General features: G+C 38.9%; 1 protein-coding gene, 1 non-coding gene and 1 pseudogene across 2 annotated transcripts; 2 read left to right on the top strand and 1 right to left on the bottom strand.

Annotated features, from left to right (window-relative positions):
- Positions 1 to 20,032: 20,032 nt before the first annotated feature.
- LOC138821699 (GATA zinc finger domain-containing protein 14-like) lies at positions 20,033 to 22,180 on the top strand. The gene is made up of 4 exons (XM_070014127.1): positions 20,033 to 20,630; positions 20,760 to 21,412; positions 21,564 to 21,827; positions 21,869 to 22,180. The coding sequence occupies exons 1-4, from the start codon at positions 20,033 to 20,035 to the stop codon at positions 22,178 to 22,180; spliced, it is 1,827 nt and encodes a 608-aa protein (XP_069870228.1).
- Positions 22,181 to 25,811: 3,631 nt separating this feature from the next.
- On the bottom strand, positions 25,812 to 25,918 carry LOC138821711 (U6 spliceosomal RNA). Its single transcript, XR_011370194.1, has one exon. It is a non-coding gene; the product is annotated as a U6 spliceosomal RNA (small nuclear RNA).
- A 26,770-nt stretch (positions 25,919 to 52,688) lies between these two features.
- LOC138821679 (protein cornichon homolog 1 pseudogene) lies at positions 52,689 to 53,148 on the top strand (annotated as a pseudogene).
- Positions 53,149 to 72,089: the final 18,941 nt, after the last annotated feature.

Genomic DNA, 72,089 nt, shown 5'->3' with positions numbered 1-72,089 from the left:
GTGAGCAGATATTCTTTGTAGATACTGAAGTCATATGCGTCATAAAAATATCCACGGGAAAAAATATCCACGGATTCATAACTAGAAACTCCAAAGTGTCAAGTATATTAATTAGATAGGTTTCATTAGGGAGCTGATGAAGATAATACCACGCTGTATTCAGTCAGGTAATGTATTTTATTTACCAAACTGCTGCCACTCCCATGCATGGTGGAGAGACGTGGCCAGAAAAAGGGGTGACCCAACCACTAGCCAGGAGTTATCTAGGCCAGGGACTGAATGAGGTGTGGCCAGGCGGGTGGAAAGTGTGGCCACACTGGGTCTGGATATGACCACAGGGCCGGGGACTCTCCTCTGGTCAGATACCTAGGTAACACGGATAAACTCTGAAAATTTAGCCAATATGTAGGGAGGCTGTAGGCAGACCTATTACCAAATACAGATCCTACCTCTACCACATGACTCCTCAATCCAAACTATTCATTCTCAATAAATTTCCTTCTTTCTTTCTTTCTTTCTTTCTTTCTTTCTTTCTTTCTTTCTTTCTTTCTTTCTTTCTTTCTTTCTTTCTTTCTTTCTTTCTTTCTTTCTTTCTTTCTTTCTTTCTCTCTCTCTCTCTTTCTTTCTCTCTCTCTTTCTTTTTATTTCTCTTTCTGTCTTTCTTTCTTTGTCTTTCAGTCTTTCTTTCTGGGCAGAGACTTAGCCTCTTGTGTTGCTGAGATTAATAGCATGTTTCACCATGATCTACTTGTTTGTTGAGATTGAGACTACATAAATTTTTGTTAGGATATGTTGAAATTGTGATCTATTTATTTCTGATTGCTGACAGTGACTATAGATGTGAGCCAGAACATCAAACCATTCAACGTCCTTTATCCTACATGCAAGACATGGTTTGTTTTCCCAAATGACATACAAGTTGACAGACAGCAAAAGTAAGTCCTTAATTCTGGTCAAGAGGTGTTTTTAATGTGAAACAAAATTACTAATCAAAATATCTGACTAGGACAATTATACTTTCAAACTTACCCTACATTTTAATGTCAAATCACCTATATTAGCATTTATGCCAGAGCTTAACTCAAATTGCCCTATATCATTTATTTCTGTCATATATTCTAGAAGTAGGCAGAACTGGAGCTCACAACAATAACTAACGGTAGAATTTGAGAGCATCTCAGTTCAGAATCAGTCTAGGAAGAAAAGTATCACCCATATCACCCTACTAGCTAGGGATATTGTAATGCAATCATGATTCAGGCTACATGGCAGACATAAGTAATTAGGAGTATAAAATCTATTGGACAGGGTGCAAAAATTGCTAATCTATGAGTAAAGTAACTCAAACAAAAAAGGATTGGTGGACTGACTCAAGTGGTGGAGTACCTGTCTAGCAAACACAACATCAAAATGCAAATCAACATCCTAAAGTTAAAATAAGAAAATGAAAGGAAAGAAAGAAAAACTCATAATGAGTATGTGTTCAAGGTAAAGATTTACACTACATTATTGTAGTAATAAATGCCATCATTGATCTCTAGGGACAGGCACATTTTGTGTCAGGCCTAAATGAAACTATAACACACTATATACAAAGCTTTAGTAAAACATAGTTCTTGCTTACAATGGTGAGCATTTAAGTTTGCATGTGCAGTAGTATTGAAGCTGTGTGGAGGTGTGTAGAAGTCCATCCTTCTGATGAACTTGCTATGATGATATTGCCTAACCATACAGTTCACTGGACAGATCCTGCTTATATATATATATATATATATATATATATATATATATATATATATATATATATATGTGTGTGTGTGTGTGTGTGTGTGTGTGTGTGTGTGTGTGTGTGTGTGTGTGTGTACATACACGTTGATATACATATGTATATTTAGTGACATGTAAGCAAAAATAAAATTTGCAATGAATAAATTTAAAAAGCAGATAGTTTTCCCAAACACTTATTTTACCTAAATCAATTCATTTCTTAAAGTCTCCAATGCTATATCACACTTAACATATTTGCTGATCCCTTTCAACTTTTTTATGATATTGTTTTAATTTGTTTTTCAGATGAAAAAGCCCTGCCATTAAATATACTTTTATGAAATTCCTTTCCTTAGAAAATGAAAGTCAGGTTGTGCCTTCCTGTGTCATCAATTTTTTTTTATTCTTTCAAGTATATATTCTCAGACTTATACCTGTAGATCTCACTCATTCTCTTCCAATAGTACCTTATTGGTAGGAGAAAATGAAGGATCATTCTGTTACTTTGGGAGCTTCTGTTATTAGTCACTGTAATAAGGATTATGAAAATGGAACTCTGAACTTATTTAGAGAGATGACTTGAAAGTTACCTTTCTACACATTCATGCTCCTCATTCAACTAAATCACAAAATTTAAAATAAGTAACATTTTAGCTGGTCGCCAGTGGCTTATAACTATAATCCTAGGTATTCAGGAGGCTGAGATCTGAGGATGGTGGATCAAAACTAATCCTGGTAAGAAATCAGTGAGACTCTTACCTTCAAGTAACCACCAGAAAACCAGAAGTGGCACTGTAGCTCAAGTGGTAAAGCACTAGCCTTGATCTGAATAGCTCAGGGACAGCACCCACACCCAGAGTTCAAGATCCATGACTGACAAAAAGAAAAAAAAGTAAAAAGGGGGGGAAGGGGGGAAGTATCATTTGAAGGCTAATATTCACATATACACAAAAATTGTCTAGAAATATAACTATACCTTATAATATCTTACCAAGCTGATAATGCGAATAATTATTTGCAGTGTAAGGCAGCAACTTCACACATTTTCACACAACATATAACTGCTAGTTTCATAACCCAAAACCAGGATAAGAAATCTAATATCTGCTACCATATTTTAAATTCCTTTGCCTAATACTGTTTACTTGTCTTGGTAATTAGTATGATATCTATGACAAATATAAAATTTGGGAAGAACATTTACCAGAAACATACATATGTTGAGGGGCATTTGGTTTGGTTCCATATCTTAGCTGTGGTAAAAAATGCTGCAATAAACATAGTTGTGCTGGTAGCTTTAGGATGATCTTGTTTGTGATCATTTGGGTAAATGCCCAAAAGTGGGATTGCTGGGTCATAGGGGAGCTCTATGTGGAGTCTTTTGAGGAACCTCCATACTACTTTCCAAAGTGGCTGAACAAGTTTACACTCCCACCAAATATGCAGTAAGCTTCCCTTCTGTCCACATCTCGCCCAACATCTGTTGTTATTAGAATTCTTGATTATAGCTATTCTAACTGGGGTGAGGTGGTATCAAAATGTTGTTTTGGTTTGCATTTCTTTTATGGCTAAGGAGGTTGAGCATTTCTTCATATGTCTATTGGCCATCCTTATTTCCTCTTCAGAGAAGTTTCTCTTTAAGTCTTTAGCCCACTTATTTATTGGGCAGTTGTTTCGTAGAGGATTTGTTGTTGGGGGGATTTAAAGTTTTGATTTCCAGGTATATTTTAGATATGAGAGCTTTGTCTATTGTATGGCTACTGAAGATCTCCTCCCAATCCGTGGGCTTTCTATCGATCTTGCTAGCTATATCCTTTGCCATCCAGAAGCTCTGAAATTTCATGCAGTCCCATTTGTCCAACCTTTCTTTGATTTGTTGAGGTTCTGGGTCTCTTTTAAGAAAATCTGGGCCTGTGCGAAGGAGACCTAGGGTTTCTCCTATTCCATCCTGTAATATTTTCAGAGTGTCTGCTTTGTCTCTGAGGTCTTTGATCCATTTGGACTTGATTCTGGTGCAGGGTGATATATATGGATCTAGATTTCGTTTTCTACAAGTGATTAACCAATTTTTGCAGCACCATTTATGGAAGAGGCTGTCTTTTTCCATTCTATTTTTTTTTAGCTCCCTTATCGAAGATTAGATGGCTATAGTTCTGTGGTTCATTTCTGGGGTTTTCAATTCTATTTCATTGGTCTTGAGGTCTTGTGCCAGTATCAAGCTGTTTTGATGACAATGGCTTTGTAGTAGAGTTTGAAATTTGGTATTGATATTCCTCCAGCACTGTTCTTTCTGTTAAGGATCAGTTTTGCTTTGGGGGGTCTTTAATTATTCCATATGAATTTTTGGATTGCTTGTTCTATTTCCTTGAAGAATGAGATTAGAATATTGATAGGTATTGCATTGAATTTGTAGATAGCCTTGGGAAGTATAATAAAACAGTAGCATTTTCTTTCGACATACATATGAAATAATTTCGGGATTGGATTAAGCTAATTCCTTTAGAATGAACTTTTCCTTTCATTCCTGTTGAGTATGAATAGCACCACTGGCTCATGTCATGCTCAGAATCACAGACTTATGAATCATTCTATTTGATCGAGGAGCTCTCTATAAGCAAAACTAGGGATGGGAAGGTGGCTCAGTGTAGAGTATTTGCCTTGCACGCATGAAGCCCTGTGTTTAATTCCTAAGCACCGTATAAGCAGAAAAAGAATGAAAGTGGCACTGTGGCTCAAGCAGTAGAGGTCTAGTCTTGAACTGAAGAGCTGAGAGACAGCCTCCAGACTCAGAGTTCAGGCCCCACCACCGACAAAAAAAAGCAAAATTAGAAATTTTTAAACTATCTCATGTTGTTAAAAAAACAATTCCATAGGAAGTGGCGCTGTAGCTCAAGTGGTAGAGCGCTCACCTTGAGCTGAAGAGCTGAGGGACAGCGTCCAGGCCCAGAGTTCAAGCCCCACGACCGACAAAAAAAACAAAAAAACAAAAAAAACAATTCCATATTATGAGGAAGTGTATATAAATATTAACTTATTTTTCAATGCTTTAGAAATAGTATTTACATACTACTACTTTAACTTTATCTTCCTATATTGGAACATTTATTGAAGGTAAACAATTAGTAAAATATAAAATTATTTATATATAGTGTTCATCTTGTATCATCAGGTTCTAATTTAAAATAAATACACCAGCGAACTGTTCCATATAGTTATATTTCAGGGTGTTATACTTCTATTCAATCATTAAAATATTGATTTAATATGCTTTTCCAATTGGATGTATGGATTAATTACTTATCCAAAAATTACAGGTAAAAAAAAAAACAGACCCTGAAGAAACATAGAAGAAATTCTGAAATGATAAAAGTCTCCCTGTGAATGTATGAATTCCTATGTATGAATTTAAACAGAAAGTGTTCAAATATTTCCATATTTCTGGGCATTAATACCTTAAAAGAAAGCAGTTATGCCCTCAAGTTCAAATCCCAAGGCTACTAAATAATAATTAAATAAATATAGATAGATATAATTAAATAAATATAGACGATAGAATTAATATTTTAGGAACTGTCATCTAAATATGGTATATATAATTAGATATACGGAAATTCAATAAACATTTATGTATTATACATTTGTCTTTATTTATATTATATATTACATTATGTATATTATATGTTTATTACATTATGTATTTTATATATTGTATTATGGTGTATTAATTCATATATATTTTAAATACATTATAAATTTCATACTAATAATAATATGCACAAGTATATAATAAATAATATACCTGATATAGAGTATAAATCAATATATTTAATATAGAGCAAAATAATATTCATATACATTAAAAAGTGTCATCTAAATACAAGCAAACGTTCTTTCCTTCCCTCTAAATAAGGTTCGTATGAATTTTCAACCTATGTCATTCATATATTGGCATAATGTAAAAATGTAAACCACCAGGCTAGGGAGTGAGTAAAAGTTGTTTTATTTTTTTTTAATTGGGAAAATACCGTACAGAGGGGTTACAATTACATAGGCAAGGTAATGAGTATATTTCTTATCAAGCATTGTTGCCTCCTCCTTTTTTTCCCCTTCCCATTCCTTCCCATTCCCCACCCCCACCCCACCCCCCTGCTATCCCTTCTCCCTTCCCCCTGGCCGTCTGAGACAAAAGTTCTTTTTATTAGAGAAAAGTTTGCATGCACAATATTAGGTAAATAAGGCTAAGTTGTTTCCCAGCATACTGACAACAAAAGCATAAAACATAGAGAATCTCTCAGGTGTTGCTTACACATGCATATAATCCTAGTTTTCAGAATTGAATTGTGAAGCCAGCCTGGACGAATGATCACAAGCCTCTCACCTGCAATTAATCAGCAAAAAGCCTCAATAGAGTTGAGGTTCAAGTGGCAGAATGTAGGCTTTGACTGAAAAATGTTAAGGGAGAGTGCAAGGCCCTGAATGCAAACGCCAGAAATGGCATAAAGAATAAAAACAAAACCACAACATCAAACAAATGGAAACACAGAAAGACAAAAGCTATGCAAACGAAATTGCTACATCATTGAGGGATCGATCACACTAAATACAATAAATGAGATTTAGGCATTTTCACTTAGTTGAATTATAAATCAGAAAATGTTGGTATATATACACAATGGAATTATACCCTTCCATTAGAAATTATGACATTGCATCATTTTAAAGAAATGGTAAGGCCTCTTAAAAACCAGGTTAAGTGAATGAAGTTAAGCCAAGGGAAACAAAGGATACATGTTTACCCTCAAATGAGAAAGATATAGTTAATCTATAAATATGAAATATACAATTGTGTACACTGGGTATACACAAGTGTAAAAACTAAAATATGATAGAGTCCTAGTAGAACTTAAAAGGTGTAATTTTTTTAGAAAAGCTAACTCATAGCCCAACAAAATAAGCACCCAGAATTGAGTATTAATTTGTGGGGGTGGAATCAAGAGCAGAAAAGCATATTAATGAGCACATAAAGGGTGGAGAAATACAGATATAATCAAATTCATAATTAAAATGATTTAAAATGCATTGAATTTTACATGCATTTATTTTTATAACTAATCTTTGTATGCCTCTTGCCTTTTGTACTTTTACATTATCTTTCAATCTCTGTTATGTAGGCAATGCATGGACCATGTTACTCTTACCTATGCCTCTATTGGTGCTAAGATTAATGTTATGAGTCCTCATGCTTCACTTACTTGTTGAGATTGCTATGCATACAGTTTTGGTGAGGCTATGTTCACATTGTTATGCTCTAGATCTCTGACTTCTGACAAAAAGTGATCATAGATGTGCAATAGCATATCAGGCCATTCAAAATGTTTTATCCAATTTGCAATAAATAAAGTTTATTTTCCAAAATTACATACAATATGATAAACAGCAAAAGTAACTCCTTAAGTATGGTAGAGATGTTTCTAATGTGAAACAAATTACCCTCCAAAATATCTGATTAATGAAACTATATTTTCAAACTTACCCTATATTTTAATAGCAATAAACAAACCTATTTTGATATTCATGCCAGTGAATAAACTTAAATGGTAGTCATGCAACAGTGCCTTACATCTGAATCCTAGGTATTTGGGAGGCTGAGACCTGAGGAACATGGTTCAAACCCATCCTGAGCAGGAAAGTCTGTGAGTCTCTTGTCCCCAAATAATCATAGAAAAAACAGAAATGTCACTCTTGCTCAAGTGCCTGAGCCAAAGCATCTTAGGGACAAAAAGTTCCAAATTTAAAGCCAAGGACTGGCAAAAAAAAGAGATTAAAATCAAATTTCCTTCCACATATTTTGACAATCTATACTGAGGGCAAGCTATTGGAGTTCACATTGAGATGATCAGAGTTCAGAATCAGTCAGTAAGGAAAGTAATAAGACCATCACATCTAAAGCCAGGAATGTTGGGATGCACTTGTGATCTCTCCAATCGGCAGACAGAGGTGAGGAACTTAGACTCTGTTTGGTCCTCAGCAAAATTGATAACCTATGAGTAAAGTAAATTGAAAAAGGAATGTTGTTTTGCAAACAAAATATCTAAATTCATACTCATGTTCTAAAGAATAAAAGGAAAAAGAAGAATGAAGAAAGAGAAAGAAAAGAAAGGAGGGAGGGAGGAAGATAGAAGAGAGGGAAAAGAGAGGAAGGGAGAAAAAGAGGTATAAATAAAAATCTCAGCATGTGTTAGATGTTAATAATGACACTAAACCATTTGAGCCATCATTTATTTCTTTTGGCAGAAACATTTTGTGTGAAGCCTAAATAAACAATAGAATACCACATACAAAGCTTTGGTAAAACTCAGTTCTGTCATACAGTGTTGGCCCAAAATGGTTTCATGTCTAGTGCTGTTGTAAGTGTATGAAGCTGTGTGGGAGTACATCATGCTGATGACCTTGCAATGATGAAATTGCCTAAATACACAATTTCCTGGGCAGATCCCTGCTGAAACATATATTAAATCATGTGTTAACAAGAAACACCATTTACTGAATAACCAGACATCATGACCAAAAATATTTTTTACCGGATTCAGTGTATTTTTTACCCTCTCCAATTCTATATCACATGTACAACGTTCATAATTCCCTTCTGCTTCATTATGTTGTCTTTCCTTGTTTTGGGTTTGTTTTCAGAAATACACAGGGCATTTCTTATATGTCTTCAGAAAGCATGCACTTACATATGCTTAAGATACTTTTGTTTGAAAATGAAAAGGAGATTGGGGATTATGGGGGTGTGTCTTCACCAGTCATAATTTTGTCATGATCTCAAAGACTTTTTTATTTCTGGAATTTTACCTGTATAATCTCACTTCAATCTTTCCAAAGGACACTTTAGTGGAAGAAGGAAATTCAAAGTTGATTCTGGTAGAGAATTTCTGTTACTATAAACTCCAGTACATAGTTTGGTAAGCAACTCCAAAGTTATGCATTAGATATCACTTGAAAGTCATGTTTTTATATACTAATACTCTTACCTCAACTAAACCAGAGGATTTAAAATAACTAATATTTTTGAAGTTAATGCAAACAAGTGTGCATGAATTTTCTAGAAATAAAATGATCACTTATGAAACCTTACTGCTACTTCAAAGAACACATTCCAATATAAGAAATCACCTTCACCCATTTTCACACAATTCATATCTGCCTGGTACCAGAACCCCGAACTAGACTTAGACATCTAATAGCTTTCACATTTTTGTTTCCTATTTGTAACACTGCTATCTTATCCTATGGATTAGTGTGAATTCTATGACCAATATAAAATCACATTTGGAATAAAACAGTTACTAGTTGAGACCTTCATGGATCAGGTGGTGTGGGGATCCTGGTGAAGCCCTGGCAGATTCAAGGGAGAAGCTGGTATTTACAAAGAATCTGTGGTGGAGCTGGGCGGGGCTTTGAGGGTAAAGGTCAATATGGGTAGGGCTATGAGACAGCTAGGAGGGGACAGGAAGGACTAGACTTGTTAGGGGCGGGGTTTCCAGGGGAACAGGGCCAGGCTTTAGGAAGGAGGCTGACAGGTGGCGTGGTTTTCAGTGTAAGAAAGTGGGGCTAGAGGGGAGCTTTTATTTGGAGACAGGACTTTGAAATGGAAGAATAAAGCTACAAGGGAGGAGGGTTTCTGGTGCACTGTGAGCTTTCACTGGATAGGCAGGGTGGGGTTTCCCATAGAGCAGGGTAGGGAATTGAAGAAAGAGGCTGAGAGAAGGCAGGGTTTCTAGTGGAGGAAGGTAGGGGTATAAGTGAAAGGCTTTTAGGGGTGTGGATTTGGGAGGGAACGGCGGTTCTAGGAATGAGTGGGCTAGTAAGGGGCAGGGTTTCTGGTGGAGCATGGCAGGACTTTGAGGCATGTGATAAGGTAGAAGTGATGTTTCTAGTGGAGCAGGATGTGGTGGCAGTTGACAAGCCTTATTAGGACCAGGGCTTTGTGAGAACAGAGAGAGAATTCAATGGACTTGACTAGTTAGGACGGGGTTTTCCGTAAACCCAGCCACAAATTCCAGACAGGGAGTACGGTTGCATGGGGATTTCGGTATTGCAAGACAGTACCAAGCCTACTGTGGTTGGGTTTCCAGGAGGACAAGGCAACTTTCAAAGAAGGGACTAGGGAGGGACAGGGTTTTCCAGTTGAGCCTGGCGAGGATGCCAGAAGGAAGCCAACTGGTGCAGTGGTTTCAGGTGAGGCAATATGGGTGTTGACAGATGGGATAGGGTGATGCGTGTTTTCTGTCAGGGCAGGACTTGAAGCATTGGGGTGAGCTGGAGGCTGGTTTTGAGAAGTGGAAGGGATACAAGGGTATAGGATAATTATGGGCAGGACTTCTGATAGAGCAGAGTGTGGGTCTGAGGGAGGACCCCTCCCTCAGGTTTATATAGGGAGCAAGGCAGGGCACGGAGGGAGTGGATGTGGGAGTTGGAGAGGCATGTGGTGGAGCAGGAGGAGCTTTTCTGGGAGGTGGTGAGCTGTGTGAGAAGCTTATGGTTTAGCAAGGCGGTGCTTCAAGGGCAGGTATATGGAGGTGGAGTGTTTTTGGAGGAGCATGGTGGGCTTTGTGGGATGAAGTAGGTTCAGGGGTGGGCTTTAAGAAAGTGAGGCCAGGGTCCCGGGAAGATGGCGGAGGAGAAGCTGGAATCTGAACAAGCTCTCCCATAGAAAGCAGTTTTAGAGTTCCAGTGAACAGTCCTAAGCCAGAGAATCACATCAAGTGTGCCATCACAGCACAGAGAGTTACACAAGAGAGGGGAAGCAAAGGCAAAAAGACACATCTGAGCGCCTGCCAGCAGCTGCGGCTGCAGCGGTTGGGTCTCCGTGGTGACCACCGCCGCGGGGTCATACGTGAGACACAGGGAGTCCGGGACGAAGGAGCCAAATGCAGCGGATGAGCGGATTCTACTCAACACCAACAAAAACTGACAAGGAGCGGACATCTTCATCCTGCAGTTTGCAGACCAGAGACGACCCAGGATCCAAGACTCAGCGTGAGTACAAGCCCGAAGTCCTCACTCCTTCTCAGGGAGCAGAGGAGGGAAGGCCACCCCTCCCCCCCCAGGACTGGTGATCTCCATCTTGGAAATCGACAAAGCTCGGAGGAGCTGCTAGCTCCAGCTCAGGCCTTGGAATATAACGAGTCATTTAGCAGGTAACAAGAACTTAACGGCGAAGTGACCTGCCAGACTCAGCTCCATCCAGGGAAAAGTCACCCAGCTCAGGCGCCAGCCATTGGAGTGGCTTGCCTCACTGGGTAACCAGAACCAGAGGCTGCCCCTCCCTCTAGCAGCCACCACAATCAATTGAAAAACCGAAAACCTGAGAACGGCTCCAGGCTGGGCATTGTGAGCTTTATCACAAAATAGCCCCAGGGAAAAGCTGCTGTTTGTTGAAAGTCCTCAACACTACCCAGAACCTAGCCTCATCACCGCATAACCCTCTTTTGTGATTCTCAAAGCAGATCACCCTCCCAGAAAACTAACCTGGGAGGGGGATCTCAAAATCTTGGGTAAAGCAGACCATTTTTCTGCCTCTTCCAACAAACCGACTGAAGAAACCAATCAAGCCACAGGACCTCAAGCTGACCAGAGAGTCCAACAAGAGACTGGTTACAGACAAAAGGGAGATACAGGATTCTTCCCACCCCTCCCCCCCCCGCGAAAAAAAATAAAAAGCCTTTTTTTTCTTTTTTTTTCTTCTTCTTCTTTTCGTTTTTTTGTTGGTTTTTTGTTTTTTGTTACCATATATATATATATATATATATATATATATATATATATATATATATATATAAATTTTTATCTCTTGTAAAAATTTTATTAATCTTTAATTTTTGCCTCTTCTGAAAAAATAATTGTTTTCCAGTAACTTTTATTTTTTCCTCTCCTCTTATAATTTTTATTTTAGGAATATGTGAATGAGCATTTTCCTTTCTTTTCTTGTCTTCTTTCTCTTTTTTTCTTTCTTAATTGTCTTTTTGCTTTTTGTCTAGCTCTACTGAACTTCTGATCTTTTCTTCTCCCTTTCCCATCCTTAAAGTTTTTCACATCTCCTCTATGTCCCTCCCATTCTCTCAACATATTCACATTCCTCTCTAAATCGACAGTCTTTTAAACTCTATAATAACATTAATTTTTACATTTCTATTTTTTTTCTGGTCTCTTTTCACTCCCCTTTCCGTCTCTTCTTTTTCTCTCTCCCTCTACTTGCATCCTACCCAACCCATTTCCTGCATGGTGATTAGGACATAGTTAACTCTCCCTGTGCCTCCCCACACCAATCTATTCCTATTTTTTACCCACATCTCTCCCTAATCCTAATAATTTCTGGTTTTCCAAACTCTTTTCTGCGGTTCGAAGTCCTTTAACATATACTTTTTTGATGTTGAATAGATGTATCAGTTGAACTAGATTGTATCTGTAGACTATTGACTGTACAAATGCAAACTTTGGTTGATGGTTGCCTTAGGATAGTGCTCTAGCACAAAACTGGTGCTATCTTCATCTTGAATGGGCAGAGTAAGCCGGAAAAACACAAGAAAAATGGCAAATTCAGGTATCTCAATTCCCAATCTGGATAATCAGGGATTAGAACAGATAAAGAATAATCCAGAGGAGAGTTCCCAAATAGCTCTACAAACACTACTTGCAAACATGATAAATGAGAAGTTTGACAAAGTACAAAGGACTCTGTATGAGCGTGATAGGGAGAGAGAGGAGGCATCCCAGAAGTTTATACAGGAATATCATAAGCGTGAGGAAGCTACTCAAAAACTGATACAGGATTTGCGTGAACAACTTGAGAATACTCAAAGAGAAAGGGAGGAATGGGGTGAGCAGGCTGAGAACACTCAAAGAGAACTGCACGAATCCCACGAACGGGAAGAAAGAGAACTGCAGGAATCCCACAGAAGGGAGGAAGCTAATCAAAGAGTAATTCACGAATTAAGAGACCAGGAAGAGAATACACAGAGATCACTAAAGGTATTCATGGAATCCATTAACAAAGAGCTGAAGGAAGTCAGGGAGACCACAAAGGGAATGCTGAATGGAACCCAACAGAAGGAATGGGAGTCCAAAAAACCATAACCAATCAACTAAGTGATTTGAGAACAAACACTGAACACCAAATTAAGGAAGTAAAGAAATTCATACAAGACCTAAAACAGAGCTTCAACAAAGAACTTGAAGCCATCAAAGCTGACCAATTAGAAGGAAAAGAGATAAAAAACAAAGTAGAGAGTCTTGACAGCAGGTTAGACCATGCAGAAGATCGAATCTCAGGGATTGAAGACAGCCTAGATATTATAGAGAAAGAACATACAACCATCCAAGACAAGTCCAAGAAATATGATAGGTCTATCCAACACCTGGAAGACACCATCAGAAGGACCAATCTAAGGATAATGGGTGTAGAGGAGAACCTAGAAACAGAAGTTAATGGTCTAGGAAATTTGTTTAACAGGATCCTAGCAGAGAACTTCCCAAACATACAAAAAGTTAGGCCTATTCAGATACAAGAAGCTTTTAGAACCCCAAATAGACCACACCAGAATAGGACATCCCACAGTCACATTATAATCCACACAGGATCAACCCAGACCAAGGAAAAGATCCTTAAAGCTGTCAAGGAGAAAAGGTTAATCACCTATAAAGGGAAACCAATTAGAATTACCTCAGATTTCTCAGCAGAGACAATCAAAGCAAGAAGAGCCTGGAATGACGTATGCCATGCCCTAAAAACAAACAACTATCAACCAAGAATACTGTACCCAGCTAAACTCTCCTTCATAACTGAAGGCCAAATAAAAACCTTCCATAGCAAAGAAAAATTGAAACAATACATCTCCACCAAACCAGCCCTGCAAAAGATTCTTAAAGATGTCCTACACATAGAAAACCAACAAGAACGCAACAAAGGCCAAGAAACTGCACACAAACTGAACATCCAAGAACCTTAGGAAGAACCCAGTTTTCGCAGCCCCCAAGAAGGTGGATAACATGGCAGGAACTCCCAAATACCTCTCAGTCCTATCTCTTAACGTTAACGGACTGAACTCTCCAATTAAGCGACATAGACTGTCTAGTTGGATTAAAAAACAAGACCCTTCTATCTGCTGCCTGCAGGAGTCACATCTTGCCCGTAAAAACAAATACATTTTCAATGTTAAAGGCTGGAACAAATTCTACCAAGCAAACGGCCCTCATAAACAGGCGGGAGTTGCAATCCTAATATCAGATAAAATAGACTTCAAACTAAAATTCGTGAGAAGAGATAAAGAAGGTCGCTACATACTAATTAAAGGATCTCTCCTTCAGGAGGATATTACAATTCTAAATATCTATTCGCCAAACAATGGAGCACCCAAATTTATCAAAGAAACACTACTTTCCCTCAAATCCCATATAGATCCAAAGACATTAATTGTTGGGTATTTTAACACACCACTCTCCCCACTAGATAGATCAACTCGGCAAAAACTCAACAGAGAAACCGCAGATCTAAACAGTTGCATAGATCAACTAGACTTAACAGATATTTACCGAACATTTCACCCAGCAGCATCAGAATACACGTTCTTCTCAGCAGCACATGGAACGTTTTCTAAAATAGACCACATTTTAGGCCACAAAGCAAACTTGTCCAACTTCAGAAACATTGAAGTTATACCTTGCATTCTCTCTGACCACAAGGGAATAAAATTAGAACTCAACACCAAAAGCCACCAAAGAAAGTCCGGTATGACATGGAGGCTGAACAACACACTGCTGAATCATGAGTGGGTCATGGAAGAGATTAGAAAGGAAATTCAAATGTTCATGCTATTCAACAAAAATGAACACACAAATTACCAGCTCCTCTGGGACACAGCAAAGGCAATACTCACAGGCAAGTGTATAACTCTGAGCTCCTACATCAACAAATTGGAGAGATCGGAAACTAACAATTTAATGACACATCTAAACCTCCTTGAAAAAGAGCAGCAAGATAAACCCCAATCCAGTAGACAGAAAGAAATAATCAAAATTAAATCAGAATTAAATGAATTAGAATCCAAAAAAACTATAGAAAGAATCAACAAAACAAAGAGTTGGTTCTTCGAAAAACTTAACAAAATTGACAGACCCATAGCAAACCTTATCAGAAAAAGGAGAGAACACACCCAAATTAATAAACTCAGAGATGAGAATGGAAACATCACCACGGAAACAACCAAGATTCAGAACATTATAAGGGAATACTTCTCAAAACTTTATGCTAATAAGTTTGAGAACTTGACAGAAATGGACCTTTTCCTAGCAAATATTGACATGCCAAAACTAAACCAAGATGAGTTAAACCAGCTTAACAGGCCCATATCAAGCATTGAAATAGAAACAGCAATAAGAGACCTCCCAGCTAAGAAAAGTCCAGGACCAGAGGGTTTTACAGCGGAATTTTACAAGGCCTTCAAAGCAAAGCTCACACCAATACTCCTCCAACTCTTCAATGAAATTGAAAGAGAAAGCTCACTACCGAACAAATTCTATGAAGCGATCAAAACCCTCATCCCAAAACCAGGCAGGGACTCATCAAAGAAAGAGAACTATAGACCCATTTCTTTGATGAACATTGATGCAAAACTTCTCAACAAAATTTTGGCCAATCGACTTCAACAATTCATCCAAAAAATCATACACCATGATCAAACAGGATTCATTTCAGGGATGCAAAGCTGGTTCAATACAGGCAAATCAATTAATATTATTCATTACATCAACAGGAGCAAGAATAAGAACCACATGGTTATCTCAATAGATGCAGAAAAAGCATTTGACAAGATCCAACACCCCTTTATGATGAAGGTTCTGGAAAAATTAGGAATCCATGGAACATTCCTCAATACAATAAAGGCTGTATATGACAAACCTACAGCCAGCATTATACTCAATGGTGAAAAACTAAAGCCATTTCCTCTTAACTCAGGAACAAGACAAGGATGCCCACTCTCTCCACTTCTCTTCAATCTAGTATTAGAATGCCTAGCTACAGCAATAAGACAAGATGCAGACATAAAGGGGATCCAAATAGGGAAAGAAGAAATAAAACTCTCCCTCTTTGCAGATGACATGATCTTGTATTTAAAGAATCCCATAGACTCCACTCCCAAATTGCTCAAGCTGATTCAAAACTTTGGCAAAGTAGCAGGTTATAAAATTAACCCCCCAAAATCAATGGCTTTTCTATATGCCAACAATGAGAAAAGTGTGGCTGAAATTAGGAAAGCAACTCCATTTGTAATAGCCCCACAAAAAATAAAATACCTAGGAATTAACTTAACCAAAGAAGTGAAGGACCTGTATGATGAAAACTTTAAAATCTTGAAAAAGGAAATCAACACAGAACTTAAAAAATGGCAAAACCTCCCATGCTCCTGGATTGGAAAGATTAACATCGTGAAAATGGCAATACTTCCCAAGGCTATCTACAAATTCAACGCGATACCTATCAAAATTCCACCCTCATTCTTCAAGGAAATAGAAGAAGCAATCGAAAAATTCATATGGAACAATAAAAGACCCCGAATAGCAAAAACGCTCCTCAACGGAAAGAACACTGCTGGAGGAATATCAATACCAAATTTCAAACTCTACTATAAAGCCATAGTAATCAAAACATCTTGGTATTGGCATAAGAACAGACCTCAGGACCAATGGAATAGAATTGAAAACCCAGAAATGAACCTACAGGCCTATATCCATCTAATCTTCAGTAAGGAAGCTAAAACAATAGAATGGAAGAAAGACAGCCTCTTCAGTAAATGGTGCTGGCAAAATTGGTTAACTACATGTAGAAAACTAAAGCTAGATCCTTATATACCACCCTGCACCAGAATCAACTCCAAATGGATCAAAGACCTTGAACTCAAAGCAGACACTCTGAAAACATTACAGGATGGAATAGGAAAAACCCTAGGTCTCCTTGGCTCAGGTCGAAATTATCTGAATAGAGACCCGGAAGCACAACAAATCAAAGAAAGGTTGGACAAATGGGATTGCATAAGATTGCAGAGCTTCTGCAGGGCAAATGACATAGCTGGCAAGATCAATAGAAAGCCCACCGATTGGGAGAAGATTTTTACTAGCCATACAAAGGACAAGGGTCTCATATCTAAAATATACTTTTAACTCAAAAATTAAACCACCCAACAACTAATCCTCAAAGAAACAACTGCCCAATAAATAAGTGGGCGAAAGACTTAAAGAGAAGCTTCTCTGAAGAAGAAAGAAGGATGGCCAATAGACACATGAAGAAATGTTCAACATCCCTAGCCATAAAAGAAATGCAAATCAAAACAACATTGAGATATCACCTCACTCCAGTTAGAACAGCAAAAATCAAGAACTCTAACAACAACAGATGCTGGAGGGGATGTGGACAGAAAGGAACCGTACTTCATTGTTGGTGGGAATGTAAACTTGTTCAACCACTTTGGAAAGCAGTATGGAGGTTCCTCAAAAGACTTCACATAGATCTCCCCTATGATCCAGCAATCCCACTTTTGGGCATTTACCCAAATGTTTACAAACAAGACCACACTAAAGCTACCAGCACAACTATGTTTATTGCAGCATTATTTTCCATAGCTAAGATATGGAACCAACCCAGATGCCCCTCAGTAGATGAATGGATCAAGAAAATGTGGTATATATATACAATGGAATTCTATGCCTCCATCAGAAAGAATGACATTTCCCCATTTGTTAGGAAATGGAAAGGTTTGGAAAAAAATTATATTAAGTGAAGTAAGCCAGGCCCAAAGAAGCATAGGTCCCATGGTTTCCCTTATTTGCAATATTTAGTATAGGTATGAGTCAAGCGGAAAAGGTCAGATAATGTGATGTTAGGAAAATGAACCCTTAAATATGTATTTTAATGTTTTCGTTTCTTTCATGCATGTGTTTCTAACGCATTTATAAGATTATTTCTTTGTTGCTTTGTATGTCCCTCCCCCACAGTGTAACCCCCGCTTTCACTATATTTGATGTCAGTATAACATGTGGAGGAGATGGGGACAAACAAGTCGTTTAAGGATTCAGGTGGACCTGTTGCAACAATGAGAAGTACAAAATGTCATGTCAAAACCAGCTTTACAATGTCGGTGTGGGGGGGGAGGGGGGTATAATTGGGTGTGGGAGGGGGGTAAAATTTGGTGGGGGGAGGCGGGGAAGGGAAGTGAAGGGTAAACAAAGGAGGAGGCTGCAATGCTTGGTAAGAAATGTATGCATTATCCTGCCCATGTAATTGTATCCCCTCTGTACAGTATGTTCTCAAATAAAATAAAATACAATTAAAAAAAAAAAAAGAAATGTACTAATTAGCTTGCCCATGTAATTGTAACCCCTTTGTATGGTATTTTCACAATAAAAAAAATTTTTAAAGAGAAAAAAAAAAAAAGAGTTCTCATAAAATAGTTGCATTTTGGCTCAAAGTGTTTCCTAGGCTCTGAAAGCTGAGGAAAGCAAGCTGAAACAGCCTCTGATGGTTAAAGAATATACTGAGCAAAGGGCCTCTCGAAGGTTTCTGTACAGATTTGGACAGTGGTTACATTAAAACCTCCATTTTCATTGGGCAAGCTTCTGATTTACACATTCTGTAGGATTAATGTTTCTGGTGTATGTCCAAAAGCATATTCCGAAGTGCTAGACATTTCTCTATTCTAAGCATTCATTCAATCTCCAAACTAATTTTAAAATGTTTGAGTATAGAAAAGCACAGACCTTCATAACAGGGCTAACAGGTATTTGTGTAGATCTGTAACACCCATTATAGATAATTTTAGTACAGTAACTACATAAATGGAAATTAATGAGGTGCTTGCTGCTGTTATGCACTTGAAAAAAAACTACAATGCTATTCTAACTATAAAATTAACTCAAGATTTTTAAATATAGATCTCAAAAGCCAGATTGCCTAGACTCTAAATGGACAGATAAATTGGTAAGTGCACTGGATTACAATGTCAAGCAGGAAGTAGGCTGCATCCCAGTTTATCACTTAAGTTTTGAAATAAAGAAACAGCATTGTGCATTTATGTAATTAAATTTGTGTATATAAATTCACATTGCTGACAGCAGGAAAAATAAAGGGTCTTCATCCAATGTCATACATGTTTAAAATTTCCAACTCAGGGTAGCACTTAAGTTCATTGGTAAAGTCTTCTGTCTTGGCTTGCTTGAGGCTCATGTTTGATCCACAATATGATAAGAAAAAACATGACAAAAATATAATTTTAAATTATAAAACAGTGAAAAGTCAGCTTATTAGCAGTACTAGCTGTAGTGTCACACTCTTCTAAAGGACACAACACTTTCATTTGTTTACAAAAATGAAGCTAGACATGAAGTCATGATGGCACACACTTCTAATCTCAGCTATGTAGGAAGCATAGGGAGACATCTATGTCTCAAAAATAATGAGGCAATCAGTTCCAACTATTACAGCCAAAAATACATAGATAAGTAAATAAAGGGAGAAGCATTGCCTCGTTTAACTTTGTATTTGTCTAATTTGAGAAAAAGTAAGGTCAAAAGTTTATTATATCATTTGTTTAAATAAGGTCATACAATTACTGACATATGGACTAGCATTTGGTTTTCAGTGTCTTTATTTTACTGACTTCTGATTCTCAAGTGGCAAATCGACTTTACACAGATAAAGGCAAAGTTGCGATTTGCATATGTCAAGGTGCCAGTTCTTAAAATTTTCTGATAGGGCTGGAACTCACACTTTGTGTGTGTGTCTGCACACACACACATGTTTGTGTGCATGCATGTGCGTGCTCAGGCCTGAGCTCTGTCTCTCAAGACTTCAGGCTCAGGGTTGGCACTCCACCATTGAATCAAAGCCCCACCGTGGTTAACTTGGAGGTAGGAGTCTCCTGGACTTTCCTGTCAGGCTGGATTCGAACCTAGATTCCATCTCAGCCTCCAGAGGACCTAGGAGAAGAGGCATGAGACTCTGCTTCCCAGAAGCAGTGCACAAGTATTGACCAAGCCAGGAACAGGCCAAATAAGCTGTGCTAATGATGACAACTACACATCTAACATCACTACTCATAACAGTGACAACTACAAACCTAACCTCAATACTCAGAACTGTAATAATTACACACCTAACCTCAACACTCAGAACAGTCAGAACAGGGAGAAATGCACACCTAACTTCACTACTATGAACAATGACAACTACATACCTAACCTCAGTACTCAGAACATTTACAACCACATATCTAACCTCAACACTCAGAACAGTCAGAACAGTGACAACAAACCTAACCTCAATACTCAGAGCAGTGAGAACAGTGACAACTGCACACCTCACATCAATACTCAGAACAGTGACAAATACACACTTAACCTCAACACTCACAACAATGAGAACCACACACCTAACCTCAGTACTCAGAAAGGTGACAACTACATACCTAACCTCAGTACTCAGAACAGTGATAACTACATACCTAACCTCAATACTCAGAATAGTAACAACAGCACAACTAACTTCAGTACTCAGAACAGTGGCAACCACACACTTAACCACAGTACTCAGAACAGTGACAACCACACACCTCACCTCAGTACTCAGAGCAATTACAACTGCACACCTAAACTCTACATTCAGAACAGTGATAACCACACACCTAACCTCAATACTCAGAAGAGTGACAACCACACACCTAAGCTTAGTACTCAGAATAGTGACAACTACACATCTAACCACAGTACTCAGAAAAGTGACAACTGCACACCTAACTTCAATATTCAGGACAGTACCAACACACACCTAATCTAAATACTCAGAAAAGTGACAATTGCACATCTAACCTCAGTACTCAGAACAGTGACTACATACCTAAGCTCAATACTCAGAATAGTGATCAGTACACACCTAACCTCAGTACTCAGAACAGTGACAACTTCACACCTAAGATCAGTACTCAGAACAGTGAAAACTGCACACCTAACCTCAATACTCAGAACATTGACAACCACACTGCTAACTTCAATACTCAGAACACACAACAGCACACCATACCTCAACATTCAGAACAGTGACAACTACATACCTAACCTCTGTACTAAGAACAGTGACAACTACACACCTAACCTCAATACTCAGAACAGTGACAACTACACATCTAACCTCAACACTCATAAAAGTGACAACCACACACCTAACATCAATACTCAGAACAAGTACAACTTCACACCTAACATCAATATTCAGAAGAGTCAGAGTAGTGGCAAACGCATACTTAATCTCATTACTAAGAACTGCGACAACCACTCACGTAACCTCAATACTCAGAACAATGACAACTACACACCTAATCTCAACACTCAGAGCAGTGACGACTGCACCCCTAATCTCAATACTCAGAACAGTGACAGCTACACACCTAACCTCAGTACTAAGAATAGTGCCAACTATACACTGAACCACAACATTCAGAACAGTGACAAATGCACACCTAAAATCAATACTCAAAACAGTGACAACAACATACCTAACCTCAGTACTCAGAATAGTGACAACTTCCACATAACCTCAGTACTCAGAACAGTGACAACTGCACACCTAACCACAATACTGAGAACAGTGATAACTACACACTTAACCTCAACACTCAGAAAAGTGACAGCAGCTCACCTAACCTTAATACTCCTAACACTGACACCAAACACCTAACTTCAACACTCAGAACAGTGACAACTTCACATCTATCCTAAATATTCAGAACAGTGACAAAGACACACCTAACCTCAACACTCAGAACAGTGACAACTACATATCTAACCTCAGTACTCAGAACAATGACAACCACATACCTATCTTCAACACTCAGAACAGTCTGAAGAGTGACTACTGCACACCTCACCTCAATACTCAGAACAGTGACAACTATACAACTTGCCTCAATACTCATAACAGTGACAACCACACACCTATGTCAACACTGAGAACAGTCTGAACAGTGACAACTGCACACCTAACCTCCATATTCAGGACAGTGACAACTATACACTTAACCTCAACACTAACAACAGCAACAACTACACATCAAACCTCAGTACTCACAAAAGTGACAACTGGACACCTCACCTCAACACCCAGAACCCTGACAACCGCACACATAACCTTAATATTCCTAAAATTGGCAACCACATGCCTAACTTCAACACTCAGAGCAGTGACAACTACACATCTAACCTCAGTAATCACAACAGTGTTAACCACAGACCTAACCTCAACACTCAGAACAGTCTGAACAATGAATACTGCACACCTCACCTCACTACTCAAAACAGTGACAACTAACCTCAACACTCACAAAAGTGACAACTACACATGTAACCTCATGACAACAGCACATTTCACTCAGCAATCAGGGAAGAAGGGGGAGGCAGGTGCAGGCGCCTTAGGCCAGGGCGGGTAAGGTAGAAGTGCTTTCAGAGGTGCCCTTGCCCTTCTTGCACCAAGCTGTGGTCTGATGAGGCAGGAGACATCTAGAAGCTTGGAGATGACAGGGTTAGGAATGCCATTTTAGAGTAATCAGGGGTGATTCAGAACGGCAAGTGCTGCCAAGCCAGCGCCAGCTAGAGAACTGAAGTACTGCAGCGCTGCCAATGTCCTCTGCCTCCTGCCCCCTGCACCCTTCGTGTCCCCGTGCCCTACCCTCTACTTTTCCCCCCTTTTCAGGTCACCCCCTTCACTTTTGATGGTCCCCTTCCACACTGTGCACTGGCTGGGATACTGGTAGCGGCAGCACCAGCCCGCTCTGGACTTGTGCACAGGCCCCGTGACCCCCCAACTTTGCCTGACTCCAGGGCCACCTGAGGCGCCATCTTCCCGGCCATGAATGCTCTTGACCCTTGCAATGCCTCCAGGACGCCCACCCTTGCTGTGCACAGTGTCACGGACTCACGTGGAGGGTACAGGCTGCTGGCCAGGTGGCCTTGAGCCCCACGCCCCTCTTCTCCTACCTGCATACCCAGCCGGGGCTGCCTGGCCATGGCACACCAGGTGCTGGGTTGCTCTTGAGCTCCTTCTGGGACTCCCTGCAGCAGCCGCCCATGCCCAGCCTGGGGACCAAGGTTCCGGCCTGGCCACACTCGGCCACCCCAGCTGCCAGGAGCCGTCACTACCACCTGGTCATGCATGCGGCACTGTAACTGCTGCTGGCACCAGAGCTTGGCCTAGCGAAAGAGATTGAATGGGTGACACTCTTCCTCCAGCAGCTGGTGGAAGCAGTTGGCCATGACCCAGCCAAAGCTCTCCTGCATTGCGGTGCAGATGGCAACCATAGGGCACCCCAGGGTGCCCTTACTGCGGGCCCTCCATGGGCAGTCCAAGCAAGCAAGGCTCAGGAGAGCCTTTGGTGAGGACCCAGGCTGCCTGCCTCCGCCCTCCCCGCCAGGCCCGTTCTAATCCCTCCCTGTGCTGCCACTACCACTGCCCGCCCAACCACCGCGAGACAACCAATCAGCACACAGAGGCACGCCCATTCCCCAGCCTGAGTGCCAGAGAGCCCAATCATAGGCTGGGAGGCTGTTACATCATGGGACCTCCCTACCCCACCCCCGGCCAATTTGTGAGAGGCGGGCCAGGGGCAGAACCACCGCAGATGGGCACAGATGACCTGTGCTGCAGACCCATTGGAGGCAGCCATCCTGTAACCCCTTGGAGCTTGGGGTACGTTCTTGTCCGCTACACTTCTGTGAATGTTACCCATTCACTTAGCCATTCAACATCCCTGTACTTGGCATTTAGTGTGTTGTTAAGGAGGCACCAGCTGCTTCTTGTTATGAACCTTATATCTTATTCTGCATACTGAGAAAAAAGAAAGACAAGAGTCCTCTTCTAACTCCCAGTGCAAGTGTCTAGCCTGAAGACATTACTCCTAGTGCAAGGAAATGGCCATGAGGACATGACTCCAAGTGCAAGGATCGGGCCATGAGGATGTGACTCCCAGTGTAAGGATCCGACCATGAGGACCTGACTCCTAGTGCAAGAATGTGACCATGAAGACGTGACTCCCAGAGCAAAGATCTGGCTATGAGGACGTGACTTCTAGTGCAAGGATCTGACCCTGATGATGTGACTCCTAGTGCAAGGGTCTGACCATGAGGATGTGACTCCCAGTGCAAGGGTCTGACCATGAGGATGTGACTGTCAGTGCAAGGGTATGGCCATGAGGATGTGACTCCTAGTGCAAGGGTCTGACCATGAGGATGTGTGGGAAAGCTTTCCTTTGGAAATGAAGGTTAAGGTGAAAGGGAAAGGTGACAAGGGGCAGATGCAGATGTCTTGAGGTGGGCTGGAGTGCAAACCTTATTAAGCTCAAAGGAAAGCAATGTGACTGGGACGAGAATGATTGAACCAAGACCAAATTTTAGTCCTCATTCCAGAAGCAGTGCCTTAAACACAACCAATTTATATTTGAAAGGCCCACTCTAGCTGTGCTGTGAAAAACTAGACTGGATTATCCAGGGAAGAACTGATGAGGTCACTTGGACTTAGGATGGTAGCAGTAGATATAAGTAAGAGTGACTAGATCAGCAGGACTAGGACAGTGCTTGGTATGGATGATGAAGGTGATGTGAAAATTCTTTTGCCAGCATGGGCATCTGAAATGGGAATGCTCGTCACAACTAAATGCAAGAGTGGGAAGGGACCATGAGTTCCATCTTGGGCATGTTGAGGTTGGTCATTTGGATGGTTTTGTTGGTCATTTGAGATATCCAGTTAAGGCCTGGAGCTCAGAGACAGACGGGTTTCCTACAGGAAATCTTGCCCACACAACTGGTGGTTGCCCCATCTTACAGCCATCACTTTCCCTTACATTTTGGATTTTGTTCAGGCATCAGGTGACTGTAGGACACAGGGGAAATGGGGCCCCTTCCAGCCTCAACCTTCATTAATCTTACATCATTCATTGTATTTCCATTCCTTTGCCAGCAACTGCTGAAGGATAGGTTGTCTTGAATATCTGGTAGAGCAGATTGGAGGGGAAAATTCAGGGTAATATTTTCGCACACCTAAAAAGAAATTGAAGCTGAGTACAGGTGGTATGCCTAGCATCCTAACTACTGAGAAGACTGAGATGTCAGGATCATAGTTCAGAACGAGCCTTGGCAGACAAGTCTGGGAAAAACTCTTCTTTCTAACTAACCCTTTATTGCAACTATAAATATGGAGAAAACCTAGATCCTGAATTGTATCGAACTTCCAACTTAAATCACTTGGGAAACTCCCTACCTCACTTCTTGTCATTAAATAAACTTAACAATAAAATATAGTGGAAAAAAAGATTATATGGACAGAAGGTATTTTTCGGTTTGTTTGTTTGCTTGCTTTTTGTTGTTGCGGGGCTTGAATGCAGGGCCTGAGTGCTGCCCTGAGCTTTTTACCCTCAAGATTAGTGCTCTACCAGAATGAGCCATACTGACACTCATGGTTTCTAGTGGTTAATTGGAGATAAGTATCTCATAGACTTTACTGCCCCAGCTGGCTTTGAACTGTGTTCTTCAGATCTCAGCCTTCTGAGTAAGATTACAGGAGTGAGCCATTGCCTCCTGGTTGGACAAAAGTTTTGATGCATGCAGTGATATAAGCTAACTTTGCAAACACTGTACTAACTAAAAGAAGTCAGAGATAAAAGGTCATTTATTGTATGATTCCACTGATATAAAATATCTGTAGAATAGGCAAATCTGTAGGGACAGAGTAGATTAGTGCTACCAGGAGTTAGGGCCAATATAATGTTGGAGAATTACTCCTTAATAGGTATTCTTTAGGGGAAATAAAAATACTCCAGAAATCATGCAATAGTAACACAAAATTGTGAATTGCTAAATGTCACTGACTTACACATTTTCACATTGTGAAAAATAATAAATATTTTTACCACAACTTAAGGAGAAAATATACTTTGTACCCAGATCAAGATTTAAGCCCTGATCCTGCCACCCATTAACTCTGTGATTTTGTGTAGGGGGCATGCTAATCTTCTCTGTAGAGTTCCAATTTTAGTATATGTGCTGCCGAAGCGAGCACACTATGGTTTTGTACACATATTTCTGGGCCTTGTTTTCTCATCTGTAAAATGGAGACATCACAGTCCCTACCTCCAAGGGCTACTTTGAAGTTGGAATGAGATCATTTATATACAGTGATCAGCACAGTGCCATCACAGAAAAAATCCTCATCAGAAGTATTATTATTGAATGTTATTCGTGTCATTCATCATCAATCACATACTTTTCAGTCAGGCTTAATAGAGATAGAGTCATGTTAAATTTTCTGAAGATTTGTTTTTGTTTCTGTTTTGGGGCTTGATCATAGAGCCTGAGCACTGTCCCTGGGCCTCTTTGTGCTCAAGGTTAGTGTTCTACCACTTGAGCCACAACTCCACTTCCAGTTTTTAGGGTCTAATTGGAGATAAGAATCTCACAGGGGCTTTTCTGACCAGCCTACTTCAAATCTCGATCCTCAGATGTCAGCCCCCTGAGTAGCTAGTATTACAGGTGTGAGCCACCAGTGCCCGGATTCTGAAGATTTTTTTTTAAATTGTGCTGGAATTGAGGCTTGAACTCAGGTCTTCTCATTCTTGCTTGTTTTTTTTTTGTCAAGTTTTACACTCTACCACTTGATCCACACCTCTACTATTAGCTTTGTGCTGGTTGATTGGAGATAATAGCCTCACTACTCAAACCTTGATCCTCAGATCTCAGCCTCCTAAGTAGGTAGAACCACAGGTGTGAACTACCAGTGCCAACAGAAGATTCTTTTTTTGGTCTGTTCTTTTTTTGGTAGTTGGAACTGAACCCAGGACATTGTGCTTGCTAGACAATCACTTTGCCACTGAGCTACTTGCCAGCCTGAAAATTCTTTCTTCAACAACATTAATACCTATACAAGAGACCATACATTGTGAAGCACAGTGGTAAGCGAATGTTGTCTCTGGTACCTTTAAGCTGACACTATACCAACATAAAACCATCCACTTAAGAGAAGAGGCTATTGTCTTCCCATTGGACTTCTGGACTCAGACCACTTCCCCACTTTATTCCTATTCTCCTTCCAGCAAGGTTAGCATACAAGTTCTTAGGGCTTGTCCTATGAGCATTGCATCTTAATTTCTAAATCACAAAGGACCATAATAACTGTAAGTAAACCAATGCTATTTGCTTCAGGATTAAGAACAGCTTTAGGATCGCTGAAATGGAGATAAGTTGTCTCTTGCTGATATTATCTGGTCACTTGTTTCTGAATTTACTGTAGACCTTATAATAAGAGGTCTCACATATTTTACTGATCTTTTTCTACTAAGAGGTTGCAATCTTAAATACATTCATGAAATACAATCAGACTGCATTAGCATGAGTTATTTAAAACACTGCTTGATGTGATTAATTTTGCAAACATCAAATAACTCAAGATGTGAAAATGATCTGTAGTAATAATAATAAGTAAATACGCACATCCCCATAATGTAGAAAAATATATGTAATATTATATCCATATCCCAGTGGTTATTACCACCAATGGATGTATAATGAAGCTAAACTGTACACAAAATATAAAATGCTTTGAGTTTCAAGAGTTTCATTAAATATAATGTAAAATTGCCAAGTACCAGTGGCTCATGCCTATATTCATAGCTATTCAGGAGGCTGAGATCTAAGGATTGTAGTTCAAAGCCAGCCCATGGCAGAAAGTCTATGAGACTCTCATTTCCAATCAACCACCAAAAATGCCCCAAGGGGAGCCATGGCTCAAGTATTATGCTGAAAAGCTTAGGGACAGTGCCCAGGCGCTACATTCAACTCTGGGTGCCATAATCTTCACATATAACTTAGAATTTAATTCAATTGAGGGTTCAGCTCTCAGTAGTTACTCCTTTCGATTACATCTTGGTGAAGCCAAGGAAGAGCAGCTTCAGTACCTTGAAAGTCACCTTTCATTCTGTAATTATTTATTGTCTGGATGAATAATTTCTTGTTTGTGTGTCTTTGCTCAAGGCAAATATTTTTAATGTGTCAAAATTTTATAAAGGGCTAGGTGCCTTTGACACATTCTTGTAATCCTAGTTACAAAGGAGGCGGAGATCTGAGGTTTAAGGTTCAAAGGTAGCCCATGCAGGAATGGCCATGAGATTCTTATCTCTGATTAACCACAAAAAGCCAAAAATGGAGTTGTGGCTCAAGTGGTAGAGCACTAGTCTTGAGCACAAAAGCTCAGGGACAACACCCAGATCCTGAGTTGAAGCACAAGGACAGGCAAAAAGAGCATAAAAATTCAACAAATTAATATATGACAAAAAGATATATCACAAGATCAAGTGGATGTGATACTGTTTATTTTTACTGGTTATTGCAGCTGAATCTTATACAGTGCCTACTAAGTGCCAGTTGTCCTTGTGACCTGCTGGTGTAATCCATGTATCTCCTTAATGACATGCATGCCTTCATTTCCCCATGTTCTGTGGCATGACTGTTATAAGAGGAAGAGCTAAGTCTGTCAGTCAAGAGAGAGTGTCCTGAGTCTGCTCTCCTAACCTGGTGCTTTAGTGATAAGCACTGAGCTAAAAGTTGGTGTTTTAGTAGGGCAATCTTTTCTTAAAGACATATTTACAGTAATAGTGGGAACCAGTGGTCAAGCCTGTAATCCTAGCTACTTAGGAGGCTGAGATCTGAGGATTGCAGTTTGAAGCCAGCTTGTGCAGACAAGTCCATGAATCTCTTATCTCCAATTATCCATCAAAAAGCCAGAAAAAGAAGTATGGCTCAAGTGTTAGAACACCACCTTGAAAAAAAAAAGGTAAAGCCCCACAACCAAACAAAAAATAAAAATAGAAATGAAGGAGGAAGAGGAGGAGGAGGAGAAGAAGGAGAAAGAGGAGGAAGAGTAGAAGGGGCTAGAGCAGGAGGAGGAAGAGGAGAAGAAGGAGAAGGAGGAGGAAGGACTATGTAAGCAAGGAACAAACAATGTTGTTAGCAGGAGGTACTGGTTTTCAGAAACAACATGGAAGCAGACTTCTGTATAGATCCATAATTCTATCAGTAATCCAAATTATATAAAGGAGCAAGTGGGGACAGACAAGATACTTAGATCCTCCAAAATATTGTTTTGATATCTGAAAACTATACCAGCTCCATGATAAGGCTGGGTTGTCTAAGAAGCTGCAATATGGCTGCCATTCTATTTCTATTTCTAATTTGAGTTCAGAAGTAAGCTAATACCTTTCTCCTCCAAGGATGATTTGTTGACCAGCAGAATTTCAGGCCTAAATTAGAGCTGCTAAATATGAATTTATACTTTATAACATACCTAGGAAATTCCTGTGCTCTGTAAAACTTGAGAAACTTTGAGCTAGAGTAAAAAAAAAAAAACAAAGTCAGCATTTGGGTCTGTCAGTACCATCTTTTGGAAGCCCAATCATCATGTATTGCTGACATATTTGCATTGGTCATTTTTGTGTAGTTATATCCAAATACTTCGCAGGAACAATGGAAGTAATTGTCTGTTTTGGCCCATGGTATTAGAGCTGTTAGTTCATCATGGTTGAGAGTGGGGTAGAGTAGAGCATCCCACATCAGGAAGGCCAGGAATCAGAGAAAGGAAAGGGAACTGGAGACCCTGTATAACCTTCAAACTCCCCCCCTTAACCTACTTCATCCAGCCAGTCCACCCTCCCAAAGTTTCCATAGTCTCACAAAATAGCAGCATTAGTTGGACAGTATGCCTTGAAAATATGAGCTGGTGGGGGACATTTCATTTTAAGGGTATAACATTCTGCCCCTGGACCCTTCAGGATCATGTTCCTCTCAAAAGGCAAAATCTTAGGACTCTCCAAAGTCTTAAAAGTTCCAACAATGGTCAAGAGTCTAAATGTAAAGCCTTTTATATACTTCTTCTGGGTTCTGGTGCTCACTTCTGTAATACTAGCTAGTCAGGAGGCTGAGATCTGATGCTGCTTGTGATTCAAAGGTAGCCTTGGCATGAAACTCAGTGAAACTCTTCTCTTCAATTAACCACTAAAAAGCCAGAAGCACAGATGGGTCAAGTGGTAGAATGTGAATCTTGAGCATAAAAGCTCAGGGATTGTATCCAGGCCTTGAGTTATGCCCCGGGACCATTACACACACACACACACACACACACACACACAGAGAGAGAGAGAGAGAGAGAGAGAGAGAGAGAGAGAGAGAGAGAGAGAGAGAGAGAGAGAGAGAGAGAGAGAGAGAGAGAGAGAGAGAGAGAGAGAGAGAGAGAGAGAGAGAGAGAGAGAGAAGAATATTTTGTTGTTGCTGGGCAATGGATGGATCTGAAATGAATCAACCAGGCTCAGAAAGATATGGAGCTCATGTCGCCTCTAATATGTAAATTTTTAAAACATTTTTTGTTGCCAGTAAAGGTTCTAGAATTCAAGGTGCTGTCCCTTAGTTTTTTCACTGAAGGATAGCCCTCTACCACTTGAGCTACAGCTCCATTCCTAGCTTTTGGGTGGTTAATTGGAGATAAAAATATCACAAATGTTCCTGCCTGACTGGCTTTGAACTACAATCAGTCCTCAGTCTCCCAAGTGACTAGAAGTATGGGCATGAGCCACTAGTGCATGGAACACATGTGTATCTTATACCTAAAACAAACATACCGGCCATACCAAACTGACTAAAGTATGGTATATGCTAGCATGACATATATCTAGAGCATAAACATAAATATATATATATGTGTGTGTGTGTGTGTGTGTGTGTGTGTGTGTGTGTGTGTGTGTGTGAGAGTGTGTGTGTGTGTGTGTGTGTGGGTGTGTGGGTGGGTGGGTGTGGGTGTGTGTATGCCATACCAAACTGACTAAAGTATGGTATAGGCTGGAGTGAGATTCCATGGCATAACCCCTTCAAAAAACTAATAGTTTAACAAAAATGAATATCAGGAAAGTGAAATGTGTCTTGACTACCGCATGTGGATGCTAATGGTAGGGGAAGTAATTAGAGAGAAGAATGGTGGGAGGATGTACATATCAGTCTCAATACATGTATGTGAAAATGGAACTTGGAAACTGAATGATATAGGTGGGTTTGGGATAGTTGGAGGAAGTGAAACGGATGGAGGGAGAACGCTTCTACAAGATACGCTGTGCACATAAATGGACACGTTAAATCAAAATTCTTCTGTAAAAGTATTTGAAGGTAACAATAACACACATGGTAAAAAAACTGGGCAAAATACATCCAGGGTCACAAAAGGCCCTGTGGATATCATGAAAGGTACAAGGAGAAGATGCCCAACCCTGGTGATTGGGGAAAAGTGGATCAAAATCGATTTCAAATTTATTAAATTGACAAAAATGAAAAGGACTAATTGTGCTAGATTCTAAGAGGTGATGTGCTTAGAGTGTCCCGGAGGTTTACAGAGCAGAGGCTTGGTCTCCAAATGGTGGTGCGGGGAGTTGGTACGCACCTCTAGTTCCCAAGTGTATGCCAACAGAAGAAGGTAGGGACAGACACACCTATGTTCATAAAACATTGTTCACCATAGTCAAAGAAGCCAGAAGGACCTAAGGACCTCTTGGTGGGTGACTGTACACAGAGAATACCACATGGATGTGCAGTGAGGTATTTCCACACCATGGGCTGTACATGGAGAATATGACATGTGCACACAGTGGAGTATTGACACATAGTGGGCTGTGCACAGAGAACATGGCATGCACACACAGTGGAGTATTTACACACAGTGGACTATACATGGAGAACACAGCTTGTTATCGCAGTGGAGTATTTACACACTGTGGACTATAAATGGGAACACAGAATGTGCACACAGTGGAGTATTTATAGAGTGGACTATACATGGAGAACACAATATATACATGCAGTGGATTATTGACACATTTTGGACTGTATACAGAGAACATGGCATGTGCATGCAGTAGAGTACTGGTCCTGGGAAGGAAAGTAAAAGGCTGACTGGTGGACCTAGCATGACTGTTCCTGAGACCTGCTGGCCTTCCCCCCCTCCTCATGGATTTCCTGGGAACCCTTTCTCCTTGTCCCTGCTGCCTGAGACCCTGGCCCAGCCCTCAGCCCCTCACTACAGCTGCCCAGGGACCCCTGTTGGCCCTGGCCACTCATCTTGATATGCCTGCAGATCCTGCCCACCAGCCCTGATCCACTCACCCTGGGTGGCCCAATACCCTATGTGGACCCCAGCCCCTCTATCCAGGTTGCCTTGAGACCCTGTGAGGCCATTGGCACCTGACCTCCTTATCACCAGGGCTGGCCGACCTTTGGCCCCTTGCCCAGAGGTTTTCCCAGCCTCAGCTAGCTGGCCCCTCACCCAGAACATGTCTGGCCCTCAGCCCCTAGACATGGTCTGCCCAGACACCCTGCCATTTACAATCCCCCCCCCATTTAGAGGCTCAGCATGTTCTGAGATTGCACTCCACCTTGAAGGGGTTCCCTTGGGGCTCAGGATGGCCCACTAGGAGCTTCTCTCTACTAGGTAGACTCATGAGGGTACTGGTGTGGCCAGGCTGTGGGTGGCAGGCTTCTTGGCAATGTGTAGATGTCTTCTCTAAAAGACATTTTGTTTTATTTTGTGAGAAATGAGACAGTGTCTCAATCAAGCCCAGGCCATCCTTCAACTCACTTTCTTCCTGAGGTCACTGCCACACTGGGCTCATTTCTTTGCCATGTTAGAGGGGCACTGTGCCTAACTCCCAGTGTGTTTGTTGCCGAGGAAATGCCTTGGGTAGTTGGCAGTGGGCAGGAGCAGCCACAAGGCCTGTAAGTTGATGAAGTGGGTGTGCAGCCTGCCCTGGCACCTTGTTGCTAGACTGAATGCATCGGGTTCCCGAGAATTTGAACATGCACAGTGTTATGTTCTGGTGGGTTACCCCAGGCAGGTGTCAACATTATGTAGGAGGGGAGGACTGAAAATTGGCTTCTCATCTGGTCTTGACAACTGAATGGATTTACGCTTAGAAGTGGAGGTAGGGTGACACAGTTCAAGTGCCTCTGACCACATACATGTATTCATGTGTCCATCCTCTCTTCCCACCCCATTTTTTTATTTGTGTTGTGTATAGGGAACTGATGCTATAGCCCTTGTTAAATGGGGAATTCAGAGGTAAACAAACATTCTTCTCTTAAGTACCTTGAGAACGTAGGTCCTACCAGCATCTATCTCGTGTAGAGATCCATGATAGGGAAAGAGGAAGGAAGATCCTGTCTGTCCAAAGACATGGACAGCCCATGTCCTATCTTCTCCTGATGACCCCATATGAACAGTTGGAACTAATGCCCACACACCCCAAAAAAACAACCAGCCTTTGTGCAAACCAATGCACACGGTCTTCAGATAGGATTCTTGGCCAGCACCTTGGCAGGTGGGTTAAAAGGAGCTGCTGGCCAGCATTGAAGACAGTGTAGAATGGGGTAGGCAGACCACTGGGAGAACTCTCCTAGACAAATCTGGGCTAGCATGGAGACCCCATCTAAGCTCTGAAGAAATAGGTCACTTGAATTAATAACAGTGCCAATACTGAGGATTCATGCCATGGGCAATTTTGTACAACTCAAGATACCTTGGCAAGACTACTTACTCCTAACAGCCCTGGGAAGAGCAAGGGATTAGAAGGGTCTAGAACACCCCCATAGACAGCACCAATGGAAACTTTCAGTCCATGTTTAGCAGGGAATAATATGGGGATGAGGGGGCTACTAAAAGTGACAAAGTTTCATTATATTACAAGATATTTTATGTGCTGGATTCAATACTTTGGACAAGGAGCACTAAATTGTGACTACTTCTCACTTTTGTGAGGCAGCAGGGGCAGCAAATGAACAATCTCCAAAATATGGAAAGGTCATGAGCTACCACCTCCTATCCGCTTCCTTAGGCCTCTTTGCTAAACAATAATGCATCTCCTCCCCAAAAGCATCCCCAGAAGAATGGCCCAGTATGGACCTAAGCAGGTTCTGTAAGCATACAGAGAAAACCAGGTTTCAAGTGACTCAGTGGCAACAATGGACTTTCCCGACCAACTGCCACCATTAGGAGGTCAGAGGGAGTTCAGTTCTTTGCTTGGGTAGTAGCAATTGGAGGCTGACTTGATGGGTCTTCTGAAGAACCCATCAGGTTTAAATAAAGTGGCCAAGCAGACTCACAGTTCAGAGTACCTGTGCCCACATCGCTCAGTACCTTATCACTAGGTGGTACTAGAGACTACCTGACAGTTCACATAGGAAGAATGCTCAGGATACACTGCCCAAAGGTCATTGCTAAGTATCAGAAATTAGCAATACAGGCTCAGCTCCCAGGAACCTGGGCTCTCCCATTGGGTGAAGCACAAAAACTCTGAAGACATAGAGGCCTGTGGTCAAGCCCTATTTCTAACACTTTGTAACAGATCAAGCCAGAGCTCATGTTCTTCTGGTACAAAGTTGTGATAATATCCATGTCTATTTGGGAGAACTCAGATGATTCTTGGTACACACTAAGCCCAGTGCTAAGGGAAACACATGTCCACTGACCCAGATAGCTCTCATTTGCTCATTGCCAATCTGAACAAAGGTGACAATGCTGAACCCCAGAACCCAGACCTGTCATAAGAAGAGCAGTTATTTTACCAGATCATTACCAACAGCCAGAAGTGGCTGCTGGTGAGTTTTCTGGTATCATTATCTCTGAGGCTTGACCTGTGTTACTGATGAAGCACATCTTGAAGTTGGTGTTGACTGAGATGACTGTCTTGCATAATGGTTTTTGGTTCTGTGGAGCTGGAGGTTGGACCTGCTGATGAAGCTTGTGCTGCTTCTGCTTGGGCTGGTGTCCTAGAGACAGCAAACTTGCTGAGTCCCCCTCAATGGCATGAGAGGGGATGGGCCATATTAATATTCAACTAAATGTCCTTATCTCAGAATGAACAGAATGTTTACTTTAGGGCTGTTTGGAGGATTGTGTCATAAAAGGCCCTAATCCCTTCACCATCTTGCCAAAGTAAGAACTGTATTTCCAGCAAAGCAGAGGAACCACAAATTGCAGAGTCTGGAATTCTAGGACAAGCTTTTTAATCCTGGTTCTTCACAATCCCTATAAGCTCAGTGCCCATCCCTCATGGTCAGTATGATGACTGACTGTGACTGAAGGCTCAGCCAACGGCAGAGGTAAAGGCAGCAGTCAGGATATGCACAGTGCCTAGTGCCTGTGCCTCCCAAAATTAGTGAGAACTGAGAGCAGAAAGTCTATGGGCAGGCCTTATGAGCCCCATGCAGGACAGCAGTCAGGGATGCCTACAGATTTGCACCACCAAAAAACTGCCTTTTCTTCAGCCACAGAACCACGGGGAATGTTATCAGACTCAAATAGCCAAAACACAGGCTCAGAGTTGCCAAAGAAAAGAGTTTCTGAACACTATAATCAAATTCTACTTAGAAGTGAACAGGATGGGGAGACATTTATCTACAAATACTGATAGGAGGTAACCGGCCTCTATAGAACCTTAAAAGAATGAAAAGATAGAGAAGATAGTAAGTAACAGCCTTCCTTGATGACCCTATAAGGGAAATGCATGCAAATGCATGCTCCTCCTGAATAACTGCCTGCTTACACTCTGCAAGCTCTTTGCCTATCATGGAAAAAGTCTACCCTGCTGCCCCACCAGCTAAAAGCCCTTCTTATTCATCCACCAAGGCTCAGCGCTAGAGTGCTTAGATAGAATGCAGAAGGCACTGGGTTAAACCCCCAGCCTTTTTCACACACACAAACACCATCACTATATTGTGACACATGATCATGATCAAGGGCTATCAAATTCCAGGTCCACAATCCTCCAAACAGCCCTAAAGTAAACATTCTGTTCATTCTGAGATAAGGACATTTAGTTGAATATTAATATGGCCCATCCCCTCTCATGCCATTGAGGGGGACTCAGCAAGTTTGCTGTCTCTAGGACACCAGCCCAAGCAGAAGCAGCACAAGCATTCATCAGCAGGTCCAACCTCCAGCTCCACAGAACCAAAAACCATTATGCAAGACAGTCATCTCAGTCAACACCAACTTCAAGATGTGCTTCATCAGTAACACAGGTCAAGCCTCAGAGATCATGATACCAGAAAACTCACCAGCAGCCACTTCTGGCTGTTGGTAATGATCTGGTAAAATAACTGCTCTTCTTAAAGTCTTAATGGCCTTTGGCTGAGGCTCCATCAATGCCTGATACTGGATGCATGGTGTACTTCCCCCTCCCTTGTTCACCCACAGGTCAATTTGTCTAGGGAGTTGACTGCAGAAAGACAGTTGGGAGCCCAGACTACACAGTCACCATAAAAATTCTAGGGAAAAGACCCTTCAGGACCCACTGCATCTGGGGCAGACATCAAGTTACTGAGTTAGCAAGCCCAACAAACAGCAGGGCAACATTTGCCTTCTGAACACCAACTTCCTAAAATCTGCAGGATACTTGTATCCCTCCCCTCTCCTGCACCCCTCCCCTATATGGGGTTCATTCATGTTGAGGAATCAGCGTGCTAAGGTTGTGCTGCAAATCTACTTGTTGCCCTGATTAAAATAGCAAAATACTGAAGACAAAGAAGAGGAACAGCCAGAATGTGCCACGTCAATCCACTATAGGGAAGCCAAAAAGGAGTAGCAGAGGCCTATTTAAAAGCTACTACAATGACATGAACAAACAATGAACAGAAATCAACAGCTTAGCAGGAGCAGCAGAAAATGACACCCGAGTGGCAGGAGTCAGGCTGCTGGCCTACATAGCCATAGTACCATAATCTGCTATTCAGTGGCCCCAGTCACTACCTTTATGAAATGATGCCCACAGTAAAACCCTTTGCAGATGCCAGCACTGCCTGCCAGCCAGCCTGACACCATTCTCTGCATTCTACCATTCGGCCTCTAATCCATTTCACCCAAATTTCTGCTGATGCCTTTATAAGATTACTAGGTCTGGGCGCTGGTGGCTCATGCCTGTAATCCTAGCTACTCAAGAGACTAAGATCTGAGGATTATGGCTCAAAGCCAGCCCAGGCATGAAAGTCCATGAGACCCTTTACCTCCAATTAGTCACCAGAAAACTGGAAGTGGCACAATGGCTCAAATGATGGAGCACTTGCCTTGAGCTGAAGAGTACAGGGACAGTGCCCATGCCCAGAGTTCAAGCCCCATGACCAACAAAAAAAAAGATCCCTAGGAACATAGTTCTTTGGCCTGACCACGTTTCATAGCCCTATGAATGTTATACTGACCTGCCACCCAAGACCAGCATAGCCAACCCAAGACACTAGGGCCAAGAGCAAAGTAATGCATCCCATTACCAAGAGCCAAGAGCAAGGCTTCTCAGCCTAGATGCCTGGCTAGTTCTGCTTCAGTGCATGACAGCTGCTGGGTACCTCATACTCATTGGTCACTCCATCTGTCACATAGCCCATGTGCACCATGAGCTACACAGAGCAGAGAGCCACAGCCACGTGAAGCCAGAACATAAATGGCCAACACAGATACTACAAAATAAAACCTACCTTGGAAAAACACACCAAGTCAGGGTGGGGAGGTACTGGGGACCTCACTTCAGCCACCTGAGATGCCAGTGAGTAGAATCCATGGTGACCACTCGGCCACAGAGAGTAAAGCACTGGGCATGTCAACAGGACAATCTGAGTTCACCCTTCCTCTCAGGGTGCCTGCATCGACGCTGGGAGCTCAGGAGTCCTGAGAGAGGGACAGAGAAAAGGAGTGACAGGTATGGGCCTCTTCCCGAAGCTTTCACTCCCCAATTTCTCCCCAAAGGAAAAGCATGAGGTATTGAATCCACACTTGTGACACAGTAGAGTCTGTAAGACCATGCATCCCATGCACAGCTCCAGTCCAAAGGGCTCTCTGAGCAGAAGCAGTCTGTTACTTGTCACAGCAGATTAGTACAGAAAGTATCTCACTTTAAGCACACACTTTCCCTTTCCCTTGGTAGTGCACTCTGTTCCATACAGTAAAATGAAGGGAAAAGCCAGGTTCTACTACCAAATTTCTTCTCATGTCATTCCATCTGACAGTTACTTTGAAAGCAAAAAAAGCAATCTTCATCATTTTTCTAAGTGAACTGATGTAATTATGTCCAACGTAACCAGCTAATTCTTTTATTTTATTTATTTTATTTTAAGTATATTTATGTAGTTGTACAAAGAAGTTCCCATTTGACAAAACAGTATATGAGTACAAAGTGTCTGACAACATTCTCACCCATCTCTCTTAACCATTCCGTCTCTCACATTTTTTCTTTTTTTTTTTTATTATGAAAAAAACATATAGATGGGTTACAATTACATGGGCAAAACGAGTACATTTCTTATCAAACATTGTTGCCTCCTCCATTGTTTCCCCTTTCTATCACTTCTCATGCTCCCCTCCCCCCCACCAAAGTTGTAAAGTTCGTTTTTCGACATAACAACTTGTACATCTTATTGTTTCAATGGGTCCACCTACATCTCTATTTAAACGATTTGTTTTTTCCCTTCACCTCCACAAATTATACCAAAATCAAATACAGTGAAAGCAGGGGTTATACCGTGGAGGAGAGACACACAAAGAAACAAAGAAATAATCTTATAAATATGTTAGAAACAATTGCATGAAAGAAAAAAAAACATTTGAATTAATTTGCATTAGGTGATTACATAAATTTCATATATTTCACAGTATTGTGAAATAGTAATACTTACTTAAGAGACACAAACACATTTTAACTTTCACAAGGCAAATTGTCATTATCATTGTAGGAAGAGGCCTGAGCTGCAGCCTGTCTAAATAAAATCTTAAAACAGCTGTAAAGTCTGACTCTCGGTGGTCTTCTTTGTGGGGGTCCTGCGACCTGGGCACAACATATTAGTGGGTGCTTGCATGGGATCCCTCCAAAGACCCCCGAAACCTCAGTGAATCAGCACTGTCTTTGTTAATTTGTCTTGTCCTGTAGTATGTCTGTTTTACTTTCGTTTTCCTTTGTGAGGGCAGCTGCTCTGATTCGTATTGTGTAAAGGGTTGTCAAAGTGAATGTGTTTGCACGACAACCCTGGGGGAACTGGGAGTCATTCCAGATCCTCTTGTGAGGCAGGGGTCATTGGAACCACGCCATGTGGGGCGGGGGGGGGGGAGGGGGTCCTTGGAACCCCGCCCTGTGAATTGTGGGGTGGGGGTCAGTTCTGTGTTGGACTGGAACTGACCAAGAGGACCTCCTACAAAGGCCCAAATTGCCCACTGTGGGTCCGCTCCTTCTGCTGTGGGGCGTGGGTGTGGAATCCCATTGTGACAAGAGTCCACTTCATAGCTTATTTTACTGTCAGTCCTGCATGTGCTTTGTTTGTACTGTTTATTGTTTTTTGGACTGTACTACTGACGGGACTGGAAACCATGGACACCACTGCATCTAGCACCCTTGACTTACAAAAAGAAACTGAGAAAGAGGAAAAGAAAAGGTTCCCCCCCCCCAGTTTTTAAGGGAGATATCTTGGAAGAAGAAATGTTTCCTCCCCCATACTCCCCTTCACAGGTTCCTTTTGCAGAACCTGAGAATAACCAAGAGGAGGAGGGAGCTATAGAACCAGCAGCTGAACCCTCGGCACCTGCCCTTAAAGTTTCTGAGGGGCCAGTCACTTGATGATGCTGCAGAATCAGCCCCTCTTCTAATGCAGCTGTTTTCCCCTTATGCACCATAGGTCCTGTGGATGCAGATGGTCAACAGCAACTCCAATATTGGCCATTTTCTACCAGTGATCTATACAATTGGCGCACCCAAAATGCCCCCTTTCATGAGATACCCCAGGATTTAATTCATTTGCTTGAAACTATTCTTTTTACTCATCAGCCCACTTGGGATGATTGCAGTCAGCTTTTACAGGTCCTTTTTACCATCGAAGAGAGAGATGGTTTCTGAGAGGTGGCCCAGAAACACATCCCTGGCCCTCCAGGAACGCCCATCACAGATCCTGCCCTGATTGCTGCCTATTTTCCTGAGATCTGACCAACATGGGACTACAATATGGTTGAACGTAGGGGGGGACTCCTCGTCTAACGCTAGGCTCTGTTGGCAGGTCTCAAAGTGGCAGCTTGCCAACGTACTAATATGGTCAAGTTTTATGATGTTAGACACGGAGGAATTAAAGTCTGGTAGCATATCTTGAGTGGCTCATGGAAGCTTTTAGTCAATATATCCCATATGATATTGAGACCCAGGAGTCGGTTCAGATGATTATGTTTGCTTATATAAATCAAGCTGCACCAGACATAAAGCAAAAGTTGCAGGCTCTAGATAGACTTGGTGAGAAGTCTATTAGGGATCTAGTAGCTGCGGTGGAAAAGGTTTACAATAAGAGAGAGACAGGAGCAAAGACAGGAAAGGAAGGACAGAGAATGTGAAATTGAGCATGAAAGAGAAACTGGGCCAAGAAAAAGAGGCCAGAATTGTTGGACTCTTCACTATCGCATGCCGAACATACCTGATTCACAGACAACAGCAGTTTCATTTGAGATGGATAAAGGTACGTGGGCCCAGCAGTCACCACGGACACTGAGATAGTGTGGGCAGAAGCACTCCCCCAGGGAATGTCTGCACAAAGAGCAGAACTAGTGGCACTAACAAAAGCCCTACAAATGGGAAAAGGGAAGAGAGTAAACATTTATAAAGACAGTTGGTATACTTTTGCCACCATGCATGTCCATGGGCCATTTACCAAGAGAAGGAGCTGCTGACAGCTGAGGGAAAGACTATTAAAAACAAACAAAAATTTTAAGCCTCATCCGGGCCTTAAGGGAACCAGCAAATATTGCCATTATGTATTTCTCTGGCCATCAAAAGAGACTGATTCTATAACCAAAGGAAATAACTTGGCTGATCCGGCAGCTAAGGAGGCAGCCCTCCAGCCCAGAGTGGAAGTACTGACTCTAGGAGACCCAGGGTCATGAGCTTTGCATCCTGAGCCTCAGTACTCCCAAGAAGTCTTGGAGTGGATAAAGAAAATTACCTGGCCAATAAACCACCGGACAGAGAAGGAAACAGACTGGTGGAAAACTGGTGAGGGGAAACTTACTTGCCACAAAATTGTGCAAGGGTATTCTTAAGAGAATTCATTGGGTCTCTCACATGGGAACCCAAAGAGTGCAGGACTTTCTCTGACACTCAGAAGTAAAAATTAGGCAAGGAAATCAACTCATTGAGGACATTATTAAAAATTGTAAAGCCTGTCAGCTCACCAATGCCCCCAATCAACCGGTTACAAAAGGAGCTTGCCTGCATGGAAATAGGCCAGGTGTGTATTGGAAAGTAGATTTCACAGAAATTAAAACTGGTAAATTTGGATATAAATATTTGCTAGATTTTGTAGACACTTTTTCAGGATGGGTTGAAGCCTACCAACAAACCATGAGACCACGAACATCGTGGCTAAGAAGATCCTGGAAGAAATTCACCATCGGGTCAGACAATGGACCGGCCTTTGTCTCAAAAGAAAGTCAGAGAATAGCCACGGCACTGGGGATGGATTGGAAATTGCACTGTGCTTATAGACCCCAGAGTTCAGGGCAGGTAGAAAGAATGAATCGGACTCTAAAAGAGACCTTAACTAAATGGGCCATGGAGACTGGCGCAGACTGGGTATCGCTCTTTCCTTTTGCCCTGTTTAAAGTAAGAAATTCACCCTATCAGCTTGGCTTTACTCCTTTTGAAATAAGTATGGACACCCTCAACCCATTGTCCCTATCCTTCAGACTGAATTGCTTGCTGATTTGGATGATACTGAATTTTTGTTAAGATTGACTATTTACAGCTGATGTATAAGAGTATGTGGCCCCAGCTTAGAGCATTATATGATTCTGCTTCTATTCCTTCCCCCCATTTGTTTAAACCAGGGGACTGGTTGTTTGTTCGAAGGCACAACTTGAGATCTCTGTAACATCTGAATCCAGCATGGCCACTTTTTCTCTCAGTTGGCTGCCCCTCCTGCCCACCTTTCTTACTTAAACCCAGACAGGACCTCAGCCCCTTGCACTTTCAGCCATGCCTCTCCACCTCTCCACCATTCGGGCAGCAGTTTGGTAAAACAACTTCTCTTCCTGCCTGAATACTGCATGCGTTCTCTTTCTTGGCTATCTATTTAATTTATTTCACAAAGTGGAGATGTGCTCAATTGGTGGAGCTCTAGTCCTAAGCAAAATAGCTGAGAAAAAAACCCCAAAAACCTCAGAGACAGTCCTCATGCTCTGAGTTCAAGTCCCAAGACAGTCAGAAAAAAAATAAAATGTATCAATGTTGCCAGGCCTATAATCCTAGTTACTCAAGAAGCTGAGATGTAAGGATCAAGGTTTAATCCCATCCTGGGAAAGTCTGTGACACTGGTCTCCGAAAAGTTGGGAATGGAGCTGTGGCTCAACAGTATGCTGTGGTAGAATACTAGCCTTGAGCAAAATAGCTCATGGACAGTGCCTAGACCCAGAGCTCAAGCTCTAGAACTGGCAAAAAAAAGCTAAGAAACATTGGCCAGGGTTCTAGTCCCAGGACTAAAGGAGCTGTGGCTTAACTGGAAGAGCCCTGGCTTTGAACAAAATAGCTCAAGAACAACCCTCAGGTCCTGAGTTCAAGCCACCCCCCGCAAAGAATACATGCAGAAAAAAAAATTACCAAAGTTGTGGGGCACAGATGGCAAACCATTGTAATCTTAGCTACTCAGGAGTCCAGGGAGGAATTTCTGTGCGACTCTTATGTAAAATTATACCAAAAGGCTGAAGTAAAGTTGTCGGTTAATTGGTAAATGGTTACTTGGAGCACAAGAGCTCAGGGACACTGCCCAGTCTTCCTTGAGTTCAAGTCCCAGGACCAACAAAAACAACAAAATCAAACAAACAAAAAACCCCAATGTTGCTGCACACAAATGGCTCATACTTAAAATCTTAGGAGGGTAGATCTAAGGATCAAGTTTCAAACCTAGCCTGGAGAGGGAAAGTCCGTGAAACTCTGACTTACAGTTTTTGGTGTAAATTAGACAGAAGAGTCAATCTGTGGCTCAACTCGTAGAATATTTTGAGCAAAATAGGTCAGAGACAATGCACTGGCCCTGTATTTTTTAAAAAAGGCAGCCATGAACAGCACCTATGCTCTGAGGTCAAGCCCCAAGAACCAGATTTTAGGATTGAAGTTCAAATCCACCCTGTGCTGGAGGAGGACACAAACAAAAAACTGAAAGTGGAGCTGAGTCTTAAATCATAGGCCAATAGCTTTAACCAAAAGAACTTCAGGGGCTCAGTGACCAGCCCCAAGACTGGTTACCAAAACAAAAACCCTCAAAACCTATCAATGCAAAGGGTGCTAAAGGTGTGGCTCAAGTGACAATGCCTGTTTACCAAGTGTGAGACCCTGAGTCCAATGCCCAGCACCATAAAAAACTAAGTCCAGGCAGTCTGAAGACCACAGGGGTCAGTGGCAAGATAAAGTGTGCTTCTGAAACACGTTAAGACTCTTGATGTGTTAACTCTGTTCCTTGACACTACCCCCAAATCACCTAAAATCCTGTGCAGCAAACCTCCAAACACCAGGTTCAACCTTTCCAGGCTCCATCCCACCACCTGGCCACCCCATGGCATGTGTGATTCTCTGCTTAGTGTCAACAATGACTAAGTCACTCTCCTCAAAATTCTTGTCTCCAGATTTGGGAAAGCTGTCATCCCAAGTGAAGAAGAAAGTTGGCTGCCATCCAGTATCATTCAGGCTAACCTAAGGGATCAGAACATCATAGGCTGTGAAGCATTTTTAGGGGGTTATGAAATCTGTGCTTCAGGAAACCAGTAGTCCTTTAGAAGTACAAAGTGGCAATCAGAACTGAACCCACTTCTCTCCCTAAACTACAAATCCTGTGCTACCCCCAAAGCCACATGCCAAACATAGTACACCTAAAAGCACTTTATCAGAATAACATTTATTGAGGGAAATTGATATTCCCAACAAGGAGTCAGTTATTTAGGAGGAAGGAAGCGTCCTCTCTGAAAATTCTGGAAAAGCTTTTTGTGTTTGAATAAGAGGGACAAATCTCCCAACTTGGTACCTGACAAAATTATATTCTTCTAGGTGGGCAAAGTTTCTGATCAGCTCACGTAACTTGGGAGTGGAGTCCATGGGGTCCACTAAATACAAGATCATGTCATTTTAATGTTTTTTCTTCTTCTTTTTTTCTATTTTTAAATTTATTATTTTTTATTGTGAAAAAATTGTACAAAGGGATTACAATTATCTGGGCAAGATAATGAGTACATTTCTTCTGAAGCGTTATAGCCTCTTACTTTGTTTCCCCTTCCCATCCTTCCCATCCTCCCTCCTTGCCCCCACCCAATCCTCCTCCCCACCACCAAAGTTGTAAATTTCGTTTTAGATATAATGACTTGTACATCTCAATGTTGCAATGGGTCCACCTGTATCCTTATTTAAACGAATGGTTTTTTTCCCTTCCCCTCCACAAATTATACCAAAATCAAATTCAGTGAAAGCAGGGGTTATACCATGGGGGAGAGAATACAAAGCAACAAAGAAATAATCTTATAAATGTGTTAGAAACAATCCCATGAATGAAAAAATAACATTTGAATACATATCTTACGGTTCATTTCCCTAACATCAACTTATCTGAGCTATTCTGCTTGACTCAGACATATACTAGTTACTGTAAATAAGGGAGACCATGGGACCTATGTTTCTTTCGGCCTGGCTTACTTCACTTAATATATTTTTTTCCAAGTCTTTCCATTTCCTAACAAATGGGGCAATGTCATTCTTTCTGAGGGAGGCATAGAATTCCATTGTGTATATATATACCACATTTTCTTGATGCACTCATCTACTGAGGGGCATCTGGGTTGGTTCCATATCTTAGCTATGGTAAACTATGATGCAATAATCATAATGGTGCTGGAAGCTTTAGTGTGGTCTTGTTTGTGAAAATTTGGGTAAATGCCAAAAAGTGGGATTGCTGGGTCATAGGGGAGCTCTATGTGGAGTCTTTTGAGGAACCTCCATATTGCTTTCCAAAGTGGTTGAACAAGTTTACACTGCCACAAACATTGCAGTAAGATTCTTTCCTGTCCACATCCCCTCCAACATCTGTTATTAGAGTTCTTGATTATAGCCATTCTAACTGGCGTTAGGTGGTATTTTAATGCTGGTTTGAATTGTATTTCTTTCATGGCTAGAGAGTTTGAGCATTTCTTCATGTGTTTATTGACCATCCTTCTTTCCTCTTCAGAGAAATTTCTCTTTAAGATTTTAGCACATTTATTTATTGGGCACTTGATTCTTTGTAGATTTGTTGTTGGGGGATTTAATTTTTTGTGTTCCAGGTATATTTTAGATATGACACCCTTGTCCGTGGTATGGCTAGTAAAGATCTTCTCCCAATCCGCGGGCTTTCTATTGATCTTGCTAGCTATATCCTTTGCCTGGCAGAACCTCTGAAATTGCGTGCAATCCCATTTGTCCACCTTTTTTTGATTTTTTTTGTGTTTATGGGTCTCTATTAAGAAAATTTCAGCCTGAGCAAAGGAGACCTAGGGTTTCTCCTATTCCATCCTGTAATATTTTCAGAGGGTCTGCTTTGACTCTGAAGACTTTAATCCATTTGGAGTTGATTCTGGTACAGGGTAATAAATAAGGAGCTAGCTTTAGTTTTCTACAAGTAATTAATGAATTTTGCCAGTACCATTTACGGAAGAGGCTGTCTTTCTTTCATTCTATTTTTTAAGCTCCCTTTTCGAAAATTAGATGGCTCTGGGACTATACGTTCATTTCTGGGTTTTCAATTCTATTCCATTGGTCATCTTAGATGTTTTAGTTCATCTTTCCTATTTGGATTCCCTTTAATTTTGCATCTTGTCTTATTGTCCCAGCTAGCATTCTAATACTAAGTTGAAGAGGAGTGGAGAGAGCAGACATCCTTATCTCTTTCCTGAATTTATAAGAAATGGCTTTAAATTTTCACCGTCAAGTATAATGCTGGCTGTAGGTTTGTCAATTCTTAGCAGAAAGAACAGCACTGGAGCAATATCAGTTCCAAATTTAAAACTATACTAAAAAGCCATAGTAATAAAAACAGCTTGGTACTGGCACAAGAACAGTCCTGTTGACCAATGGAATAGGACTGAAAATTCAGAAATAAACCCATTAACCTATAGCCACCTAATCTTTGACAAGGGAGCTAAAAAATAGAATGGAAGAAAGACAGCCTTATCAGTAAATGGTGCTGATAAAATTGTTTAAACACCTGAAAAAACTAACGATATATCACCCTGCATGAGAATCAAGTCAAAATGGATCAAAGACCTCAAAAGAAAAGCAGACACCGTGAACAGGCCAAAATCTTCTTAATAGAGAACCAGAAACAAAACAAATCAAAGAAGGTTGGAGAAATGGGATTGCATGAAACAGCAGAGCTTCTGCAAGGTAAAGCTCATAGATAGCAAGATCAATAGAAAGCCCACTTACTGGGAGAAGTTCTTCATGAGTCATAAAACAGACAAGTCTTATATCTAAAATATACTTAGGACTCCAAATCATAAATCCCCCAACAACAAATCCTCAAAGGAACAACTGCCCAATAACTAAGTGGGCTGAAGACTTAAAGAGAGACTTCTTTGAAGATGAAATAAAAAATGTCCATTAGACACATGAAGAAATGCTCAATTTTTCTAGTCATCAAAGAAATGCAAATGAAAACATTGAGATTACACCTCACTCCAGTTAGAATGGCTATAATCAAGAAATGTAATGATGACAAATGCTGGTGAGGATGTGGATAAAAGGGAACCCTACTGCATTACTTGTAGGAGGGTAAACTTGTATAACCACTTTGGAAAGCAGTATGGAATTTCTTCAAGAGACTCCACAAAGAGCTCCCCAATGACCCAGCAACCCCACTTTTGGGCACTTACCCAAATTATCACAAAACTACCAGCACAACCATGTTTATTGCAGTATTATTCACCATAGCTATGATATGGAAACAAACCCAATGCCCCTCATTAGATGAATGGTTCAAGAAAATGTGGTACACACACACACACACACACACACACACACACACACACACACACACACACACACACAAACACACACACATTGGAATTCTAGGCTTCCCTCAGAAAAAATGACGTTGCCCCATTTGTTAAGAAATGGAAAGACTCGGTAAAAATTATAGTAAGTGAAGTAAGCCAGACCCAAAGAAACATAGGTCCCATGGTTTACCTTGTTTTACCTTTGTTTGCAAGGATTAGTACATGTCTAGGACAAGCAGAGAAGATCAAAGTCTAGGTACATATGACCATACAAGGTGATGTTAAGCGAAATGTACCCGAAGTCAGAGACACAAAGGCTTTTTCCTTTCTTTCTTTCGTTTTTAATATGCTTATAAGGCACTATGTGATTCTTTTGTACATCATTCTCCCATGGTAAACACGTTTTCACTGTATTTGATTCCAGTGTTCTGCATCATATATATATATATATATATATATATATATATATATGTAAATATATGTATATATAGTAATTTGAGGAGTGGAAGGGATACATTAAAAGTATCCGCATAGGAAAGAAGAAATTAAACTATCCCTTTTTGCAGATGACATGATACTATACCTTCATGGTCCAAAAACTCCATCCCCAAGCTTTTAGAAATCAAAAATCACTTTGGCAAAGTAGCAGGATACAAAATCAATCCAATAAAATCAGTTGCCTTCCTGTACACTGACAATGTACAAGCAGAGAGGGAAATAAAGGAAGCAACCCCATTCACAATAGCCTCCCCCCAAATAAAATATTTAGGAATTAACCTAACCAAAGATGTAAAAGAACTATTTAATGAAAACTATAAAAAGTTCAAGAAAAATATTACAGAAGACACTAGGAAATGGAACGACCTCCCATGCTCTTGGATAGGCAGACATTATAGTGAAAATGGCAATACTGTCCCAATTAATATACAAATTCAATGCAATTCCTATTAAAATCCTAATGATATACATTTCTGAAATACAAAAAAAGTCCAAAAATTCATATGGAACCACAAAATATCTAGAATAGCCAAAACAATTCTAAGGAATAAAGACAACATGGGAGGGATATCCATGCCGCACTTCAAACTCTACTAAAGAGCCATAATAACAAAGACAGCATGGTACTGGCACAAAAACAGACCCGAAGACCAATAGAATAGAATAGAAGATCCAGAAATAAATCCACAGGCCTACAGTCAGATGACATTTGACAAAGGAACCAAAGACAAACAGTGGAAGAAACACAGCCTCTTCAACCACTGGTGCTGGGCAAACTGGGCGGCCACATGCAGAAGAATACAAGGGGACCCGAGCATATCACCATACACCAACATCAACTCAAAATGGATTAAAGACCTTAGCATTAAACCTGAATCTCTGAAACCACTACAGGCAGAGTAGGAGAGGTACTTGAACTAATAGGCACAGGAAAGAATTTCCTGAAGAGTCCCAGGGTCACAACAAATTGGAGTGAGACACGACAAATGGGACTACCTTAAAATAAAAAGCTTATGCAAAGGTAAAGCTATCGCAACCAAGCTAGAAAGACGACCAATTAATTGTGAAAAAATTTATCAGCAATATATCCGACAAGGGGTTAATACCCAGTATATACAGGGAATTCAAGAAAGTAGGCCCTCCCAAACCTAACAAACCAATTACTAAATGGGCAAGGGAACTAAAGAGAGACTTCTCAGAAGAAGAAATAAAAATGGCAAAAAAAAACACATTAGGAAATGTTCACCATCCCTGGTTGTGAAGGAAATGTAAATATAGAAAACCATGAGATTACCACCTTACATTAGTCAGAATGTCCCACACCCTCAAGTCAGCCAATGACAAATGCTGGAGGGGATGTGGAGAAAGAGGAGCCCTACTACACTGCTGGTGGGAATGTACACTTATACAACCACTTTGGAAAACAGTCTGGATAGTCCTAAGAAAGCGAAATATTGACCTACCTTATGACCCAGTCATACCACTTGTAGGCTTCCATCCTGAACAACAGGAACCAGTATACAAGGACACATGCACCTCCATGTTTATTGCCGCACTGTTCGTAATAGCCAGGATATGGAAAGAACCCAGATGTCCCAACACAGATGAATGGATCCCAAAATTGTCGTATCCATACACAATGTAATATTATGCAGCCATTAGAAATGATAAAACAATGGCATTTGCAGGGAAATGGATGGAGCTAGAAGGTGATCATGTTCTGCAAGGTAAGCCAAGAGCAAAGAGACAAACAGTACATGGTCTCCCTGATAAGTGGATGTTAAAACCAAAATGTTAGGTAATATGACAAAATTAACAGAACTTAAGAAACAAAGGACTTCCACTCATCTGGTAGAATCTCTACTAAATAATCCCATGCTGCTGATCACATGTATAGTATATATGTGTACAATGCAGGGGAACCAGGAAGACGACATAGAACTAGAGGGAATCAGGGGAAAACCATCAGCTGCACTGGACATTGACCAAAATGAACTAAGCAAGCTAATGGCAGGGATGGGAAGGAGGGAACATGTGGGAAAAAGGGAACAGCTGATGTTATGCAAAACAAAAAAATGTACATACCTACCAATGTGGAAGAAATAACTGTATCGCAAAGCTCATAGAACTCATAAATATTATAGACTGTGATAGACAATTTGCTCCAGAAATGTTAGAATGTGTTTGTGACTTTAACGGAGCATCACTATCCCACAATACTGTGAAATTAGGGAAATTATGTAACCACTTAATTACAATAAAAAAGCACAAACTCTCCAGAAATTATTATAGATGTATACAACTAACTCTTGAATACATTTTGACATCAAAGTCAGGCAATTCACTTGGAAGACTGCCATAGAATCCATGAATTGTTACAGTAAGCTATTGTTGTTATTTGGTTTGTGAAAATATTTTGTATGGAAAAAACAAATGCAATGACATTTTTGAAATTGAAGAAACTTAACTGAACCGTTATGACTTAAGAGAGCAATTTGTACAACTTTCCAAAACTTCAAAGAGGTAGCGGTACATACTTATCCTTTTGGCAATATCAAATACAGTTTCTTCCAAGTTGTTCTTCAGACATAATGGTTCAACAGAAGCAGATCCAACATGTCTTTGCTATCTCTATTCCCAGCAGCAAGATGCAAGGGGGCCATTGGTATCTGCATCATGATGAAGTAATAAAAAAGCCTCTTTAGTATTATTCCACATATAAGCACTGCACAGGGTTGTCTAGCCATCTACAGTTATTGCAGGAATATCTGCCGCTTGATCCACCAACTCACAGACAGTGTCTAAGTGTCCACTGTAGGCTTCCTGATGAATATGGGTATACTCATCATCATCCCTAGTATTCACATGAGTGGCCTTTTTGGAAAGTAGTCTCCGCACTGTAATAACCTGATTATTTTCAGCAGCCCAAAGAAGAAATTTGCATGGATCCTTCTCCATTTTTCTTGCAATTGATACCATTCCTCACTTTTTCATCATGTTCCTCATCTTCATTAGAATTGCCTAACCAGAGATTTTGAGTGACAGTGGGAATGATGTGTCCATGTATTTCCCTAATAGATCAGGTTAGTTGAACTGTTCAGAAAAATCTGGTGAATTTTCTGCATCTGTTTTTTCACCATGATTTATTTTCCCTTTTTCCATTTTTACTATTCAAAATTATTCTAACTGGATTTAGGGAATTGATGTAGAGAAGAGGAAAGATTTTCCTCCGTATTCAAAGATACAGACTGAAAATAAGGACAAGTGGTGTCTTCATGTGCAGCTTATTCTAGGAATGAGAAAAGATGAAATAATGCCTTCCATATAAATGATTTGGGAAATGGCAGAGCAAAAAGTAAAATGATGCAACCAAAAAATATAAAACCAAAATGAATTGCGATAATTATAGAACAATCCTATTATCTATGAGAAACATTAAAAAGAAAGGAAAAGAGACAGACGTGCAATGACCTAGATAGCCACAAATGCATGCCTCTGATCAATTTATAGAGCAAGCAGAATTTTATGTTTTAATAAAGATGGAAATAGAATTCATGTATTTACTTGAATTTGGTAAATACATTTTTAGCAGCCTACATGAAGAGACGTAGGTATAATCATATTGCAGACAAGAATCTAAATCCTTGATAATTCTAGGAACAGATCTGAATGAAATCAGTTGAGTCACACTTTTCATGTACAATGAAGGAATAGGTCCATGCTAGGAAAGCAGCAAGAGAAGGCAGTCCGATTTTATCTGTGACAAAACTTTGTTGAAAATGGTATTGAGGATTACTTACTGTTGATCCACTTGCACTGGAAGCATGATTTGAACAATTGCTTGCTGATTCTCAACTATTACTTTGATCATTATATTCTCCAAAAAGAAAAAGTGAGATTTAATTGATAGGAAAGGACTACTTATACATTTTGATTTCTCATTAAGCACCTTCAATCTTTGAATATACAGGCCTACTTTTTTAGATGAAAACAAGTGTCTCAAAAAAACAAGGAATATAAGTAGTCATGTAAAGGACTTCTATTTTAGATCTAAGTATGTGCATTAGATAACTATAGAGGAAATAGTAGAAGCCACACTGGTGGCTCTTGTCATTAATCCTAGCTAATCAGAAAGATGAATTCTGAGGATTCTGGTTTGAAACCAGACCAAGCAAAAAAAAAAAAAGTCCATTAGATTCTGATTTGAAAGAAACCAACAAAAGCTAGAACTGGAGCTGTGGTACAACCAGTTAAATTATATCCTTCAGAAAACTAAAACAAAAAAATAACAAATTCTGGGACAGAGACAGGCCCTAAGTTCAAGCCTTAGTATTATCACCAAACGAATGATTGAATTAATTAATTAAGTAATTAAATATAAATTAAATGGTCACATGTGGCTAGGCAGGTAAAATGTAACATCCTTGGTGACTGGATTGTGTATTATTTTGTAGTAAGACAAATTATCATTTGTACTAATCATTAATTTTTTATTTGAACTTTTTTTTTGTACAATAAACCCTGAATTTAGCACGCATGTATAGGTGTGTGTACATGTGTGCATATGTGTGTATGTGTATATGTATGCATGTGCTGTTGCAATGTTGCTTGCCAATGTGGACAGGGTGAGGCTGAAAAGAGGTAACTTTGTTGCAATGTTTTTATTTATCAGTATTCTGTCATGTCATTTCAGTTGGACCACCCATTTGTACATTTTATTTGTCAAATAATATCATCAGAATCAAAGGATTTACATTAAGTTAGATAAAAGAGACTGCTTTCAGCTCTTATTATATGTTAGGTGAGAAGATTCAGACATATTTAGGTAGTAAATTAGTGCTGTAAGATGACTGTTGGTACAAAATATGTATTTGACCTCTTAAATTTGTTATACATTTAATATATGTTCATGGAGTGAGTTTGACCAACTGGACCAAATAGTTATTGCTCTTTGTTAATTCCCGTGAAACACAAACTGGATAAACTCTTTCTGGCTTTCTGTTGAAAATAACTTTCTTTGTAAGATCATATCTATTCACACTAAAATGATTAGGATTAATCTTGTGCTTTGTGTTCTACTCCCAAGAAAATGAGTTATTTTCAAGTGTTAATAGTTTATAATGGAATCATCATATCATAAGAAAATTTTAGGAGGGAAGTGAATGGTTTTACCCAGAGGGCCGCGCAGCGCCTCTCTCCGCTGGCACCGGTGCGGCTGCCAGCTCCTCCCTGGCCATGGCGTTCACGTTCGCGGCCTTCTGTTACATGGTGGCGCTGCTGCTCACCGCGGCGCTCATCTTCTTCACCATCTGGCACATTATAGCATTTGATAAACTGAAGACTGATTACAAGAATCCTATAGACCAGTGTAATACCCTGAATCCTCTTGTACTTCCAGAGTACTTCATCCATGCTTTCTTCTGTGTCATGTTTCTTTGCGCAGCAGAGTGGCTTACGCTGGGTCTCAATATGCCTCTCTTGGCCTATCATATTTGGAGGTACATGAGTAGACCAGTGATGAGTGGGCCAGGACTTTATGACCCTACAACCATCATGAATGCAGATATTCTAGCATACTGTCAGAAAGAAGGATGGTGCAAATTAGCTTTCTACCTTCTAGCATTTTTTTACTACCTATATGGCATGATCTATGTTTTGGTGAGCTCTTAAAACAACACACAGAAGAAATGGTCCAGTGAAGTGCATGCAAAAAGCCAACAAATGAAGGGATTCTATCCAGCAAGATCCTGTTTCCAGGAGTAGCCTATGGAAATGATCTGTTTCTTTTAAAAAATGACTCCTTATTTTTTAAATGTTTCCACATTTTTTGCTTGTGGAAAGACTGTTTTCATATGTTATACTTGGATAAAGAATTTAAATGGAATTACGTATAAATTAATATAAAATGATTACCTCTGGTATTGACAGGTTTGAACTTGCACTCCTTAAGGAACAGCCATAATCCTCCAAATGATTGCATTAATTACTGATGGTCCTTAGTCCATTGGAACCTTTTGTTTATAGGAACTTGTAGGGCTCTTTTGGTTTTATTGAAATGCCATTTTGGTTTTATTGAAATGCCATCTAATAAATTAGCTGTAGATATCAGGTGCTTCTGATGAGCTGAAAATGTGTATCTGACTTGTGGAAAACTATTTAGTTTTCCTCATTTATCGTGTAGATGATTATATATGGATACATTTACAAAAATAAGAAGAATGGGATTTTTTCCCTTTGACTTGAATATTATCCCTGTATATTGCATGAATGAGAGATTTTCCATATTTCCATCAGAGTACCTACTATACTTGCTTTAATTCTTAAGCATAAGGGAACCTGATATAGAAATATATACTGAATTACTTGTGAAGAATGTATTTAAAGCTATTTTAAATGTGTTTTTATTTGTAAGACATTACTTGTTAAGAAATTGGTTATATTATGCTTACTGTTCTAATCTGGTGGTAAAGGTATTAAGAATTTGCAAGTACTTTAGGTTTTCAAAGCGAATTGAGAGAGAATTGTATAACCATCTTGCTGTTCCTTTAGTGCAATACAATAAAACACTCAAATTAAAAAAAAAAGAAAATTTTAAAAATGCAGTTTATTGATGACTTTTTAAACCAATGGTATTGACGAGTTGGAGAGTCGTTAATTCATGCTTAGTTCTTGGTATCTATGATTTTTAACCTCTTGTTCCTAACATTAATGATATTTCAGACTGCATTTTGGGGTATATGAAAGGTAAAATATTTATCTGGGGTCAAAGGTGATTTTTATATCAGTCTTGCTTTAATAACATTTTAAAGTAGTATATTTCTCTCAGAATGTTGGGTATAAAAAGGAATCAAAATACTTCTAATGGTAAACAACCTAGGTGAGCAACAATGTGGAAATGATTGGTCCATAACACCAGCAGTCTGTTTCCATCAGGAATTGGTCAGAACACTCTTTCGGTATGACTGTGTTAAACAGAGATGGGGGTCCCCAGGAAGTGCAGTGTTGAGTGAAGGGATAGAATATGGTTTCTACTATTATGAGCTAGAAATCAATAATGTTATACTTTAGCAGTTCCTTTCACCAGGGATGTATAAATTGATTATGAACTTGGAGTTTTCATAATACAGCTACCTATTTTCTAACAAAGATAAAGTCAAATATTATTAGAGTGTACACAATAATTCTAGGAAATTTTCCTAGAATTAGTAGACTAAGTGCTGGTATTTTAGTCATGAAATAAAATGAGGTTATTTGATACAATGTGAGATGGGCCTCGGGCTAACACTTAAAATGTGTGCAATGCAGTACTAGCAATTCCAATTCTGAAGACTTCAATATCATCATCTGAGATTGAAAAATGGAAGTAGTTCCACTTTATGGGATTATTGTGAGGATTAAGTTAGATGCCGTAGGTAAAGTACTTGGAAAACCTATCATTCAGCATTTGATACTTTCTGTTATTTTATCATGTGATGAATTCTAACATTTTTACTGTGATTTTTATATTGGGTCTATTTACAATAGGCAATGTGATATATTGATATTCATTGCATTGGTCAGTTTTCTGACATTATGAAGAAAATACCTGCAAAGAAAATTTCTGAGGAAGAAACTATTATATTGATTCATGGTTTAAGAGAATGCAGTTTAAGATCAGATGTCTCTGTTGTTTTTAATTATGTTTTTATATACATAGTTGTCCAAAAGTATTTCCATTCCACAAATCAGTACAATGGAACTTTAATAACTTTCCTATACCTTTCCAAACCTCACCCCACTTTCATGTTTTCTAGTTTCATACTATCTGCATTGAATATTATGCCTTCATTCTCTTCCTCCATAACTCTCTTTATTCCTTCCTTTTGACTTACGCTCACATCTTCCAAGTGATAGATTCCTGGTATTCATTTTGTTGGATTAAAAGTTCAATTTTATAAGAAATTACACCTTTTAAATACTCCTCTGCAAATAGCATGCTTTGGTTAATACTGTTGTGTAATTGTATCCCCTCTGTATGGTATTTTCACAATAAAAACATCTCAGTTTTATGGTCAATAGATTTTGAAAAGGATGCCATGACTTTATGAAATAAAAATAGAATCATAAATGGGTGTAGTGGCACTATTGCCTCCCTAGATTAAAAAAAGTTCTTAGGCTACTACCTCAATCCTTATACAAAAATTTAAAAATTTTAAAGAAAAAATGATTATTAAACTAAATGTGAGATGTAAAAGTATATAAAACATAAACCTAAAAATTTATGGCATTGGATCAGTTAAGGTTTCTAAAATATGACATGGAAAGCATTAGTGGGTAAAGAAAATCAAGAATAAACTGGATAATATCAACTTATAATCTTTCATAATTCAAAGATCAATATAAAGCAGAAGTGAAAACATATCTAAAAGATAGAGGACACATATTTGTTAATGCTACAATGTAAATGCTACAATGATTCTAAGTATATTTATATCTTCTAATTCTATATAACTTTTTCTCAAATAGGATATTTGTTTAAAGAACATATGTAAATAGTAGGAGCATTTGAAATAAGTTCCTCTTTAGTATCCAAGAATAAATAAAGAGAAAGCTCACTAATAGGACCATAATATATAAAGATGACACAAAATAGAGTAATGCACTTGTGGAGAAATTGATATACTCCACATAGCAAATCAATTTGTGTAATACTTCAATCATTAAAGCAAGCAAGTTTTCAAAAGGTCAAAGAGAATTGAATAGGTTCTATCCATTACACGTCTATGTATGTATTAAAGAGAAGTAAAAAACTTGTTTGGACAGGGAATGTAGTTCATTGAGAGTGCACTTGAACACTTTGTGTGAGACCCTGGAAATAATCCCCAAAAACAAATTTTGAAAACGCTCACTATAGAGGATGTATGCTGGACAAATTCCTGTAAATGAATGTTATATCTACTTTAATGTCTGTTCTAAAATTTACAGCATTTCTATTTGAAGTAAAGCAAATTTGTTAAAATTAGGCTTGGAAAACCTCTGATAGGACAATTCACTTCCAAAGCTCTAAAATGCATACAATAAAAGGAGATAATATATTTCAAGTGAATTACATGTCAGCAAAAAAACTATTGTTAAAATACTTCACAAAAAATGCAGAATGCCTAAAAAATATTTTCTGTGTTTGCTTAAAAACTTTGTAAACTGCAACATTTAAAACAATAATATGATTTCTGTTCATTTTGAGGATTTTTTGTCCGTTTATTTTGAGTTTATTCAAAGATAACTCAATCAAGAAGTGTATGTGATAACTGGAATACCTAGGAATTAAGCAAAACTTATAAATAATTGATAACCTTTTCTGGAAGAAAGTTTAGGCAAATGACAGAAGACACAAATCTATGCATCTGCATCTTATGAAAGCCATATGTTACTTAGTCAATCCAGTAGATTTTTTCTACTTTGCTAGGGAAAAAGTATTCTCAAGATAAAAGCCAACAGCAGTGAAAAGAAACAAAATACATTATCATCTTTATTTATTTGTGAAAGTAACAAATGAAATAAATACAATTCCACTTAAGGGCTCCAATATTAGTATCTATGAAGATGTTCCTGAATACCAATATCCATTGAGTTTTTGTAATTTTAATTTCTATGAATATATGAATACTAGAACAAGAAAAGAAATATAGTCTTAGAGCAAACCAGCCTTGGAATAATTTTCTCAATTGCTTTGAAATTACATAAGAATTGATATTCCTTTCCACTGGAAACATTTAAAATGTTTATCATGTATTATAATTCTAATATGAAGCAAGTGTAATTTTATATACTCATTTAAATATCATTCTATTACTTTCATAAAAATAGAATAACAAACCAGTCCCAATATATTACCTACCCATCATAATTCTTAATTCCTAATCATTACCTAAATATCTTAAAAAATTTAATAGTCATGACTTTAACATAAACGTAAATATTCTATACTTCTTACTTAAAAATTTCCAGGGGCATGTATTCACGTTTCTAAGAAATGTTCACAACAGTTAAAAGATGCTTTTGTGAAATTAATGTGATACATTTTGTTGTTGTTGTTGTTGTTTTTTGAAAGTCCTGGGCTTTATACCTAAGCCCTTTTATGCTCAAGGACAGCAATCTACAACTTGAGGCACAGAGCTAATTCATGTTTTTAGGGGTTAATTGGGGATAAGAATCTAACAAGTACTTTTCTGTCTGGGCCACTTTCTTCTTTTTTATTTATTTATTTTTTTAATTTTAATTTTTATTTTTTGTGAACATACTGTACAGAGGGGATACGAATACATGGGCAAGATAATGAGTACATTTCTTATTAAGCATTGCAGCCTCCTCCTTTGTTTACCATTCACATCCCTTCCCAGCCTCCCCCCCGCCCCCCCGGTCCCACAACCAATCTTCCTCCCCCCACCCCCGCACCAAAGTTGTAAAGTCCGTTTTTGACATGAGAACTTGTACTTCTCATAGCTGCATCGGGTCCACCTGTATCCTTAAACGACTTGTTTTCCCCCATCTCCTCCACAAATTATAACGACATCAAATATAGTGAAAGCAGAGGTTCTACTGTGGGGGAGGGACATACAAAGCTACAAAGAAATAATCTTATAAATGTGTTAGAAACAAATGCATGAACGAAAAAAAAACAATTAAATACATATAAAAGGGTTCATCTTTCCAAAATCACATTATGTGACCTTTCTTGCTTGACTCATACATATAATAGATATTGCAAATAAGGGAAACCATGGTACCTATGTTTCTTTGGGCCTGGCTTACTTCACTTAAAATAATTTTTTCGAAGCCTTTCCATTTCCTAACAAATGTGGGAATGTCATTCTTTCTGATGGAGGCATAGAATTCCATTGTGTATAAATACCACATTTTCTTGATCCATTCATCTACTGAGGGGCATCTGGGTTGTTTCCATATCTTAGCTATGGTAAATAATGCTGCAATAAACATAGTTGTGCTGGTAGCTTTAGTGTGGTCTTGTTTGTGAATATTTGGGTAAATGCCCAAAAGTGGAATTACTGGGTCACAGGGCAGCTCTATGTGAATTCTTTTCAGGAACCTCCATACAGCTTTCAAAAGTGGCTGAACAAGTTTACACTCTCACCAGCAATGAAGTAAAGTTCCCTTCTGTCCACATCCCCTCTAGCATCTGTTGTTGTTAGAGTTCTTGATTATAGCCATTCTAACTGGGGTGAGGTGGTATCCCAATGTTGTTTTGATTTGCATTTCTTTTATGGCTAGTGAGAATGAGCATTTCTTCATGTGTCTATTGCCCATCCTTCTTTCTTCTTCAGAGAAGTTTCTCTTCAAGGCTTTTGCCCACTTATTTACTGGGCAGTTGTTTCTTTGAAGATTTCTTGTTGGAGGATTTAATTTTTTGAGTTCCAAGTACATTTTAGATATGAGACCCTTGTGCTTTTCATGGCTAGGGAAGATCTTCTCCCAATCTCTGGGCTTGCTATTGACTTTGCTAGCTATGTCCTTTGCCATGCAGAAGCTCTGCAACTTTATGAAATCCCATTTGTCCAACCTTTCTTTGATTTGTTGTGTTTCCGGGTCTCTATTAAGAAAAATTCGGCCTGAGACAATGAGGCCTAAGGTTTCTCCTATTCCATCCTGTAAAGTTTTCAGAGTGTCTGCTTTGACTCCAAGGTCTTTGATCCATTTGGAGTTGATTCTGGTACAGGTTGATATATAAGAATCTAGTTTTAGTTTTCTACAGGTAGTTAACCAATTTTGCCAGCACCATTTACTGAAGAGGCTGTCATCCTTCCATTCTATTATTTTAGCTCCCTTATTGAAGATTAGTTGCCTATAGGTCAGGAGGTTCATTTCTGGCTTTTCAATTCTATTCCATTGGTCCTGAGGTCTGTTCTTATGCCAGTACCAAGCTGTTTTGATTACTATGGCTTTATAGTAGAGTTTGAAATTTGATATTGATATTACATGAGCAATGTTCTTTCCATTGAGGAGCATTTTTGCTATTCGGTGTCTTTTATTGTTCCATATGAATTTTTGGATTGCCTCTTCTATTTCCTTGAAGAATGAGATTGGAATTTTGATAGGTATTGTATTGAATTTGTAGATAGCCTTGGGAAGTATTGCCGTTTTCACGATGTTAATCTTTCCAATCCAGGAGCATGGGAGGTTTTGCCATTTTCTCTGTTCTGTTTTGATTTCCTTTTTGAAGATTTTAAAGTTTTCATCATAGAGGTCCTTCACTTCTTTGGTTAAGTTAATTCCTAGGTATTTTATTTTTTTGATGGGCTATTACAGATGGAGTTACTTTCCTACACTTTTCTCATTGTTGGCATACAGAAAAGCCATTGATTTTGGGGGGTTAATTTTATACCCTGTTACTTTGCCAAAGTTTTGAATCAGCGTGAGTAATTTGGGAGTTGTATCTATGGGATTCTTTAAATACAAGATAATGTCATCTCTAAAGAGGGTGAGTTTTATTTCTTCTTTCCCTATTTGGATCCCCTTTATGTTTGCATCTTGTCTTATTGCTGTAGCTAGGCATTCTAATACTAGATTGAAGAGAAGTGGAGAGAGTGGACATCCTTGTCTTATTCCTGAGTTAAGAGGAAATGGTTTTAGTTTTTCTCCATTAAGTATAATGTTGGCTGTAGGTTTGTCATATACAGCCTTTATTTTATGTTCCATGGATTTCTAATTTTTCCAAATCCTTCATCATAAAGGGGTGTTGGATCTTTTCGAATGCTTTTTTCTGCATCTATTGAGATAACCATGTGGTTCTTATCCTTGCTCTTGTTGCTGTGATGAATAATATTAACTGATTTGCGTATATTGAACCAGCTTTGCATCCTTGAAATGAATCCTGTTTGATCGTGGTGTATGATTTTTTGGATGAATGTTTGAATTCGGTTGGTCAAAATTTTGTTGAGAAGTTTTGCATCAATGTTCATCAAAGAAATGGGTCTATAGTTCTCTTTCTTTGATGAGTCCCTGATTGGTTTTGGGATGAGGGTTTTGATGGCTTCATAGAATGTGTTCAGTATTGAACTTTCTCTTTAAATTTCATTGAGGACTTGGAGGAGTATTGGTGTGAGCTCTCCTTTGAAGGCCTTGTAGAATTCCGATGTAAAAGCATCTGGTCCTGGAACTTTCTTAGCTGGGAGGTCTCTTATTGCTGTTTCTATCTCAATGCTTGATATGGGCCTGTTAAGCTGGTTTAATTCATCTTGGTTTAGTTTTGGTATGTCAACATTTACTAGGAAAAGGTCCATTTCTGTCAAGTTCTCAAACTTATTAGCATAAAGTTTTGAGAAGTGTTCCCTTATAATGTTCTCAATCTTGTTTGTTTCCGTGGTAATGTTTCCATTCTCATCTCTGAGTTTATTTATTGGGGTGTGTTCTCTTCTTTTTCTGATAAATTGCTAAGGATCTGTCAATTTTGTTAATTTTTTCGAAGAACCAACTCTTTGTTGTGTTGATACTTTCTATAGTTTTTTTTTGTATTCTAATTCTTTAATTCTGATTAAATTTTAATTATTTCTTTCTGTCTACTGGATTTGGGTTTATTTTGCTGCTCTTTTTCAAGGAGGGTCAGATGTCTCATTAAATTGTTGGTTTCGGGTCTCTCCAATTTGTTGATTTACGAGCTCAGAGCTATAAACTTGCTTCTGAGTACTGCCTTTGCTTTTTCCCAGAGGAGCTGGTAATTTTAGTTGCCATTTTTGTTGAATAGCATGAACATTTGAATTTCCTTTCTAATCGCTTCCATGACCCACTTGTGATTCAGCAGAGTGTTGTTCAACCTCCATGTGTTACCGGACTTGCTTTGGTGGCTTTTGGAGTTGAGTTCTAATTTTATTCCCTTGTGGTCAGAGAGAATGCAAGGCATAACTTCAATGTTTCTGAAGTTGGACAAGTTTGCTTTGTGGCCTAAAATGTGTTCTATTTTAGAAAATGTTCCATGTGCTGCTGAGAAAAAGGTGTATTGTGATGCTGCTGGGTGAAATATTCAGTAGATGTCTGTTAAATCTAGTCGATCTATGAGGCTGTTTAGATCTGCGGTTTCCCTGTTGAGTTTTTGCCGAGTTGATCTATCTAGTGGGGATAGTGGTGTGTTAAAATCCCCAACAATTAATGTCTTTGGATCTTTGTGGGATTTGAGGGAAAGTAGTGTTTCTTGGATAAACTTGAGTGCTCCATTGTTTGGCAAATAGATATTTAGAATTGTAATATCCTCCTGAAGTGGAAATACCTTAATTATTATGTAGCAACTTTCTTTATCTCTTCTCACGAATTTTAATTTGAAGTCCTTTTTATCTGATATTATGATTGCAACTCCTGCCTGCTTATGAGGGCCATTTGCTTGGTAGATTTTATTCCAGTCTTTAACATTGAAAATGTGTTTGTTTTTACGGGTAAGATGTGACTCCTGAAGGCAGTAGATAGAAGGATGTTGTTTTTTAATCCAACTAGACAGTCTATGTTATTTAATTAGAGAGTTAAGTCCGTTAATGTTAAGAGATAGGACTGAGAGGTATTTGGGAGTTCCTGCCATGTTATCCACCTTCTTGCGGGCTGAGAACACTGGGTCTTCCGAGGGTTCTTGGATTCTCATTTTGGGTGCAGTTTCTTGGCCTTTATTGTGGTCTTGTTGGTTTTCTATGTGTAGGACATCTTTAAGAATCTTTTGTAGGAGCGGTTTGGTGGAAATGTATTGTTTCAATTTTTCTTTTTTCTGGAAAGTTTTTATTTGGCCTTCAGTTATGAATGAGAGTTTAGCTAGGTATAGTATTCTTGGTTGATAGTTGTTTGTTTTTAGAGCTTTGAAGCTAGATTTCCCAGATTGAATTCATAGTTATAAACTGAATTGGATTACATACAATGATAACAAGAGGAGAGTTAGAATACCAAGAAATAAAATTACATTAATAGGTAGAGACAGTAAAAACCCTAATGTTATTCCTGCAGTCTCTCTAATGTATACTCACTTTTCTTGGTGGTATTGTGTTCTTATAAATAAAATCGTTTATTTCCACATTTTGATTGACTAAGACAAAGTTTTTAACTCAGTGTGATTAATTCAAATAACATTCTCTTATAGGTAGTATTCAATAACCAATGTTTCCAATAATTTATTGAGTATGTCCTTCAGTACAACTGTAAACTCAGGACACAATTTACATAATATCACTTACATATCTGTAGTTACCATAAAAGAACACAGGCCATAGGACCAGAAGTTAAAATTTATTTTTATTTCTGCAGGAAACAACTTGTGACTTTATACCAACAAACTGAATTCGACTCTCTCTTTATTTGTAAGCTAAAGTGGAAAAAGTAAGGACTCTTCAATTTTTTATTGCTTGAGAAATCAAGAAATATTTTTCAATATTTCTGGTAGATTATGTCCATTTACAGATGAGAAATGTAAGGCCAACAGTAAATGTAGTGAGTAAATAATGATACTAGAATTTTTGTCTGAGCTCGTCACTCTATTTGCTTATGAAGAGAGTAATTTGGTGATGGAGAGGACCAATATGAAAAGACTATGGGGAAAAATTATACTTTGTAAATGGTTGTATTAGGACTAGGTTAGCAGTGATGAATACTTGAAATAGGCTGGTGTTATGGGCATAAAAAGGAGTACATAGAAATTGTAATAGTGACAGAAAGAGAAAATCTTAACCATTCATCTTATCTAAGGTAAGAAAGGTAAGAAGAAAGCTAAGAAAAAGCTAAGAAGAAATCTAAAATGCATCCACATATCTGGCTGGCAACCGTTACTTATATTCTTGGTGAATAGGACTACAGGTGGAAAATATGAACTTAGAGGAAAAAACTCTCAGTTCTAAGGTTTATGTTAAAGAGACGCAAATATAGGTTTGTTTAGACATCATCAAAATATCCACGACCTTGAATATGCAAAAAAATAAAATAAAATCGGGGGCATTATTGAACGGAGGAGGAAAAGGAAAATTCTGACACAAGTGTGAGCAATGTGAGCACCAGTGTGGACAAGATTGGAAGAAAGAGGGCTGGGAAGGTGGCTTAGTGCTAGAGTGCTTGCCTTGCATGCCTGAGGCCCTGGGTTCAATTCCTCAGCACCACATAAGCAGAAAAAGCTGGAAGTGGTGCTGTGGCTCAAGTGGTAGAGCACTAGCCTTGAGCTGAAGAGCTGAGGTATAGCGCCCAGGCCCAGAGTTCAGGCACCATGACTGGCAAAAAAAAAAGAGAAACGATTGGAAGAAAGAAAGAAAAGAAAGAAGGAAACAAACAAGTAATAAACACCGATTTATAGAAGTAAAGGAAGGAAAGAATTTGCAAGAATATATTGAAGGAAATATGCTATTTGGATTTGAAAAGTGAAAGGACATAGACAAGTTCAATAAGAACAGTGCTTTGATGAAAGTCATACTGATAAATTTTTGTGATATGAATGTGAAGCTATAAAATTCTGGATCCATGAGTTCAACAGATCCTGTTGATTTCAAATGCTGGGAACAAATGCTTTTATCCTGCCCTTAGAAGAATTATACAGATATATCTCTCATGAACTTTCCTTAGAGGTATTTTGTGAATATTTTTCAAGACTGTTTAGACAGGAGATTAGAGATTGAACTACAGCACAGACAAGCCTAATTTGTCCTACAGTTCCAATGAGTGACTCATGTATCCACATCAGCTTGGGATTTTATTGAAATATCTTTAGGTTTATTTGGATATCTTATCAGCCTAATCATCACAATTGTAGGTCAAGTAACACCAAGTATTAGGTTAAACATACAGCTTTACTGATGTGACTGTAGACTCCTTGAATTGATTCTTCTTTAGAACAGAAAATGCCTCAATAGACATTAACAAATCATAACTGCTATATACTCTATTGAAATCTAATTCTTGTTAGGGATATCTCCATACTTAAATAACCCTGTCAATCAACCTGCCACAAATTCTTATATGTAGAAAATGCTATAATAAACTTCAAACTTTTATTGAATGGAAGAGTTCAGACATTACCCTCACCATTTAATCCAAATCTTTCATTTTCTCATACACATTGTCAAATAAGGAAGAATTCTGATATAACAATACAATGGTGACTTGAATTAACACAACTTCAAGGATCTGGTGTTAATTTGGTTACTTACTAATTAGCTCAAAATTTCGTGGATATTTATATTTCTCCTGGGAAAACTAATGAGCTCCATGCAAATGTCCCTAGGGAGGATTTCACTTCTAATATCACTGTTTGTCTCAAAATACTTTAAATTCTACACCCTCTAATGTGGGCATAGGGTTATATTGTGGAACTTTTCTCCTCAGAGTGATTTGCTACATACACTTGGTGTGTGCAAACAAGAAGTGGTAGTTGAACAATGTTGTTACTAGTTTATAAAGATGAAATGGAAATAGAGCAACTATGAACTCAAAAGGAATGTGCAAAAACGACATAGGCACAAAGTAGAATGTGCCAAGGAAATGCTGAAGTATAATTTCAAATTACATACTAACGTTTGAGGATGTGTTCAAAGTACAGCTTCAGACAATGCAGTTGGATATCTTGGGTAAAAACTGCTTTAAACTATTTTGGGATAATTCTACAAGTAGAAGCCAGTAACTCTGACTCTAAACAGCCACAATATCATCAACTTAGGGACTATTTTCCAAGTGCAAAGTGCAAAAAAGAGGGCTCATCACAGTTAGTGTTCTGGTTGAAGTAATGGCAATCACATAACTTTTCTTATAAGTCTTCATTTATTTTGGAGCATTAAAGTAGGAAAAAGCCAAGTAAATATTTTGCATGTACCTAAATTCAGTGGGACGTATTATATCAGTCTCTTTTTAACTGGGAAATGATAGATTATGTCTTTTTATACTCTAACTTGGAACAATGATCTGCTGTCAGTTATTTCTTCTCTTCCTCTTCTTTTGCCCTTCCACTTACATAATTTTTATTTAAAGAGACATACTTGAGCTTGCATTTCTAAATTCTTCAAATTATCTGAATTTTTTCATATTTCTGGAAGCCTCCTAAATCTTTCTCAAGGGAATATTTTGTCACTACCATTTTTATCCTATATGATGTCTTCCGGCCTAACTCCGTGCAAGAAAAACATTAGACTTATCCAGGTATCTCAAAACTTGTACCACAATAAAAAACTATCTTACTTAGAAATCGTGATTTTAGTATATCTGGGGAGTTGCCATCTGTCATTTTTTGAATGACCCAAATGACACTTACATGCAATCATGATTTAATCCAATATGCCACTCAGAAGATGAATGAATCCTTTAAACACACACACGGTGGAATTCTATGCTTCCAATTAATAAGGAAATGGAAAGATTTGGAAAAATCCTACTATGAAAAATCAGCAAGACACAAAGAAACAGATTCCATGGTTTTCCTCATGTGTAATAATGAGGTAATGACTAAGATAGTCCTAGCAGATGAGCAGAATGGCTTAATAGCTATGTATATATAACCATATAAGAGGATGCTGAGCAAAATGAACTCGTAGACATGGAAACAGAGGTTTTTCTTTGTGGTTTTTGTTTTTACTGTACTATGTGATTTCTTTCTTCTTTTGTATTTTCCCCTATGGTTCATTCCCTGCTGTATTTGATTTCAGTATACTGTGTATTATATACACATTTATCTTAATTTGGCAAGAGAAGAGGAACAACAAAATGGTGAGACAAAGGACAAAGGGCAAACCAATGCAATAGCAACACTCACAAGACAACATGTAGGATATTCACATTACAACTTGTGAGGGTTATTGAAATAAAGTAAAAGTGTGAGAAAAATGAGGGAGGGCATAAAAAGTTATATTTGTTAGATATTCACTACCTTACAATTACTGCAACCCCTTCTATATATCACCTTGATAATAAAATTAAATTTAAAAATAGGATACATAAAATATAATTTCATGGTATTTCTATAGTAAATGATATTCTATGTGTAATACATTTTTTAAAAAATGAACAATATTTGACTTCTAATTTGAATTAATTGCCCTTTTCTTTTTCAGAGGGTAATCAACTTGAATGCTATCAAACTATACAAAATTTTCAGAAATTCAATTCTCTGGAAACTCCTAATTTTTAAAACTGAGTATTTGTTAAGAGGACAGAATGTATGTATTCGACTAACTACTCATTTTCAGATTGTGAGAATGCCATACCAGAGACATTTAAAAGATACTTGTATGCATTTCATTTAATTTTGCAATAGATGCAGTTTCCAATGGGGCATTACATATTTAAAGGTCAACAGAGAAACTAGCCACATTCTGGTAGAAGATAAAACTATGAAGTATCTATAATAATTAATTCCTCTAGAGTAAACATTTGTTTATCATAGTAAGCTATTATTTCATTGACAATCAATCCCAACATTTTATGCAGTAGTCATTCTAGCCCAACAGTTTCCACCTTGTAAGGTGCACCTTAAAATTCCCTAAATTCACACCATGACTAGCTTATCACTATTGTGAAAAAATTCGACACTTCTGCTCATGTTATGCCCATTCTATTGTTGATAGAACACTACACCAAACTTTGCTGCATCGTTTTCACTCAAGTGGTATTCTTGAGATCAGAAAACTTGAAAATATTATTTATACATATCTTTTTTGTCTACCATAGATATTCAGGAGGCAAAGATCTGTATATTATGGTTTAAAGCCCACCCAAGCAGGAAGGTTCCTTAGATTCTTATCTCCAATAAACTGCTCAGGAAAAGCCAGACACAAGTAGCACTGAGGTTCAAGTGGTAGAGCAGTATCCTTGAGCAAAAACAGGCTCAGGGACAGTGCCCAGGCCCAGACGTCAAGCCCTAGGACAAACAAATCAACAAAAACAAAATGAAAACAAACCCCAATCCTAGCATTTTTCTCATTGTATACAGAGGTATATATTAAGGAAATTTATTCCTTTGTTATGTACAGGTAGAAGAAAAAAGATTTCAAACAATAACACTCTTCATTCCATGTCACACCAAAGTCTCAAAACATTGCTCTCTTTCTAAATTTATAAATTAATAGCATCCAATTATTGTCAACTCTTTCTGGATTATTCAAATTATCATGTTATACATGAACTTTTGGAACTATCTATTAACTAAGTCCTAATTACAAGTCTCTTGAAAAAATATTCTAGACAAATAGAATGCCAGAATCATTTGTGAATTTGTAAATTAAAACTTTTACTTAAAAAGTATTTTGTAGTATCCTATAGAATATGAAATTAAAAGCAAAAGATATTTATTTTAAATCTAAATTCTAATTCAGTAAGGTCTACAAAGTCCTATATTAGATAACTTTGCTGTTTCTCCAGGTTTAAGCTTTTGTAATCCTTCATTATTTCTTTGGAATCCAACAGAATGGTGCTAAATTTTTCAAATTTTTGGTTCGGAATCATGACCTATTTTGCATCTAGAAGTATTTTGAAATGAAGAGAGCATTCAAAACATGAATGAGGATGATATATGAGTTGCATTTCAATAGGAAACTTGACTTCTCAAAACGTAATGACAAAATTAGCCCGAACTTCCAACTGTGAATTCCTTCTTGTTCTTTGGTTTGTTTTATTGAGGCAAAATTATACTACTTAGCCCAGGGAAGGTATTACTATTTAATCCACTCTCTAATCTCCTGTATTATTCTGAGTGCTAGAATTCCAGACTTGTATCGCATTTCCCTGCCATAGTGTGTTGGTTTGTTTAATCGAAAAACATACTAGTAATTCTGAAATTCTCCGATGATCTTATCCACTAGACTGACTGCTCAAACTGTTTCTGTACAATTTTCAAAGGTGTTCTAACATTTGACACAGGATATGAACATTTTCAGATGCACCTGCAGGGGTCTCTGATTCATTCTTCCATGGATCCGATCCCTTTAATAATTATTATTTGGCCCTTTTAGTATCTTCGGTCACTACCTATGTAATAGTCTCAAGCTTTTGGGTGGAAGTTCACTTGACAACTTTCTAATATTAAAAATTATCACTTGATTCTAGTCTTACTCAGGATATATTTTCTATTATTTTCTAACTTTTCTACACATTGTGAGAGTTGTTTCTTATGTGTGTTTTCACATATATGTGTGTTTGCTTCTGTGTGTATGTAAATGTTTGTATGTATGTATGCAAAAATCTCAGGCTATTATTCAGCACTCTTGCTCATAACTAGTATCCCATCAGTTGAGCCATTCATCCAATGCAGTTTTTGGCTGGTTAATTATAGTGTTGCAAAGACTGTTCTGCCTAGGCTGGATGCAGACTGAACTTTTCAGTCTCTTAATTTTTATTTTTCCAGGAGTATGGTTTTAAACTACAAATATTTTTGTGAATGTAAAGTCTAACCTCTAGGCTAGATTTTTAACTCAAGAATTCATACAAAGATAGATGAACATACACATTACATATCCTGAGTTTACACTGCTAGAAATGTGATCTTAAGCCTGGTACTGGTGGCTCAAACCTATAATCCTAATTACTCAGGAGATTGAGATATGAGGATTGCAGTTCAGATCAAGTACCAGTACGAAGGTTTTCTGAGGCACTTTATCTCCAATTAACCACCAGAAAACTGGAATTGGCACTGTGGCTAAAATGCGAGAGCTCTAGCATTGAGCTGAAGAGGGGAAGGATATCGCCCAGGCCCAGAGTTCAAGACCCACAACCATCAAAAAAACTAACTAAAAAATTAAAAGAAATGTGATCTTATCCACCAGTTCATTGCTACTATATTTCCTGCTATCTCAACATGGCCTTTTATTCCAGTTAAGTCCTTGCTCTTATATCTGACTTGCTTTGGAACCAGAATTACTCTTCTGTTATACTTTTTACAAATTTGCATGATTAGCTACCATGATTTAGATCTAGTAGAAAACAAGAGTGGCCTCATCCTCCATGGTCCACTTAGTAGTAACGCTTTCCTTATATCACTCCCATAGATCTACATATTGGCCTTGGATTTATTGTTTCAAAGTTGTCTTATTGGAAGAGTCTTCTATAGTGTATTGAACCATTATACTTAAGCACAAAACTTCTTTTTCTCCTATTATTCCTTTTGTTTTTGCTACTGCTAACATATGTACACTTGAGAAATGATGCACAACACACACACTCACAAAAAATGTTTCTGAGAACATTCTTCCCACATAAAATTGGCCTTAATTACAGAGCACTTAGGAAATTTGACCTTAAAGTAGTCCAGGATGCTTTTTTCATGTTCTTTATTGTAAAAATGGTTTAAAGAAGGGTGAGAGTTACATAAGAAAGTTAATGAGTACATTATCTGTCAAGCATTGTTACCTCCTCTTTTGTTTTTCTCCTACAATCCTTTTCCTGCCCACCAACCCAATTCCCTTTTCCCCTCCTCAAATTGTAAAGCTAATTTTCTACATAGTGCCTTATACAACTCATGGTTACAATAGGTCATACTGTATACTTGTTTAAATATTATGTTATTTCCCTTCCCCTCCCCGCATTAGAAAAATGTATATGCAAGATGCAGATCGCTGACAATAAATATAGTGAAAACAGGGGTTATACTATGGAGGAAGAAAATAGAAGAGAAAAAAAAATCGCATATTACATGTTAGATATATTTAAAAAATAGCAAGAAAGAAAAAGCAAGTTGTGTCCCTATCTTGGGTTCCATTTCACTTAACATCATCTTATATGGCCATATATACATGAATAAGGTTTTATAAGCCATGCAAATTCCATATTTTCTCGTATGAAGTTATCTCTGAAACATATGTTACCTCATGTCCAAAGATATACTGGTGCTATTTCAATGAAGCCAGAAAACTCATTTTACCTGGAACAGCACCATATATTGTTATTGGAAGTAAGTGGAAGGAACTGTTATTGCAAGTGGAAACTGATCCCAAGAGAGGAATTGAACATAGAAAAATGACAAAGTTCAAGGTAATTTGTGCTGTCATTTTTACGGTACAAGAAAAGAATCTAACTTTCCTGAAGGAAACTCTGTCCCTGACTTTTTCAAGTGTGTCCTTTACTTATGTAAACCTTGTCTGTAAACTTCTAGTTGAGAGTATAACAAAAGGAAACAATATGCCATTTGAAGGCCAGCATAGAATAAAAGGAAATAACTTTGTTATACAAGTGTTCTCCTGCAAAGAAACAAAGATATGAGGGTTTTAAAGAGACTTATGCACGGATATTTCACTCCTGGGATGATTCTCTTGTTGCAGGAGTCATTTACCCAATTCTTTAGTCTGTTCCCGAGTTCTTCATAGCAATAAGGATTCCAAAAAGCAGGATCCAGTGAGTACGATCAGCAAAAGGAGCCTCTTCTGAAACCAGTGCTTTAAGGATGGTCTCAAAGAAACATGTGGTTTTTTTCATTTGCTTGTTTGTTTGTTTAGTTTGTGCTGGTTTTGAGGCTTGAACCCAGATGGTGGACCTTGTCCCTGTACAGTTGTCTTTCCTGCCCACCTGCACCCAAAGCTAGTACTCTATTGCTTGAGCCTAAACTCCACTTCTGGCTTTTTTAGTGTTTAATTACGGATAAGAGTTAGACAGACTCTCCTGCCTGGGTTGGCTTTGAACGGAGATAGAAATAAATTCAAGTGACTTCAACTGTATGGACTTCTCTTTTGAACCAAGAAATATTAGATGAAGTTTATTGTAAAGCTAATATTTGACAATTTTTAAAAGAAGAGAATATGTCCAGCAAAGAAACCATAACTTAAATAACTCAACAAAAGTGGGTGCACTGAATCATTTTGGAATTATTTTTTTCTACTTGGGAAGCTTACTATTGACTTTTTCGTTCCTTTTGGGGAAACTTAAAGTCATATTTGCACTTTTTTGTTGTTCGTGGGTCTTTAACTCTGATACTGGGCCCTGTCCCTCAGTTCTTCAGCTCAAGTTGAGCACTCTGCCACTTTTGTTACAGTACAACTTATGGGTTTCATGTGGTTAATTAAAGATAAGAGTCTCATGGACTTTCCTGACCAAGCTGGTTTTGAACCACAATCCTGTGGTCTCAACTTTCTGAGTAGCTAGGATTACAGGTGTGAGCCACCAGCATCCTTCTTATATTTGCATTTATGTGCACTTATTGACACTATGTAGACAAAGAATGGAAATTTGAATGAAATGATGACATTACAACTTTTCAGAAAAATCGAGGTAGCAATAACTTTATCCTCCTTTTCCATGTTGTTACATTAATGATTCATGTGTTAAGGGACTCTTACATTACCATCCTCTGCTGTCTGCATTTGTTGACTTAGTATCAGAAATTGTCCATAGAGAAATATAAAAGATTGAGATTTTTAGAAAGCAAAGGAGTTCGGGTATGAAAGTACAGCATAGAAGGAAATACAACTTATCACACAGAGATTAAGAATTAGACTAATTACTAGAATGCTAAAGGCAATGAGGAATAAGCGTAGTTGATGACTAGTTCTTTAATAACCAAAAATGGTTCCCTAGAACATTTTGTGGTATAACTTAGTTATTATCATTTATTCCTTCCATCTGGAGTTATTCTTTCTCTTCTGTAAAAACTATTAATTAGCCTCTGCCTTTTTGGTGCCATGATTGTGATTAGCGAAGACCACTCAGAAGCCTGGAA

This window comes from Dipodomys merriami, unplaced genomic scaffold (genome assembly GCF_024711535.1).
Source record: "Dipodomys merriami isolate MVZ:Mamm:240054 unplaced genomic scaffold, mDipMer1.0.p SCAF_93, whole genome shotgun sequence".
NCBI lineage: Eukaryota > Metazoa > Chordata > Mammalia > Rodentia > Heteromyidae > Dipodomys > Dipodomys merriami.
Note: the sequence above shows the minus strand (reverse complement) of the source record. Positions and strands in the feature narration are given on the sequence as shown.

Bases quoted from the DNA above. Each gene is read 5' to 3' on its own strand.
- LOC138821699 (XM_070014127.1), top strand. From the start codon at position 20,033: ATGAACAATGACAACTACATACCTAACCTCAGTACTCAGAACATTTAC. The intron at 21,413-21,563 runs GTACTCAGAACA...TTCAACACTCAG, and splicing joins ACAACTTCCACATAACCTCA to AACAGTGACAACTTCACATC. The intron at 21,828-21,868 runs GTCTGAACAGTG...CTCCATATTCAG, and splicing joins CTATGTCAACACTGAGAACA to GACAGTGACAACTATACACT.